Source organism: Lactuca saligna, chromosome 6 (genome assembly GCF_052625555.1).
Source record: "Lactuca saligna cultivar CGN05327 chromosome 6, ASM5262555v1, whole genome shotgun sequence".
NCBI lineage: Eukaryota > Viridiplantae > Streptophyta > Magnoliopsida > Asterales > Asteraceae > Lactuca > Lactuca saligna.
In genome coordinates, this window is record NC_136422.1 from 7,824,968 (window position 1) to 7,897,056 (window position 72,089).

The following is a 72,089-nucleotide window of genomic DNA, read 5'->3' on the forward strand; positions in this document are numbered from 1 at the left end:
TCATTGTATACTGTTTCAGCTATCAACTTTATTCTTGAATTTAAAACAATAGTTGTCCCATGCTCCAAGCATGTACACTATGTTTTCTAAACACTAGTCATGCCATACACCAAGTATGCATACTATGTTTGTCTATGATCTTTACTTTGTGAACTAGATCAATTGAACATAATTTCAATGATTCTCTTTTCACACTCCCAAATCCTTACTGCAAATGCAAGAATTCCAAATTCATGCCATTTACTGAAATCTGTTAGATTCTAAACTTATATGCATTGATCCTCTTGTAATGATTATGCACAAATTCACAAGACTTGGCAACAATCATTACAAAGTATTCCAAAGGAGATCAGCTCCTTAGAAACATCCTTCTTGAATTAAGTTTCCTAATCTTAAACAGATTGAAAATTCTAACTTTGAAACATTTCCAGATTCATTTTGACTATCACTTCTGAATAAGAGTTGCCTCCTTACAGATTATGTCAATATGGTCCTTCCATAATTATCACTATACTTCCAATTGTCCTTGAGCAACCAATCTTTGGTAAACCTTAGATTTTCCTCGACAATTGTTTAATCCTTTTAGTCATATCCAGTTCTAAACCTTTTCCCTTCTTAATGCCCCAGGCATTTGGAAAATTTTAGAAAGGATGAATATAGCACATGTAATCGATCCTATATCTGAAGCATATGGGACATGATTCATGATGTCTCACATAAAGACTAAACCAGTCTTTTGCTATAACATTTCCATTTCTATTTGCCAAGTTCTCATAATTAGATTATGAAAAGGGATGCCGTAATCATAATCGAATTTTAGAACGCAAATAATGGACCCATATACAGAATTTCCTTATGTTGAGCCATTCCAACATGAATTCATATATATCCTTGACTAAATGATTAAAACCTCATGATCTAAGCTTATAGATTTGAGATGAAGTATAATTTCCTCTCCCTTAATTATAGCAAAACAACTTTTCCCAACTGAAACCTTCTGTTTTCTATAATTAACATTGCTAGCTTGCAATACATATCATAATTATCATGCTCCCACTAACATGATGATCATTAGCATAACACTTATGCTCCCACTAGCTTTGACATGTACTCAGAAATCAACTGGACTTCTAGAAATCAATACTTTATTGACTTTCTTACCAAAGTTCAGATTTCTGATACTGGATTGTTTTGATAAAACTTTATCAAAAACATACACCTTCCCTTGGATAGCACACTTGTGTGTCTAAACAATTATGAAGAGGGATGCCGTAATCATAATGGTTAGACCTTTTTGCCACTTCTCACAAGTCCAGGTTAGTGTGCCGGTAAACCACACACACTCCACTAACGACTTTGAGAATGCAAAATATCACAATTGCTATCTAGCTAAATTCTACTTAGTGAAAGTGTTTCCTCACCATCATTTTCATGAATCGGAGAAAAACCTTATGACACTTAGATTTAATGGTGTATGTGTTCTTATCCATGTGAATTGTCAAAACCATAGTCACAAGACAAGGATAATGACAAATCCAAACTCATATGGACTGAACTCAATCTTAATTTCTTGCCACCTGGTAGCTCAAGGGCCTACCATTGCTTCCAAGTTGTTGTGCAACATATTGAGAACTCTAAGAACTCATATGCAAAGCCAACTTTAACTAGAATGGGCACAGAATATGTCAACACGATAGGTTATAAACCTTCAGTCGTGTGCTAGTGAAGAACTTTAGGTTTTATTCTTGATTAGTTCTTGAGACTTTCAAGACCTTTAAGACTCCCACTGTCCTCTTGACATATAAGACTTCCTTGTCAAACATTCAAGAGATAGTGTGGATTCTAATCAAGACAAACACTTCACACAATTGGCCTAAGTTGGTCTTTGTTTTATCCAAAACATCACAACTTACCAATTTCAAATGTACAAGAGTAGAAAACTTTTACTCTTACATTTGACACGTGTTTTAAAACTTCTTAAAGACATGTCACTCAAGTTACAATCTTGGAGTATGACTCTAAGACTTGTATTGGAACGAAGTATGACTCATCTTCTTGATTTAACCATTTCAACAATTCAAGATTCCTTCTTCTTAGTCATAAGAATGCACTAAGACTTCCTTAGAGAACTAATTTTGATATGGTTTCTTAATCATTAAGATGATCACAAAACTGATACTAAAGTACTCTCCCATCTTTTCAGATTTGAGAAACTTTTATCCTTTTGCCTAATTTGATTCTTCTTATTCGCTCTGCCATGCATTGGAACCTTTTCCAATGTCTCAGAGTTACACTTAAGCTTGTAAGTATAATCATATTTACTGAGCTTTAGTAAACTATGACGAACAGTCTTATCAATCTTTTGTGGTGGAATTAATCAGTGCACATGACTATGTACTCGATCCCTTAGTCCATTACTTGACTCACACATTCATGTGAACAAGTAATCAGTCTTAATTTTCCAATACTTGAAATTTCTCATTCATCATGCTATAGAACTTGCATGATTCCAAGTCCCAGTCTAATTGAGACTTTGGATGATGAGAATTTTTCCTTATTTGGTAAATTTAGACATTACCACAAATGACGGAATCAAATTCATATTTCCACTCTTGCTATTAATGGAATCATATAAGCAACAATTTTCCCTCAAATGCCATTGTAAGGATATTTTAAAATAAATAAAATCAAAATTTTCTTTTATTTTAAAACTATGCGGAAAAACTTATCCTTACAATCCATATGAAAACTTGTTGTTATCTATTCCTTAGCAATATCTCATAACTCCTAAGAAGTAGCTCAAGAATCCGATCTTCAAACTACGCGATAGAAATCCATCTATGCGGTTAGATTCAGCATATTCTTTCTTTAAGTTTCTTCACTTTTCTTTGATTCTTAAAACATTACCATGTGACCCAGTCACATCATGTATCAGGAATCTCAGAACAGAAACTTAACAGAGTTAGATAGTGGACTTTACCTAAAGTAGAGTCAAACTTATTGACTTTAACCTCCTTAGGTAAATTTGGCAGCTTCGCAACCAATGCCCCTTCCTTTGGAAATATAAACATATGGACCCTTTGATAATGGTACACGAGACTATCACAGACTTAGACTTTTCTCTTTACCATTTGGTCAACCGAGTTGACTATGGCTGATCCCTTTCCATTGGGAAGAGAATGCTTTTCTGGATTTCCTGTGTCACTATTGTCAATGTCCATAAAGTTTCAGGAAGTTGATCTTAGCAAATAGATAAGATCATTAAGGGTCTTGTCATAGTCTGTTTCATAGGTGTTCCAAGAGAACTCACTATGTGACTTAGAAAGTGATTGAACCACCAACTTTCTCAAGACTTTGACACCCAACTCTCCCGGCTTGTCAATATGTGACTACATCTCCAAGATGTGATCACACCTAGACCTTGACTTGCCAATAGGGCTTGAGTGACCTTAAATTTTTTCAAGAACTTGTGGGTTAGGGAGAATAATTGGAGGAGGAGAAAGAAGTATGATTTCCATGGGACATCATCTTCATTTAGGAAAGCTTGTTTCAAGAGATTTGGGAAGATCATAAATGTCTAAACCAAACATGTTTTGGGAGATATTCAAGATTGTTGATTTAAAGTCCTTAATATGCACCCAATATGAAATATTAAGGCTAGGACCCATCAAACTATTTTATAACTTAGAAGAGGTATGCCGTAATCCAAGCTATAAAACAATTTGAAGGTAGGTGAATGACGATTCACCAATTTCCACCAAGATAAACGAAATGTATTATTAGGTTTTAATTGGTTTTGAAACTCCTAGATCTTTTGAGATTCATTGAACTGTTCAATGGCATGTTTCAATCTCGAGTGTGCCCTTCAGGTTTTGTGACTGGGATGCCGAGGATCACAAAACAAGGTGTGAAGTAACCATGCAAATTACTTGGTACCCTTAAGTGTTTACCCCTTAATCGATGTGCCGGTTAACCACACACTCTCCATCGATACTATGATAAACATTAAGTTACCCTTTGCCTACCTTGTTAAATACGAGTTAGTGTGCCGGTTAACCACACGCGCTCCACTAACTGACTCAAACAAAGTGCAAAGTGTAATTTCATGGATTAGCACCTTATTCACATTTTCCTAAGTAACTAAGATTGGGTATTTTTAAGAGTTTAGTTACTTAGTATTTATCATTAATAGTTTTAATGAAAGGAGAATTATAGTCCTGTCAAACCCGTTCGGCTAACGACCCTCCACCGGTCAAGCAAGCGGTGGGTGAGAGTGGACACCCATTAAGTTGCCATTTTATAGGCAACAACCTTATACCCACCTTATAGACCGGCTTCGTGAATGAGGCGTACTAGCGGTAAGACCGACTTTACTCTTATACATATATATATATATATATATATATATATATATATATATATATATATATATATATATATATATATATTATTAACTTATAATATTATAAAGTATAAGGGTTGAATTTTAACTTTTAAAATTCTAAGGGCTAACTTGGAATTAAAGTATTCATAAGAGAAAACTTTACAAATTCCAAAACTTGAGGGCAAGTTTTGAAACTATTCAAAACTAATTAATTCCATAACTTATGTGTTTAAAGTAGTTTTAATCCAAAAACTCTTCAAGTTCCATAACTTATGGAAGACTTTAAACTAATAAAAGAATTAATTTTTTTTCTTTATTTTTTTTATAACTTATGGAATTAATTAAGGTTACATTATTTTTTTTTATTTATTTAATGAAAAGACTCTTGGTCCTCCATAACTTGAGGACAAATTATGGAGTCATAACTCGTATTAATTAGAACTAGACTCTTCATTTTTGTAACATTTGCCAATTTTATGAGTTTTATGAGTCTTTAATATGACTCTTCATGTAACTTGAGGACAAGTTACACAAACACATTTTATACTCAACTCTTAGATTAAAATGGATTGAAAACAACTATTTCAATTAACTTTTCTATTAATCTAAGCAACTCATAAGAACATGAACATTACCACATTAAAAAACAAGTTTATAAGTTCAAAAACAACTTAGGGTAATGTTCCTAGTCCATTTCTAGCCAAAAACCTCGAAAATATGCTGTCTGGGGTCCAACTCGACGAGTGCATGAACACGACTCGGCGAGTTGGATGCATTTTGCCTTGGACTCGTCGAGTCCCTTTCATGGACTCGGCGAGTCTGCTGGGCTGTCAGCACCAATTTTGATTTTTCAGCTTCTATTGCAAGTATAACAAGAAAACAAGCCTAGGCTTTGATACCACTGTTGGGTTATGAGCATTCTAACACTCCTAAGTGTACATGCAACCCTAAATACCTTGGATCTATGTTTTCTCTATTATACATGCAAATATGAACATCCAAGGTATTATCCTAATCTAGCATACAAAACTATCAATATAACAAGATAGAATACATACCTCTTTGATGTAGAATGTCTTCATGAAGCTTGAGTGCCTAGTGCCCCAAGTGTGACACCTCAAATGGTTCACAATCATCAAAACACTTGGAATAACTTGAGAGAATATACACTTCATGGAATCGGCTAGCCCTTTCTTACTCTCACTAGTGGCCGATTTTCCTCAACAATAAGATGCTTATATAGTTATACAATTAGGGTAAACTCTAATTGTCATGACTTTCCATTTCCTTGGATCCATGGGTTCATATACACCATGGAGCATCCATGGAGCATCATATGGGTTTTGGCCCAACTAGATAATCCATGGAGCATTAGCCCACTATACAAGTATGGATGATTTACACAATCAACCCATATATTTAATTAGTCTTCTTTTGATCACTCAATTAATCCTAGATTAATTCTTGATCAATACTAATTAAATAATCTCATTATTCTTATTATTAATATACTAGAACTTATAATATATTAATAACCATAAGTGTCTTATTTCTCTCATTTAGTCTATCCAAGTGCATGATGGTATGCAACCCAAATGGACCATGCCGGGTCGGGTCAAGTCTTACCAATTATAGTTATGGACTTAGACATTAATCCAACACCAATATCCCTTTCGGGTTAACGAGATGTCCTAGGAACTGGACCTCTCGCAACCAGAAATCACACTTGGAGAATTTGGCATAAAGCCTCTCCGATCTCAGAACTCCGAGAATCTCCCTCAAATGCTCCTCATGCTGCTCTCTAGATCCCGAATATACGAAAATATCGTCGATGAATACAATCACCGACCGATCCAACATCGGCCTGCACTCGGTTCATGAGATCCATGAACACTGTCGGGGCATTGGTGAGCCCGAAAGGCATCACTACAAACTCGTAATGCCCATAACGCGTCCTGAACGCTGTCTTCTGGATGTCCTCATCTCGCACCCTCACCTGATGATATCCGGACCTCAAATAAATCTTAGAAAACCAAGATGCTCCCTGTAACTGATCGAACAAATCGTCGATCCTCGACAATGGGTAACGATTCTTGACCGTCAGCTTGTTCAACACCCGGTAATCAATGCACATCCGGTGTGAATCATCCTTCTTCTTGACGAAAAGGATAGGCGCTCCCCACGGTGAGCTGCTTGGCCGAATAAACCCCTTTCCTAGCAGGTCCTGAATCTGTGAGGATAACTCTTGCATCTCTGGAAGTGCAAGATGATACGACACCTTGGCGATAGGCGCGGCCCCCGGAACCAAATTGATACTGAACTCCACTTGCCTCACGGGAGGCACACCCGACAACTCCTCTGGGAATACATCCGGAAAATCACGCACTATCGGAACCTCCTCAACTGACCTCGGCCTCTCTGAATCAACCCTCGTATCCATCACATACGCCACAAAGCCCTTACAACCCTGCTGTAGACACTGCCTCGCCCTAGCGGCCGAACAAAACGCTAACCCAGAACGGGTACCTTCGCCGTACACCGTAAGAACTCCCCCACTAGGGTCTCATATGGTCACCAGCTGTCGCTCCCAGTCGATAACCGCACCGAATCTGCTCAACTAGTCCATGCCCACAATAACACAGACATCACCCATCGCAATAGGAACCAAATCAATCGGGAACTCAACACCGAAAATCTCGAATACGCACCCGCGGATCACCTCTGTGGCATATGTCGCCCTCTCGTCAGCTATGGAAACTCTCAGAGGCCGACTCTGAGCCTCGCAACTAACACTGATATGCTGAATAAAAGCCAAAGATACAAAAGACCGACTCGCACCCGGGTCAAATAACACCAAGGCAGGTACAGAATTCACAAGAAAAGTACCTACGCATAACATAATATAAGCATAATATCTCAACATCAAAATAAATACACGAAATAAGACATACCAGCCACGACATCGGGCGCTGCGCGGACCACCTCCGCGGTCAACTGAAAGGCTCTCCCTCGTCCCCTCAGCGCCTCGACCTTCACTGGCCGACTCTCGGTAGCTCTGATGGCGGCAGGTGCAGATCCCTGAGGTGCTCCCTGAGCTGATCCCCGCAACTGCAGACACTCCGCCTTCTGGTGTCCGGTCTAGTTGCAGTGAAAACACACTGCAAACCCCTTGGGGCAGTCCTTGGCCATATGCCCCTCCTTGCCACATTTGTAGCAACATCCAGCTCTACATACTCCATCATGACCCTTGCCGCACTTTCCACAAGTGCGGCCCTTTTGGCTCCCAGATTTGGGATCAGCGGGCTTGGCCCGCTTGGCTGCTGGCTGGGACTGTGCCGGTCGCCGATCCCTCCCCTGAAACTCCGCCTCCTCCCTGGCCTGAGTCTCTAGCTCAATCTCCCTCTTCCGGGCATTTTCCTGAAGCTCGGAAAATGTCCGATACGAGGAGTTCGCCATGAACTCCCGAATGTCTCACCTCAAGATACTCAAATATTGGCTCATGCGTGCCTGCTCAGTGGACACGTGCTCAGGGCAGAACATCGCCCTTTCGTGGAACATCCTGGTAATCACCGTAACATACTCAGTACCCTACGTGAGGGTCAGAAACTCCTGGGCCAAACGCTCCCTCTCCACCAAGGGAACGTAGTCATCTTAGAACATGGCAGTGAACCTCTCCTAGGTCACTGCCGCAAGCTCAGCAGGCGAAAAGTGCGTTGTCACAAACTTCCACCAGTCCTTCGCTTCCAAGCGAAGCTGGTTCAGCACGAACCGAACTCTCAAATGCTCAGGAGATGAGCAAGTGAAGAAACACCCCTCTATGTTTGAAATCCACCTCATGGCCACCACCGAGTCCTGGGTCCCGTCAAACTCTGGTGGTTTTGTGTTGCTGAACTCTCGGAACAGCAACGCATCACCACCTTGCGGCCTCGCAGCAGCAACAGCTGTAGTGGCCGCCGCAACAGCAGCCTCAGAAAGAGTAGCATAACGCTCGTCGAAAGTCTCAATCAGCATGGTTTTAATAGACCCGAACATCTCTGGTATCTCTGCCCTGATGGCCGCAACCACCTCCTCGTGGATGATCCGGCGGATCTCCTCATCACTAGCCCCACTGCTCTCTGGCATAAGATGTGTCCTCACCATGATCTACCTCTGAAATACAACATACTATAAATTAGAATCCATTCGAGCATACTCACACTCGACAACTCTTCCTTCCTTGATCCTTAGCATTCCGAAGGTTCTTACTTGAACAGTACACCGCCCCGGTGCTTTCAGTAGTACGGGCCCAATACTACTATCCGCACCGTTTTAGTATACACCCCAAATCCACCTCTTCGGATCCCAAGTTCCAAGTACTCTATCACTCTCTAACAGATCTCTCATAAGCTCCTCGCTGCTACCTATTCACTCTCAAGCATCTCATAGCAGCTCACCTCTCCCTAGGCTAAGGCATCACAAATCAGGGCACTCTAGTCCTAATAGGAATACCAAGCCTGCTCTAGCAAGAGAATACATCATATCAATCTCATAAACATATAATACAAGGGTATTTTGGGAAATCACCGTTCGGGCGCTGACTGATCGTACACACGTTTCTACTCTGAGTTTCTCTAAAAATCTTTTACTTCTTTTAGAAAATTTGGTTCTCTTTTGAAAATATTTTCCAAATCCTCAGTTTGAGTTCAAATACTCCGAAGGTGTACCCGAATCCCTCAAACCAAGGCTCTGATACCAACTTGTAACACCGTAAAATTTCAAGACAGTTTTTTTTCGGATTTTATAGAAACATAATTCATTTAATATTTGTAAAAACACCCATGTTTGAAATTCAATCCATGTCATACAAAAATCCCAAGATCTCATAACATAAAAATCCCGTGTGTGTGTGTACTGATCAAGCCGACGCCTTCCCACGGTCGTCACTAGTACCTGAAACAAATAACACCAAACACTATAATCACAAAGCTTAGTGAGTTCACCAAAATACCACATATAACCCATATTAGCCATTCGAGGCTATAACTATGTGGGTCCGTGCACCCAAACTCTGTGAACCCTCAGGTTCTAACTCTGTAAACATGCACAGCATAAATCACATAGAATAATGCAGTGCAACACATAACACATATATAGCACACAAACATTGTATTACATAACTCTAGTTACCTACTCAAGGTAAAGTATAGTGAGAAGACTCACCTCGCATATCTCGATAACTATCTGCCTCGTAACAAATGTGATCTAGCCTCCGCCTAATCACACAAGATAATACACCCATAAATACAACTGAACTCAACCCTAAAGGTCAACATGGTCAACGATCAACTTTTACCGGACTCGGCGAGTAAACTAGGGTGACTCGGCGAGTCTGCATGTGTCCACTGATTCCCTGGGATGCTCTCTCGACATGTCGAGTGTTTTCCTAACTCGACGGGTTCCACCTGGCATGAGTCGCGGGGCCACCACGACTCAACTCGCCGAGTCTCAAGAACAACTCGGTGAGTTCTGGCTTGACTCAGTCCACCCGTCAACCCTCTCTGACTCTCCCTGACTAACTGAGTCAACCCCTTAACTCGGCAAGACCACTCGTTGAGTGGTTATGGACAATCTTCATGCTACTCGCCGATTCTGTTCTTCAGACTCGGCGAGTCTATGCCATGCACCAACTCAAACTCACTCCTGAGGTTAGATCCGTTCCAATAACTCATAGATCCAGTCCTTCCAAGCTCATTCATCACGTAAAGTTACTATCTTGGTGCCCATGCAAAGGTTCAAAGGCCTTATTTGAAGATATGGTCTCTAGAATGCTATTCTAAGCTCATGGCCTCCATTAACACTCATAAAGCTTGAGGAAAAAGGGTCTCTGGACCTCTTTGGGTCCAGATCTAAAGCATCAACATGAGAAGAGGCCATTTACTCCATGGATCATTCCAAAAAGGCCACAAAGAAACCCTATCTCTAAGATTTACACCAAGGACTGAGAAAGGAACGAATGATTACCTCAAATGAAGTCTCTAAGCTCAGAAATAACTGGATTAGCACCTTCTTTGGTCTCCTCTTGCCTTGGTCCTCTTTTATAAGCAAAACACCCACAAATAATCAAGGATCTTCCTCCTCTCTCTCTCACAAAACGCTCAAAGACTCTTTAGGGTTCTCTCTTGGTTTGGTGGCCGCAAATGACGGCCATAAGCCCCTATAAATAAGTCTCATACCCTGGAAATTAGAGTTTCATTAAACAGCGTGGACTCGCCGAGTCCACTTTTGGACTCACCGAGTCCGAACGCGAACCCGCGCCCATAACCGCGATCATACTAGACGAGTTTGGGCTCCAACTCGCCGAGTCTCCTCACAAATCACCAACAAATGAGAAATAACTAATACCTGGGAATCCGGGTTGTTACATTATCACGAACACTTGTAACATATGCTCGAGTCTAACAACTCCGAAAAACTATCACATATAATAATTACGCAATAACATGGTAAAAAATACCTCCTCGATCTTGTAAGTCAACCCCGTATCACTTGTACATTGGTATAACTTATCCGGTATAAAATCCTGAGAACGATTCCTAAGAAGCATCTCCGATCGAATTTGCCAAAAATCCCCCAAATAACACACAAACTTGCATATTTATAACCTGCAATGGTGATGTCGTGACTATATATGTTTCATGTTCGTCATGACCAATTAAACCCCGATTTTGCCACGTGTCGCACTCTCCATCCACATGTCTCGGTAACTCAGCACATGTCACGTCGTGATGACCAATTATACACATCGTGATGGTCAAAGGTTGACCCTTGACTTTGACATTTGTTGACTTTCTTAAAATAGCAACATACTTTCATTTCAACTTCAAATACATCGTAACTTTCTCATATGAACTCCGTTTTCAATAAACTTTATATCCATGAAATTCTTATCACACGAACTACAACATTTCTCAATTATCTTTTATTAAATAACATTTCTCAAACTTAAGCAACTCATGGCTTTATCTTATCTACTCGTCTAACAACAATTTATATTTCTTAGGGTAATGCTTGTTAAGAAAACATGTATTACAAAGTTTTCCCTCCTTCAAGAGATTGTGTCCTCAGAATCTCCTAGAATCACATACTACAATTCAGGAGTTTTACTAACTTATAGTCTTCCTAAGAAGAACAATCTAACCACATTACTCACTTTAAATTCTCTTATGATCATTAGCACTTTTCTCGAGTCTTATAATGAATCAACATTACTTTGTGAGACATTCATAATGTAGAAGATCACACACAATGTGGATAGAAATACATATAATATCCTTAGCTATCTACATTTAGTTATTACTCGTTTACCATTCTCATTCTCTTTACAACAAGTAGTGCTCACTTACTATTTACCTAGAATCCGCTATTTCTATTAGCCCTTCACGACTATCACTTGCTACTCGACTTAGAACTTATCCTCAAGTCACAAGTATATCACCAAAATCAATAAACAGATACCCATGACCATTAAACTAGGTATCAGCACTCTTAATTAACTTAATTATTTACCACTGAATTGTTGGATTAGGTGTCCAAGCTCATAACTATAACTGGGATGTACTTGACCTGATAGTAGCATGGTCCATTTGGGTTTCCTTCACCAGTGCAATTTGATAGGATGGAATATTTAAGAATAAGGCTATTTGAGATTTATTAATATATTATAAGTATAATATATTAATTGAGAAATTATATTATTTAATTAGTATTGATCAAGAATTAATTTGGAATTAATTTAGTGATCAAAAGAGACTAATTAAATATACGAGGATTGATTAAGTAAATCAATGATTCTTATAGTGTGGGTCAATGATCCATGGTTAATTAGGATGGGCTAAACAAATGTGATAGTCCGTGGATAGTCCATGGAGGTTTAACCCATTCGTTCTAAGAGAGTGATAATTGATTTTGAGCTAACTAGCCTATTCTCTAAAGCATCCTCTTTCATTTGGTGTTTGTGACACATTAGAGGCATCATACTTGAGGTGCTAAAGCTTTCAAAGGCTAAGAACTTCAAACTATATAAGAGGTATTTATCTAACTATGAGTTTTATGTTATACATCCTCTATTGTATGCTAGTTAGGTTGTATGCTTTGGAAAATTTGAAATGCATGTATAATTAGATAAAACATAGATCCAAAGCGTCTATGGTTGCATATGCACCATAGGAGTGTTATAGTGCTTAAAACCCAACTTGAATACCATCTCGGTGTATACAACATTTCTGTATCTCGACACATACATCGATTTAATACACCATAATTTCCACATCTCATCAATTTTGAAATGGTTCTTAATACTAATAAATATGAGCTAAACACTCGACAAATGCTTCAAAATGGATATCAACTACATAATCAATAGGTCAAACCATTGTAAATCACATCCCTACACAACCATCAACTTTTCAATAGCTACATATCAAGGAATATCCCATATGTGAATACTTTCATATCACCCCAAAGTTTTCATACTCTCCTCAAATAAAACATTTGAGTCACTACTCAATAATCACTACAAGGATGGCATCTTGTTAAGACTCTAATGATATTGTTATAATATTGTCAACCTGTGACATCATCCAATCATTATGCCAACATGTGACACTATCAACTTATTATGTCAACTTGTGACGTCTCAAAAAATATTGTTTCAACTTGTGATACCATCAACAATAGCGTATTAACCTATGACATAACAACAAGGATAATGTCAGCCTGTAACATTTCAAAGAGTGTTTATTATTCTCCATTGATCATATTATTAACATTTCATTACTTCTACAATAAGTATTATTTACATTCACAATCGACATCCAATATACCAATTTCTCATATTAGGAATCACACATTCCATGGAGCTTCTCAATTCACATCTTCACTTATATACAAGTCATCTTGTGACTTAATAACTTCTTGTTTAGAATTAATAACTTTATCCATATTCAAACCCTTACACTCTATATGCTCTTGGTAAAAGATCATGAATATTATAACATTCCAATCTAATTTTTCCAAGCACCATGCCATGGTAAACATCTCATCATGCCATGGTCTATTAGTATATAGAATCTAGTTTCAGTTCGTATCACGGAAAAATCCTTTGCGTCAAGGTAACTTTAAGTGCTTTACATCATTTACTCATTTTCCATAATCACATTGTGGTATCATCTTCACCACATCGTGATCCAGGTGAGTCGTGATCTCAATCTCAACACATCATGTCCTCTATAACTCAAGTATAGCATTCTACTTTATGATCATATCGTGGTAACTCCCCATCCACGTCATGGTTATCAAAGTACATTGCTTCATTTATAACTCCGCCATGTTGTGCCTTTCAAACTACCACATCATGGTTTTACTAAAATTTCCACTACTCATTTACGTTCAAATTATACTTGAACTCCTCTACATCACATGGGTCCCATAATGTACACCAGAATGCCACTATACTCGGTATCACTCCTGATATTTTAGATACACAAGAGGATCTGAACCCCCAAATAACGTTTAAGAACTCCAACACACATGCATAAACTCCAAGGATAACAATCAATCCAATCTTAAATAAGAAATCAAACTAAAACCAGAGATAACTAAAACAACTCCATTCAACCAGTCATCCAAGATTACAACTGAACTTCAAAACATAAACAAAAACATACATATGATATTGATATTGCAGTAATCAACCAAATCAAGAACCGATAACTCAAACCTCGCCCCCCAAAACTCCTGGTGCCCCATGATGTCCGCCTGGTAACTGCCAAGCTAGGGGTGTAGGCTCCAGTACCTTGCTGAAAATGAGAAAGGGACGCCAAGCTCTGATGTAGCCTTCTTGGCCGCAATGGAAACAAACCTACGTACGCTGCCTGTAATCCCTAATGAAATTCCCTTCCTTGTCACACCTGCAACGTGCAAAAGATCGACACCTTCCATCATGAAACTTCTCGTACTTGCCACACTCGGAACTCCTCCCCTTAACTGGTCCTGAACTCGAGTCGGGGGACTTGAACCGCTTGGCTACTGGCTGAACCTGCCTAGACATTGTCATCTACTGCTTCTTCTAAATCTCCAACTTAATCTCCCTCCTTCTGGCACTTGACTATAATTTAGTCAAGGTTTGATATGGATAATTTGATACAAACTCTCGAATCTCCTTCTTGAGTATACTCAAGTATCGCAACATCTGCACCTGCTCGGCAGCGGCATACTTTGGGCAAAAGAGGGATCTCTTTGTAAATATCTTGGTGACCTTCAATACTGACTCGGTCCTCTTCTTGAGCGACATGTACTCCTGCGCCGGCCGCTCTCTCTCTCCATAAATGGATCATACTCTACATGGAAAATCTCCAGAAACTACTCCCAAGTCACTACGGCTCGTTCTGCCTGAGAGAAGCTCTGGGTCACAAACTCCCACCAATCCTTCGTACCCCTGTAAAGAATATTAAGCAAAAATTTCAATTTCCGATTCTCAACGCACGAACATGTGTAAAAACATCCCTCCATGTCAAATATCCATTTCAAAGTGATAATCAGGTACGTGTTGCCTCTGAACTCCGGGAGCTTCGTAGTACTGAACTCCTGATACCGCATCATCACACCCTTCTGGAGTCCTGCCACAGCAACGATTGTAGTAGCTATGGCAGTGGCAGCCTATGCGATGGTGACATAGTGCCTGTCAAACTCCTCAATCAACACGGTCTTAACCGACCCAAACAACTACAAAATTGCCTCCTTGATCGCCACGGCCACTTCCGCAACAATGATCCCACAAATCTCCTCATCACTCAGAATCGTCCTCTTAGTGTCACCAATACCTAATCCCAATCATCTGATAGCCACCATAATTAAATATATAACGAGAAAAAGGGTCAAATATCAAAGCATAAGGCTCAACACACGATGACATGTTAGTTCCTTTGTAGCCTCGAGATTCCTTTTGACTCTCATACATATCCTATGCTTTCAATAGTACAGGGCCATACTACCATCCACACCTATCTGTATTCGATCCATAATTCATCATAAGGGCCTAAGTCACTGCACTAGACCATGCTTAGGTGTACTAACACCCACATACTCCTAATAGCCGTAACTAACTACTGAGACACGCCTCCTAGCACTGTCCTCAATCATGCTTTCGCGCTGCTGGTTTCTCTTTCCATGTTGGTTGTACACAATACATGATCAGATAGACTATCGAATAAATGGCTCTTCCCTAAGCCAACAACTAGACGAGGAACATGAAATAAGGCTAAGTCAATCATTGTAAGGCTATGTAGTCCTAACCGTATACAACTATACAACATACACTTAGCAATTCACATAATAAAATAACATATAACAAGTAGTTACCTAGACCATGAAGAATATAAGGCAATATTATCTTATAGTTCCTAAAGGAATCCTTACGTTATCCACTAGCATGCATTTCTAACAATTCACATATCAACAAGTTCAAATTTAACATATAAACCAAGTACCGATATTTTTGGAATCACTTTCCTGTTCAGGCTCTAGCTGACTGTACACATCACGCCTTCCTGTAAAACCAAGGTTAATTCAGAGGTCCACATTCCCTATCCCAAGCCAACAATCAAACAAGAACATGACAAGAAACCGAGCCCATGTATCTAACCCAATCGTTTTATTAAAAATTGCTTTTTTCCCTTCCAAAACATTTTGTGAAAGTTTCTTGGATCCTATTTTGAGTTTGGATTCACATAAGTGTTCCTCCAAATCCCTCAAACTAGGGCTCTGATACCAGCTTGTAATGTCCCATTTTCACAACCAAAATTTTCATTTATAGTTACGGTAAAATTTCACATTTATAAATCCAAGTCAAGAAAATCATATGATTAAAATTACATTTGTTTAAAATCAAAGTAATATAATAATGCGAAATCTCCATTGTTGTTGATGAATGTGTACAATCACACCTTCTACTTCATACCATCACCAATAGTACCTGAAAGACATAAGCAACTAGGTAAGCACGAAGCTTAGTGAGTTACTCAAAATACCAAACACCACAAAGTAGATACAATTCATGCACATCGGGTCCATAGTCACAAATATTGGCTTACCCCTGGGACCACATCTGCAAAGACTGGATTGCCCCAGGTACATTGCCCTACCACCTCAACCCAGCCACTCCCCTGATCCTCAAACCCTAATTGGCTCCCTTCTTATGCCTATAGTTGGCTTGCACCTGGTATCTTGGCCTACAATACAAAGCAAGACCCCCTCAATCTGACCTACCATAATATGCTAACATATATATATATATATATATATATATATATATATATATATAAAATCAAATAAAGCAACCAAGTAACACATAAGCATATGTAACTATCTACACAAGTCTACCTATCTAACGGCTCACTATTGCATTCTAGGTATCTCCCAACACTTTATGCTACTACCTACTTATAGACCTTTTCCATGTCGTGGAAATGCCAAAACAGCATAACATGAAACAGGACTTTGTCACGCCGTGGCCATCCCTTGGCCATGCCGTAGGAATTAGCAGAATGCTAAAAACTTCCTAAAGTGGTTAATCCATATAGATCTGAACCCAAAATCTCAAATCTACTCCTTTTCAATGACTTAATGGATAAAGTTTCCAATTTAATCCATTACGAATCCATTACAATCCAAGATCTACAACTATAAGTTCATTAAGTCCTTAATGAGGCCATAACTTGAGCATGAACACATACACCAAACATTGTCCTTTTTCTCAATTAAAAGAAGTCCAAGGACCTAGGAAAGCCACTACAAGTTTTGGAGTTCTTCAAACTCCAACAACATCCAAGGAATGGACCAAAACTACCCAAATATGACTTAGAACTTGAATCTAAAAGAAAAGGTGTCAAGGTATTAATGTTATACCTTTAACAACTCAGAAAACTGAATAGAATGTTGGATCCAAACTTGCTTCTTCATTGCTTCTTTGTGAACTTCGTTCTTTGCAAACTCCACCAAAACTTAAAGAATAAGCTTCAAATCAAGAGAACAAGCTATCAATCATGCATGGAGGCTATGGTTTCATTGGTGAATGGTTGGGGCTAGAGAAGATGCCCTATTATTTAGATTATGAGTTTAAGTATGAAGGAAACCCTAAAACTGTGTGTGTTTCGGCTGCACCAATTGCCATGTTGTGGCATTCTTATTGTCACCCTGTGGCGGCCATCCAAAACATGCGTTTTATCATCCATGCCACGTTGTGGCCATCCATCCTCCATGTCGTGGCACTCAGTCTTTCCGAAAATCATTCCTTTGATTTATTTCAAGTTTTCAGCTGACCTACATACGAAAACGGGTGTTACATGTGAATTTTTAATTTAGTCATAGATTGATTAGGGAAGCAATTTGTATGGATGTTTGGGTTTTAATCTTATCTCCAAATCATCATGGTTTATCGGGAATTCTTAAATGCATGAGTTCTTAATTTCTAATTCTTAATTTTTTTTATGTTAAATATTTTGATTGTTTTTTTTTTTTTTTTTTAAGCTAGGTATTTGAATATTGTGGTGGTACACAATAGTTTTGGTGGTGGTGGACCTAGTGGTCGTGTAGGGTAGTGAAGTGCCTCTTTATATCTATAAATATGAAAAAAAAAAAAATAGAAAAAAAAAATGGTCATTTTATACTGATTTAATAAAAAGTTGATAGAAAAATAATTTGATCATTCTTCGTTGATTTAATAGTAGATCATGGACGATCTTGTTGGTATAGTTTATTGAAAATATAACCATGCAACCTATCAATATTTCAAAAATTAGACCGAACCACTTAGACTATTTTTCGTAATTTACTCTTTAATATATTTGCAAAAAAACTATTTTATTTAATATGGTTTGCAAATGGTTTTATGTTATCTTTGTTGGTTTTTTAAACATATTTTGCTAATAGTTTGACAAAAAATTATAAAACCTAAATATTAAAATAATCATAACTTAAGATTCAAATAAGAAGCCATCCCCCCTTATTTTGGAGAGACGAAGCATCCAACCAGTCTCCATTAACCTCTCCCTCCATTGTCATTGTTTCTACTGCTTCACTTACATTTTCTCTCTCACCTTGAGATCTTCAATCAGAAGCTACCCCTCTCTTTCTCTCTCCTACATATTTCACTCTTGCTCTCCCACTTTGATTCTCTATATTAGAAACCCTAATTCAAACTGGTATCAGTCTAATTCTATTTCACCATTTCAATGTCTTCCAGAGCATCGTTTTCTGATGATTCAAGGATGATCAAGAAGGCACTGCCAAAATCTCTCTTACTCAGGGATTATTTACTCGATGATATGAGCTCGTGTTCATCAAACGGCTTCCGGTCGTATCCTCGCCGCCAATGTTGCACCACCGTTCGATTCCTTGTGGAAATGGATCTTAACAACAACGGTAAGCTGCCTCTAGAGCAGCAGCGACGGTCGATCCCGGAAATCAAAACAAAATGGAAATCAAAATCAAAACCGAAACAGAAACAATTGTCGGTGTTGCAAAGAGCTTCTGCTGCAATGATCAAGGCATTCAAACACTTCCAGTTTTCCGGCGCCGGGAATCCCACGAAGGCTAACTTTCTCCCGAGGAGTTTCTCTCGGAAGCTCCTGAAACATGGACTCTGGAAGAAAACCGATCATCCTACCAAGGAGATCAAACGGTTGAAATCGTTCGGCGATTTTATCAAAGAGAAGGAAACTAATACTCAGCCTCCGTCTCCGTCGCAATTCTCAAACGCCATCACCACGGCGGAGCTGAACAGCTCAACGAGTAACTACAGTAACAGTTGGTCCGACAGCGACTTTACTACCACCACCGGTAACTCTTCGGAGGTTAACTTAGCTCGGAAAAACGTCATAGATCAGATCAAGAATTCGACAAATGGTAAAATAGTTGGCGCAACCACCGCAACCGCCACAACCGCCGACACCGCCACCAACTATTCTCCTACTTCCGATGATGCAAAGGTAAGACATAATTCAATGCTTCGCACCCACAATAACATTGTCAATACATTTGTCCCCCACCTTTGATTGCTCTCGTCCTTCTTAATTCAAAATCCTTTAATTCCCACCTAAATGTGAAACATTATCATAATGAAAAAAGTTTTTTCCACTGTTTATATTTTCTTTAAAATAAAAATATTGTTAAAAATGATTTGAAAATCGAGATGAAAAATTCAAATTTTGAATTATTGTTATTTATTAACATTAGGATGATAGAGGCATTAAATTTTTACAGCGAGAAATGAGGATGTGAAGAATATATTAAATTTTTATTTATGAACTCACGTGTGTTACGTAATCTTCGATTACTGTCTCATGGCCGTAGATTGCGCTTACGTGGATTCTCGTGACGGAATCCTCGCCGTTGAAAATTGATGTAGCAGTTTAAGGCTTTAAGCTCGTGATACATGCAGTTGTAGAGGATTGGGTTGAATATAGTAATAAATGATTACTTAATTACCATGAGACCCTCGTCCTCTTTTGGACCCCTACTCCAGTGAACACCGATAATGGGTTTGGTATGGTCATTGAATTAGATGGAGGGCATTTTCATAAATTCGTACACGTCTCTTTTAACCTTCTATGTCGGCCACGAACCGTTGACTTCACAATTAACATTCGTGTGTAACGAAAAATAACTTACAATTAACAGAAATAACTTTAGAAAAAGAGAGAGAGAGAGAGATAATCCTTTAAGTAATCTGGAGCTAGTTCTAATTGCTTAGGTATTGCAAATATGTTATAATTTTATTATGTGATTTCAGTTTGTTGGCGATGACAATCAATACAAGAAGTGGCAAAACCAACAAGATGAACAATTTAGTCCTGTTTCTGTGATGGATTTTCCAAGCAACAACGATAATGATGTTGCTGATGAAGAAGAGGTTTCTTCTATGTTCCAACATACACACCTTGATGTCGAAGGTTGTCCTTGCTCTTTTTGATATTGTTTTCTTGAAAACATAATGTATAAAGGCAATATCTTGTTAATTTACAGGAACAAAAAAGATAATGTACAAGACTCGAAGATTTGAGGGTGTTCTTCAACTTGAGCCTATTAACTTAGAGGACCGGATTACTCAATTCGATATTGAGTCGTCAACAAAAACACTTTATGAGGTAGATCAAGAAGAGAACCACCAAGAAAAGAAAGCATTGGCATTACTTCAACTAATGAAATCAACGATTTCCTCCCTTGATTTATTGAAATATGAAGTTATGGAATGCCTATTGTTAGAGTTCTTTAAAGAGAAAATGATTGAGCAAAGTGTCTCTAATTATGAAATATTGAAGAAGACAAAAGATTGGATGGATGGACAGGTACAAGAGATTGTTTTTAACTGGGAATCTAAGAAGAATAAAGAAACATGCATAAGAGAAATGGAGAAGGGGGTAAATTGGTCAAAGTATGACAATGAAGTGGAGAAAGAAAATGTAGGTATGGAGTTGGAGTATGAAATATTTAATTCATTAGTCGATGATATAATGCTAGATTTTCATTTGTAAGTGTATGGCATGCGAGAGATTGAAACTTTCAAGTAGAAAGTTGCATTCTTAGATGCTAAAATGGTCATGCTACAACTTGTAGAGGCTAATGTCTTTCATACCAAGTTAGAGTACTAAACTAGTTTTGATCTTTTTACATATGGGGTAAGAAAAAATAGGTTGAACTTAAAATATACTGTGTAATATCAATAAGTTAATGAGATACTGCTAGTTTTTTAGCTGTAAGTGCTTCTGGCATGTTATGATGAGCGATAATGTTTCATTATCGTACAACATATAACGTTTTTTTTTAGAAAATGAACTTCCCTAACAAGGGTTTCGTTTCCACGTACTGACTAGTCATTTGTCGCAAACGGAAGGCGATGCCTCATGCCCTAGAGGCACTACATGCTAACCTACACATCCATTGGGACATATGACATGCTAAACATTACATGTAATGAAGTCATTTATGCTAAACGATACACAAATTGGAACTCATAAGTCACCGCTAGGATCAAATTAATGCCTATTCATAAAATCCACATATAAGGCAGCTAGTCTTACATGCAAGTGTGACATTGACTAGAGTATCAACACCTAGTTATTTGGCACTTTTGGTCATTCGTTATCCTTGTTGTCATTTACCATCATAATCATACTCTATTTCTTAAAAATCATCATTAGTCATAATAAAAACATATATTCAATAGTTACTCACATTAGTGTTTGGAAACATTTCTTTTAACTAAGACTAGTTGTAAGGCACTTAAGGGTTGTTTGTTTTTTGTGTGAAGATCTGCGTAACCATTTTTGTCTGCGCCGCGCAGACAACGCGTAGACATATGCCCTCGCAGATTGTTTGTTTTTTAGAAGTGTGCAGATCAGAAAACGTCTACGCGAGGTCTTCCTAGCGCAGACATGTGCCACTGTCTTCAAAGGTATTCAGACCTTATTTTAACCTAAACAAAAAAACATGGGTCACCATGCAGTTTCTTTTTTTTTTTTTTTTTGTTAAAAAATGCATTTTTAATGTTTATGACATAAAATTAAGTTTAAAAATTCAATTTATTTTAACAGCCCGCAGACGTTAAAAACAAACAGTCTTCTTATTGCAGACTGCAGACATTTGGTTCACATCTTCTGCCGCAGAGGCTTGCAGATTTGGTACGCAGACTGCAGACATTTTGACTTCAAAAAAACAAACGACACCTTAATAATCACTATAATAACATAAATGTCGTTTAACACTTAAAATCATCCCAAAGCATATCTTATAGTCCTCAATATCTTCTTATTCATGTATTTTCCTACCATTTAAGAAGTACTAAGAAAGAAAACAAACTTATATTTCTTCAATGTCCCACATAGCATCCTAGGACTCTAATTATTGTTCCATAGAGCGTCTTGGGACTTTGTGATCATCTAGGACGCCCTTATTAATCAGGGAAGTTAAGGATATTAGAGTCGTATGACTCTTGATTAACATTTTGGGACTCTCGTACATGCAATTTTTATTTTTAAGTTATAAAACCTCACTTTATTTAATCTTAAGTAATTTCCAATTTATGTTATAAAAATGTAACGCTCTGTTCTAGATTATTCAACTATGGAATTTTAGAGGCCAAGGCTAGGGGCGTTTTAGTCTTTTATGAATCTTAAGGGTATTATCCGAGAAGGTTTTCGGGTCAGGGTGTGTGGTTAGAAGCGTAGGGCTTCTCGCCACCAATCTGTGGATATAAAGTTCATCAGAAACGGACCTAGAATGAAGGAGTTATGACATTTTGAAGATATTGACATTTATGGCCCCTTAATGGAAAAGTTGATAAGGCAGGCCATGCATGCAATTTGGGACACACGTAGGTACGCTCAGCATAAGCTGGGTTACGCCTAGTGTAGCGGAGCAAATGATCGCGGGTGGGAGAGGCGTACGCCCATTGTACACTAAAAGCCATTAAACCCTAATTTTGGGTTGAGCCACTATATAAAGAACATAATGGCTTCAACCCTAGCCCCCATATCAGCCTCCCCAACCTCATAAGAAACCCTAGAATGTCCCAACCTTCATTTTGTGAGATCTTGACCTTGAAAAGCTTATTTTGGTGGTTTAAAGCTTGGAAGAAAAAAGAAGAAGATTGGCAAGGAGGAACCTTGGAAGCTACAACTTATAGATCTGGGATAAGTGCTTTATTTCGGACCTCTACAAGGTAAAAAGTTTTGAGCTTGATGATTATTCTCTTAGATCTCTCTTAGTACAAGTTTATGGACTTTTTGGTCCCAAGAATGGGTCTTTGAGACTTAAGCATGTTTCTAAGACCAGGGTTGCCTCCCTTAGAGTCAGATGTGTCCCATAAGCAGTAAAGTTCCAACCTTTAGGACTTATTTGAGTTCATGCATGAGTTAATACCTTCTTCCATGGAAATAGATTATGGTTTTTGGAGTTGGGGCTTATGTGAGTCAATGAAGCCATAAAGTAAGCAACTTTATGGTTTAAGACGTGAAATAAGACTTGGATCTGAGTTGGTAGCTTCTGAATCGATGTATTCAGCTCTTAATAGAGAAAGGAGTTAACAGAGCATTACGTTGAGCGTATGTGCTGGTACGCCCAACATACACGTCATCGAGCCTGTACGCTAAGCGTACATTGAATTACGCCCCGCGTAATGCTGCTAGTTTGGGCCTTGAGTATTTGGGCCTCAATGTGGGCTGTACTTTGGGTCTTTGAGCCTTAGTGGGCCAGAAGGAGTTAATGGTTATGGGCCAAATATAGTATTGGACTTAGGGTAAAGCCCAATAAAAAGGAATTAGGCCTAATGTAGCAAATTGGGCCACTAGTGGGCCTTAAGTAGGCCATTAATGGTCTTAGAAAGAATTAGAGGGTTTGGGCCATGTTTATGACCCACACCATAGCAGGGGTAAAATAGTCATTTTACCCATAGAAGGATTCTTATTATGATTTAATGTCTTAATTGATCATGATAGCCGGGGAGCAGCCGGAACAACAGTCAGGGATCTTTCACTCAGGCTTTTAGCAGTCAGTTCTTCGAGGTGAGTCTTCCTTCCAGTAGGAACGGGTCTACGATCACAATGCCGACTCGTTTAGTCAGCAGTAGTTCTGGACTTCGGTCCGCTGCAATAGTTCACTGTGCTTGATGTCTTTGTGATTCAAGCATGTCTTTGTGTTATGTGTTCCAGACTTCGATCCGATGCAGTATACAATATATGTGTTTATGCTAGTAGTTATGATTATGCTATGATATGATTATGCTATGATATGTCTAGTAGTTATGATTATGCTATGCTAGTAGTTATGATTATGCTAGTAGTTATGAGTATGCTATGCTATGTTCAGTCAGTTTCCGGACTTCGGTCCGATGCAGAGGGCAAGGCCCTGGTTAGTTTCGGACTTCGGTCCGATGCAGTTTCCGGACTACGATCTGATACAGAGGGCAATGCCTTGGTTAGTTTCAGACTTCGGTCCGATGTAGCTTCTGGACTACGGTCCGATGCATAGGGCAAGGCCTTGGTTAGTTCTGGACTTTGGTATGATGCAGTGGGCAGGGCCCAATATGTGCTTATATGATATTGTATGATATGTGGTAGTTTGGGGGAGCTCACTAAGCTTCGTGCTTACAGTTTCAGTTTTGGTTTCAAGTACTCAGTTTTAAAAAAGGGAGCTCGGGAAGATTACAGTGCACACACCATCTGTTCAGCCTGAGATGTTTATACTCTGATATTTTGATAATTGTTATGATATTTTGAGATACACTGTTTATAACTAATATATGATGTTCGATGACTATGGTTTTATTATTAAATTAAAACAAAATTTTTAGACTGTATTTTTGGGATGTTTCAAGTTGGTATCTGAGCCTTGGTTTGAGGGATTCGGACACACTTTTGGGTGTGTCTGAACTCAAACTAAGGAATTAGTATAGAAATTTCAAAAGCAAAATCAATTTTTGTAAAAAGGAGTTTGAGAAAAGAAAAGAGTTTAGAAAAAGATAAAAGAATGTTTAGAAAGAAAAGAACTTTGAAAAGAGAAAAAGGTGTGGTTCATGCAATCAGCCGAGCTCAAGTAAGTACTCCCAAATTACCCATGCAAGTTTATGTAATGATTATCAATTTCAGTTTCAGTAGAACAACATGCTAGAATAGGACTAAGGAAATAGGAGGATGCCTTATGTGCCTGCTATATGCGGTTCAGCTTTATGAGAATTGCATGCTAGTATTGAGTAGACAATAATAGGATAGCATGTTTAGGTTATGATTGATAGTATGAGCTCAACATTGTATGCTAGTACAGTTTTTTGTTATAATGATAGATTCTCTTGAGTAGTTTCCTGTGTCCGAATGCTGCTTGCTTTGTGCCTTGTGGGACTTTAAGTGATGGGAGTTAGCCATTAAGAGAATACATCACGTCACATGTGATCAGGGTTGAATAATCTCAGAGTGCTGGATTTGGACCTATTGCGCAGCTCTCGTTTGAGTCTAACCGTTGTAAGGACGAGTCTTTTACTCGAAGGATTATCTGAGTCTCGTCACATGTGATGGTATTCAGGTGATGGCTAATTAGCATTACAAGGAGGCCTTCAACAATTGAGAACTGGTTTGGGTGGAGTCAGAGATTTCCCTAGAGCAAGCCTAGGATAAGAGTAGCAGAGATTAGTAGTGGTAGAAGGGACTTGGTGGAGTTAAGGAAGTTCTTGAAGAAAGTACGAATAGATGTGGAAGGTAGTATGGGCCCATACTACTGAAAGTAGAGGATACGTACTCGATTCAAGAGGGGCCAAGACAAAACCAGAGAACTTGTAGTGTGTATATGTAATCCCTCAGCAGTAAAGTATATTTTGATATTTATTGTGATATGCTTTTAGCATGGTGACGTTGCGTGAAAGGCCAGCAGTCGACAGTTCGAATGCCGAAGAGGGATCAGGTCCAGGCTCGGGTTCAGGGGTCGAGCAGCTCGAGAAGCGTATAAGAGAGTTTGTATCATCTGAGATCACGCACAATATCTTAGACCAGACTCTTGTGATCTTTGGTATGGTCAAGGAGGGTATACTAGAGATTTTGGATGAGAGGCTCGGGGCCTTTCGTACGGAGATGATGACATTGATAGAGGCGTGTACCTTGAATTTTTGGGAGTTCAGAGCTTGTGGAGCATCAAATTATCATGGGGCTAGGAATCCTATTGCTAGCAACAGGTGGTTGGCCGATGTCGCCAACGCTTTCCGCACGAGCCGGTGTCCCGAGGGGGATAAGGTCAGACTCGCCTACTGTCTTTTGAAGGACATAGCACGAGATTGGTGGGAGGAGGTGGTTCATGCCTTGGGGGATGGCGCCACGTTGGACACGATGACATGGAGTGATTTCTCAGCCAGGTTCATGGCTGAGTTTGCACCAGTTATTGAGGTGCAGTAGTTAGTACAGGAGTTCCAGGCCCTTCAGCAGATGACTGAGACTGTGGTGGAGATCACTGCCAAGTTCAGGGAGAGGGCTCTTCTTGTTATGTAGTATATGGCAGACGAGGAGATGAAGAAAGCCCGATATCACGAAATGCTGAGGTGTGACATCATGCAGTTTGTAAGCAAGTCTAGCTGCAAACCGTTGGAGGATATGATTGCTCGAGCCAGAGAGAGGGAAACTGACCTGGAGCAGATCAGGAAGAGGAAGCCGGATGAGGTTCATATAGCCACAGGTTCGGGCAAAAGGCTCAAAGGATCAGATTCGAGATCAACGAATTATCAGAGTCGCAACCAATACAGGAAGTGTGGTAGGATACGAGAGGGAACGTGCAGGAGTAGCAGTGGTGGTGACTCTTGTTGCTTCAAGTGCGGTTGGACTGGTCATTTTAGCAGAGATTGTACCGCTACCACCACTCAGGGGGTCATATCTGATCTGTTTCTATTGCAGCCATCAGGGTCACAGGAAGGCCCAGTGTCCGAGTTTGCTTCCGGCAGGACAAATGATAACACCTGTCCCTGCCACTTTGAGGATCATCGACGACCGTTAGGGCCATATAGAGGCGCCTGCGGTGGGAAGCAGGGCTTGTCAGTTGTTCACAGTAGTGTCACAAGCGGTATGCAAAGAGCTACCCGACAATATTGGGCGTGTTGCAGATAAGCTAACTGCTAGGCTTCAGGGTCAAACAACGAGTATTTATGCGGATAAGGAGGTAGTCGAGGTAGCTCAGGAAAAAGGTTAATAAATGATTTATTAATATATTATAAGAATAATATATTAATTATAAATCATATTGTTTAATTAGCATTTAATCAGAAATTCGTTGGAAATTAATTTTTGGATTAAAGGAACTGATTGGAAGTACGGGGACTGTTATTGCAAATCAATGATAGTTGCAGAGATGGGCTGATGGACTCCTTTGGAAGGGAGTGGATGAAATCTTTAGGAGGCCCTATAGAATTTCGTCCAGGGCTTCTCAGAAGGAAGTCTATGGAATGATTAAGGCCTAAGCAATCAAATTAGGGTTTCCACTTGAAAACCCTAACAACCTCAACTATATAAACAACCCCTTGGTGTGTGATTTTCGACCATAGGCATTCTAAGAGAAACCCTTGCCGAAAATTATAGTTTTCCATCCTCTCTCTCACCCATCCTTTGTTGTTAGTGTTTGTGACTCCATTAGAGATAGCAAGCAAGGTAACATTCTAACCCTATTTTTCATATTGATTTCCAAAATTGTATGCTAGTATTAGGGTTATTGCTTTGAAATTTCTATTTGCATGTATAACTAGAGGCAAACTTAGATCCAAAACAATTAGGGTTACATGAACACATATGAATGTTGTTATGCTCAAAACCCATCAAAATTGAAGATCCAAGGTTTGCTATATTCGATTATAGCAAAATGTATGTTTTCTAGTCCCTTTTATTTTCGCAAAAGGTAGACTCGATTGTATTTCGTAGTATGTTGCTATAATGAGAAAATATCATAGATCTCTAGGTTGTATGTACCCATAAATTATTTTATGATTTCACTACTTAGATCTAATGTTTTATAACCTAGAAAACCCGTCAGAATTGATGTTGACTATTTATTTTCTTTATTAAAAGAACTTAATTATTGTTTTAGAAGAGGGATCCACATTTTATTGGGTTTTCAAAAAAATTTATGAATATTTTTTCTATCTTGTGGTCTAAGATGTATATTTCTTACAAACATAAACACAGTTATCTATCGTCAAGATAGATAGATAGTTGGACATATACATCTTTGGTTCTCATAGGTTCTATGTTCAAATCCCTACCAAAGTTTTTTTTTTTTTTTTTTTTCTTTTTCTTTTTTTTTTTGCAAAAAATTATTTTTGCTTGTTTAACATAAAACAAGCATCTCTTAGGGATAGAACTTGCGACATTTTGCATACGGACGATGCATGTTTACTAGGTGTGCTAGCATTACTTTGAAAAATGTAATAATATTTAAAACCATGTTCTCGAGTCCTTTTAAGGATGGAAAGAAAAGGAAAATTCTGTTCTCGAGTTTATTATTATTATTATTATTATTATTATTATTATTATTATTATTATTTAAGGAAATGAAGGAAATGAAAGACAGTGAAATGTATTGTCGAGATTCATTTAAGGAGGGGAAGAAAAGTAACAAAAGTTTTCTCCTTAAAATCTATACTCCAAAAAAACTGAAATTGATGGGGAAAGAAAAGGAAGTTTGCTTTTTATTTCATTCATTTTTCTTTCCTTTCCTCAGTCTTAAACTCAAGGAAATGGTGTAAAGTAATAAATTTCATGAGGTGACACGAGAAAAATAATTTTGAACACTCGATTGGGTTTTTTAGTGAGTTTAAGTGGTTATTTTATGACATTTTAAAAAATTAGGTCATAAGAATTAAGATGATATAGAAGAATGAAGAGTGAAGACCCAAGTATGGTATGTTAGTGATACCAAGCCCAATCTAATAGGCCCAACATGTTTCACATGAAGATCAACGGCCCAATTCTTTCTCTCTTCAGCGCTTCTTTTGGGGAAGAACCGAGGAACACACGAAAGCAGTAGATGCTACGATGCAGGAATCCATGAAGTAGCAGCTAGCTCGCTTGTGACACGATCAAAATTTTGAAAATATCTTGCTATCTAAAGAATCCAAGAGGGTATAGACTGCTCGAAGAACTTGGCATAGAACAACCAACGAGTTTATCGCATTTGAAAATCGACATGGTAAACTAACCCCTAATCACCTGTGCTTTACGTTTAATTCAGAGAAGATGAAAGCAACTCAAAAAAGAAATCAGAACGAAGCTACGTTCTTGAACACGTATTTTTTTATTTTATTTTTTTTCAAATTTATCTTCTGCGCGTAGGATTTGTTCAGGAAGGTAATAACACAACCTGGGAAACCAGAAGATTTTGCTCTTCAAACAGTTCAAGAAGCCATCAAACCTCAGGTTTGCTTCTTAACCTCTCTTGTGTGAATGTATGCTTTTCCGATTTTCCCCAATGTGATTTTGAAAATGGTATTCAAGTTATTGTTTTGTCCGAGTCGAAGCCCATATTCAGACACTGCATAGATTTTCCCTTGTGAACTACCCCATAAACAATTCACTTTAACCTCTTTTAGTTTTTAAATTGAGAACTCATAAATCTTTAATCCATGGCTATACACTTAAGTCACGTCTTCATGAAATTAATCATGCATTCATCATTATTCCATCAATGATTTCTAAGCAATAATCCAATGTATCTCAAATTAACATAGCATCCTCAAATTGACATAAACCCTAACTTGACATTTCATCCCATTTCATATGGTATAGATTACTTTAAATGTTGTTACCCTTACTAATAAACAACATTTACATCATAATAACAAACACACATCAAGAATCATCTCTACGAATCAAATTTCATGAACCCTAATGAAATAGAGCTTACAGCTTCATATCCTTGCAGTAATCTAATCAAATCTTGTTAGATTTGGAAGAAATTCGATCTCAAGCCTTTGATATCACCCAAAATTGCCCTTGAACTCATCCAAAATTGTTATATTTGATGCAGAGGCAAACAAAACTAGTCCAGGATGAGAACCAATTGTTGGAAAACATTCTAAGAACACTACTTCAAGAGCTCGTGGTATGTTAATCCTTACATGCTTTCTTAATGTTCATATTTCACATGGGTTGACTAGTCAACATGTTATATGCCTCAACATCATGTAATTGTTGTTTGACCTAGTCAGCTGCAGTTCAATCAGGGGAAAATACTATGCATTATGGGGCATCAATTGATGATGGTGATAACACACAGGGGCAAGTACCTCGGCTTCTTGGTGAGTATATTTTATATATATATATTTTACTCTCATGACTTATTAGTCAATCTTCTTGCACTTATATTTCCATTTCTTGAAATCTTTTCAGACATTGTGCTATATCTTTGTGAAAATGAACACATTGAAGGGGGCATGATATTCCAGCTTTTGGAAGATTTAACAGAAATGTCCACAATGAGAAACTGTGAAGATGTCTTTGGTTATATAGAAAGTAAGCAAGACATCTTGGGTAAGGTGTGTAAATTCTCTACTTTTACAGGGTCTTTTAAGTAATTTTTTTATATCTATTCTTGTGTTCACTTCCATACATTCATACAGCCAGAACTTTTTGCAAGGGGAAAGCTTGTAATGTTAAGAACTTGCAATCAACTTCTTCGTCGCCTTTCAAAGGTAATTTTAATTAAGGGAAATTTTCAAGTTGCTTTTTTAATTAATGACATTTTTGCCCTCTCTACTTTTCAGTCAAATGATGTGGTGTTTTGTGGACGTATCATTATGTTTCTTGCACATTTTTTTCCATTGTCTGAACGTTCAGGTTATTATTATTATTTTTAACTATTTTTATTTATTTAGTGCTCTACTTTTTTCTCTGACATTATTATTTCTTTTGCATGTACAGCTGTCAATATTAAGGGAGTTTTCAATGTTTCAAATGAGACAAAGTATGAGAAGCAAGCACCTGATGGTAAAAATCAACTCTCTTTTTTTTTTTTTTTTTTTTTTTTGTGTGTGTGTGTGTGTGTGTAAACTAATATATCCCATATATATTTTATAAAATAATTTATTGATTCTAGATTTCAAATTAACAATTTCTATTTATGCTCAAATGCATGCCTAAAAAAGTTATATGGCTTTCAGGAATTTCTATAGACTTCAATTTCTACAAAACCTTTTGGAGTTTGCAGGTCAGTTTAATGATTCCTTTTTTCAATTAATTTTGATACAGTTTTATTCTGATTAAAAAATATAAAATCAGTATAATTTTAAAGATTCAGTGAACTCTATTTTTACTGAATCTTGTTTTACTGATTAAATACTTGGTAGTTAGTAATATTTTTCTGAATGAAAAATTATGGTTGAAAAAAAAACTAATCATTAAATAGCTAAACATTCAAATAACTTAGTCAATCAGATAGTTGACAACATGGATGATTTATTGTTTCTTTAAATTCAATTTCAAGGTTTAAATTTCTACAAATTGTTATTTATAATAAACATTTTTTTTTTGTTTCAGGAGTATTTTAGCAACCCTGCTTCCATTACTCCTGCCACCCCCAAGTGGCAGAAGTTCTCTTCCTGCTTGAAGGTATTTTTTTCCCCATAATTACCCTTTTCGTATTATTATTATTTTTTCTTTTTCTAATTTTCCTCATTTTAAAAATTGGATTTTCCAGGCTGTTTTAAATACATTTGAAGCTCAGCCTTTAAGTGAAGAAGAGAGTAGTACAAACAATCTTGAAGATGAAGCAGCAACATTTAGCATAAAATATCTTACAAGCAGTAACTTAATGGGTCTAGAGGTGGGACCCTCTATTTTTTTATTATTATTTTTTATCATAAAATACTTCAATCTCATCACACTTTACTTTCTTTATTTATTTATAAATTTTGGTCTAATATAGTTAAAAGATCCAAGCTTTCGTCGCCATATTCTTGTCCAATGCCTAATTTTATTCGATTATCTTAAGGTAATTAATATATGCATTCCATTATTATATATATATATATATATATATATATATATATTTGTATAATTGTATGTAATATTATGATGTTACTTACATATGCAATTGTTTAAAAAAAAAATTAGGCTCCAGGGAAAAACGAAAAAGATTTGCCTTCTGAAACAATGGTTAGTTGGGACTTTAAAATTTAAATACCTTTAAAATGTGACAAGTGGTATTTTGTTTATTGTTTTATAAACATTGTGGTATTTATTTATTAATTGCAGAAAGAAGAAATAAAATCATGTGAAGAAAGAGTAAAGCAACTTCTTGTGATGACTCCACCTAAAGGAGAAAAATTTCTCCAAAGCATTGAGCATATATTAGAACGAGAAAGGAATTGGGTATTTTTCCATTTCTATCCTTCTTGAATGAATAATATATAAATTGATTTTATTTTTATTTTTCAAATTGTTTTTTTTAGGTCTGGTGGAAACGTGATGGTTGTGCTCCATTTGAAAAACAACCCACGGAAAAGAAAACTGTGAGAGATGGAGGAAAAAAACGGTATATATATAATTATATATAATTTTTAATGATTGTAAAATTTATTTCTGAGTTATTTTTATATAAATTTCAGTCGTCCAAGATGGAGATTGGGAAATAAAGAACTCTCTCAGTTATGGAAATGGGCGGATCAAAATCCAGTGCGTCGTGAAATATAAGTTTATTTATTTATTTTTATAATTTTTTACTTTTAACAGAATATTATTTTATTTATTTACCAATTCTACCCCTTGTGCAGAATGCTTTAACTGATTCTCAACGTGTACGAACGCCAGCTGTTACAGAATACTGGAAACCCTTAGCCGAAGATGTAAATTCCCATATTATCCAAGTTTTATTTTTTTATATGTTTTGTTTAAGTAAATTAAATTTTGGAGATTTTTTTTACATAATTCTTTTTTGACTATTTTTGGGACCAAAGTTGCAAGTCAGCAACATTTATGGACCCAAAATAGTCATTTTTTATAAAACAGTGACTAAAGACGTTACAGAACCTTGAATGATGACCAAAATTGCAAGGAAAAAACTTTGTAGGACCAAATGCAAAAATGAAGGTATAATAGGGACTGAAAATGTAACTTACTCTTGTTTGTTTTTTAAAATTTGCAGATGGATGTAGATGCTGGGATTGAAGCAGAATACCACCATAAAAACAACCGTGTTTACTGCTGGAAAGGTCTTAGATTTTCAGCAAGGCAGGATTTGGAGGGGTTTTCTCGAGTGAGTTTTATTTATTTATTATTTTTTAATAATTAACAAAAAAAAGATATTATTATATAATTGTTTTTTTTAATAAAATGATGGTTTTTTTGTTTTAGTTTACTGAATTTGGTGTGGAAGGGGTTGTGCCGATGGAACTTATGCCAGCTGATGTCCGATCAAAGTATCAAGCAAAACCAAGTGACAGATCAAAACGTGCTAAAAAAGAAGAAAACAAAACTCCTGCAAATCAATCAGAAGACAACAATCAGGTAGTAAACATACACATTCTTCTTCTTCTTCTTCTTATTATTATTATTATTTTTTAATAAATTCGATGTTTTTATTTTTGAAAGATTGCAACACCTGCAAGTGAGGGTGATGGTGAAGGGAATAATAATAATAATAGGCAAGATCTTGAAGCATCAACAGTGGCAATGGAGACCGATACAGCAAGTCAAGAGCCTGGTCAAATTGATGAAACAGAGCCGGAACCGGAACCGGAACCAGAACCGGAAACGGAACAAGAACCGGAATCAGGGATGATAGATGCTGAAAATGATGCGGATGTGGATACAAATACAGTGGGTTGAAAAAAGAAAGGAAAAGGAAAGAGTGGTAGTAGCTTTCATCTTTTGTATGAAACCTGTGTGTGTAAGTGTGTAATATTATGAATCCAACCAACACTTTATACCGTTTGAGTAAAACTAACAGGATATATTTGATTGTAGTTATTTTGAGTTTTAAGATTTGCCAAATTGTTGGCTGTTAAGCTTCTTTTTCACATTGTTGAAATGAGAATATAATGCTAAATTTATATTTTTTTTTTACATATTATCATGTGTCCATAACAAAAAGTAGACGACCACTTATATATTAAAATTGATTAAATGCAAGAAACATACAATACAGCATAGTTGACATAGTTGCTTGCGATAACATTAACCGATTTACGTCTCACTATGTGAGCTTTGAACTTTATGTGGGCCCGTTGTGGTTGCCAAGATTCAATATATATATATATATATATATATATATATATATATATATATATATATATATATATATATATATATATATATATATATATATATATATATATATATATATTTTAATTTTATTTTATTTATTTATTTATTTTTTTTTGTGATAAAATACATTTTGCTTATATAAAAATCTACATAATTAAAGTTAATAATATTTTCCTCATAAAATGAATTAAGATTGATGATACGTTGAAAGGTTTGAAACTGTTCCCTTTATCAAGTTAATGACATACACCTCACCTCCAAGATTCTAAAATTGATGTTAAATTCTCCTACTTCCGAGGCTCCGAGTCGTGTGTATACATGATGGGGTCTCTTTCTCTTTCTTGTTCATGCAACATGAAAATTCCTTCAAAAGAGGAGATGTTTTCTCCTTGTTTCAAGCCATTATCCCTCCATCCCTACACCGCGAGAGATGCAGATTGCAGAGGAGATAAACTGGGAAAACTTCGATTGGGGTCTTCTCGTTTCTCTCTCGTTGCCTCTTCGCCTATCAAAGTTCCTTGTAAAACCTGCAAAAAGGAGAAAATTGAATGTGGTTCTTTGGAAATCAACAAATTCAAGACAAGTCGTTTACTGTGAAACAATGTTTTGGTGCGTCTCCTGTCCAAACATTTTTTTTTTGTTTTGGTCGAAAAGTAAGAGAATCAAAGCGGGTAACACCCCGTTTTGATCATTCTTCTGCAGTGTAGGTGTTTGATGATTTGTCACAGAGATGAAGGGAGAAGATCACATAAGGACTTTGTTTGGGATTACGCTAACAGATAAACCAACATGGCAACAATTTCTTATTTGTTCTTCTGGATTTTTCTTTGGATATCTTGTTAATGGCATTTGTGAGGTTCGTTTTTCTCATTGTCATTCATATATCGCGCAGATTCACACATAATCATATCTATATTATTATTATTATTTTTTTATGGCAGGAATACGTATATAACAGGCTTAAATTCAGCTATGGATGGTATTTTACATTCGTACAAGGCTTTGTATACTTAACACTCATAAGTTTACAAGGATTCACCACAAAGCAAATGGTGAATCCATGGAAAATGTACGTTAAGCTTTCAGCTGTTCTTATGGGTTCTCATGGATTAACAAAAGGATCCTTGGCTTATCTCAATTATCCCGCTCAACTAATGTTCAAATCAACCAAGGTATCTCAAATGTGTTTTTATACTTTTTTTTGGATCCAAATTTGCTGTTTTAATATTTTATAAACGAAATTGTTTATAGGTTTTACCTGTTATGATGATGGGAGCTTTCATTCCTGGTTTGAGAAGAAAGTATCCCCCACGTGAATATTTTTCTGCTGTTCTTCTTGTTGTTGGATTGATTCTCTTCACATTAGCTGATGCCAATAGTTCTCCAAATTTTAGTATTTTTGGTGTTGTTATGGTTTCTGGAGCCTTAGTCATGGATTCCTTTCTGGGTAATTTGCAAGAAGCAATTTTTACCATTAATCGTGATACTACTCAGGTAATTATTGTCTTTGGTAGTGTTTGGTATGAAGGAATTGAACAAGGAATGGAATGTAATGACTAATTCCATTCCTTCTTCAGTTTCCATCACTTCACATTTACTCACACAAATTTTCAGATGGAAATGCTATTCTGCTCAACAGTTGTTGGAACACCTTTCTTGATTCCACCAATGGTTTTAACAGGAGAATTATTCAGAGCATGGAATTCATGTTTTGAAGTAAGTCTTCACTCTTCTCTTTCAACAATCTATATACATATATACAAAAAAAAAAAAAAAAAAAAAAAAAACTACATGTTTTTTAACAGTTCTTTTATAAATATAAAAAAATGCAGCATCCTTATGTATATGGGGTGTTGGTTTTTGAAGCTGTGGCTACATTTGTAGGCCAAGTATCCGTTCTATCACTAATTGCCATTTTTGGAGCTGCAACCACTGCTTTGGTAATTAAACATTTTCTTAATTCTGTCAATCACATTAAAAAAAAGTGGGATATATATTTTATAATTTTAAAGATAAAAATGTATATATGGTTATTACAGGTAACAACCGCAAGAAAGGCAGTAACTTTATTGTTATCTTATATAATATTTACAAAGCCCATGTCAGAACAACACGCGATGGGGTTAATTTTAATAGCCGCGGGTATTATGATGAAAATGTTGCCTGATCACAAGATTCCTCAAAAGCTTAGAATACCGGATGCGATTGTAAAACAAGTAAAATCTTATCCTAGAGATGAAAAGAATGAAGAACATGATGAAGAAAAAAGGTCTTTGGTGTGAAATGGTTATTGAAATTGGTGATTTGTTGTTGTTGTTGTTGAGATTGAAAGAAGGTTTTTGGTAGGGGTGTAATGTTAGATATGTGATGGTTTTGTTTTTGTTGATTTGGATGTTTAGTTAGATTGTTTTGAAGTTTAATTGGCGGGATGTATTGATATTTGGAAATGGATTTTCGAGATAATTAAGTCGTTTTGTTATTTTATCTGATAAAATAATAACTTGATGAATGATTCTTGAAACATGCAAAGGTTTCCACCAAATTCGTTTTCCCATAAAACCTACAAAGCCTCTTGAATTCAATAAAAATAAATTTTTTAGTTTGCATGTGGATGTAGTTTGGTCACAATCGAGTGAACAATGTTAAATCTTCCTGTGTTCTTTATTTAATCTTTGGTTGCATAATCGTATATATCTTTGTTCTCAATTTTTGATGAGGTTGCATCTTAATACCCAACAGTACTTGTTATAATAGATCAAGATGCGAGCATTACTAGCTCAAGAAGATTATGATGTTGCATAGGATGCTTTTGGAAGAAAAATCACACCATTGGGACTAAGGAAGAGAAGAAGAAAGATTATAAAGCCCTACACCGAAATCATTTCCATCTTCATAACCACATTTTGAAAGAAGTTCTAAAGAAGACTCTAAACATAAAAAAAAAAAAAAAAAAAAAAAGGTGAAATTCAACACTTCAATTCACAACATGTTCATTCAGGCTTTTGGGCATTTTATAACAAATATTCAGGAGGTGTTAGGTACATTATGACCATCATTGGCTGCTATTCAATAAAAGTGGGACCTTATTTTTTTTTTTTAAATAAATCAGATGCATTCTTCGACTTTAAAAAATGGAAGACTGTCATTGAAAGCCAAATCGAAAAGACAGTTAAAAAGTTGTGTACAAATAATGGTTTGGAGTTTTGTTTAGAAAAAAAATTGAATTATACTTCAAGATTGAAGACATTGTTGGTGATTTTGTATCATTAATATTATTTAAGTGTAATGAGATTATTTTGTTGATCAATGTTACATTGATAAATATTAAACAAGTTAGGGTGGTGCGGAGTGCATATTTGTTAAAGTTTGTCTTGATTTAAAGTACACTGCTATTTAGAGGAAAAGTCCATGAACTGACATGAGTCCGGGGGTAGCTCCCCTAGGAGTGGGGTCAAAGGGACAACAGCCCATGGCGGAGTCCAACAGGCAAAACCCCTGGCTAGGTCGAAGTTCTAGACTTGGTTTTAAGTTAGTTGCTTTGTTAAAAATGCATTAGAAATCTGAATTTTAGAAAATGAACTCGATTTTGTAATCCAAGTTCTAGGCCTCACTTTAAGTTTGGACAGGAAGTTACATTCTTGTAACAATGAGTTTTAAATTTTTTCTTTAATGTTGTTTTCAAAAGAATTGGTTTTGCCATCCAGAAAAAGCTAGCGGCGCAGCTTGTTACCCGTTTGTCTTCAATCGATATGTATTGAACTAACAATTAGTTATTTAATCAAAGAAAAATTGTCTAATAGACATTTCCACAAACTATATCGTCCCCTACACTCATTAACACAATCATGTAAATATATGTTGTCTAATGCAAACCTATATTTTCAATTTTAGCTCAAGGCGGCCTCCACGACTTGTCACCTTATGAATTAATCAACTTTCCGTAGCCCTAAACAAAGACTCAAGTTGATGTATGGTCCTATTCTCCTACAAATTACTCAAAGTTAATGATTTTTAGTTGCACAAATTATGCCCATGTTGATAAGGGGAAGCTAGAACCAAGAGCCATCAATTATATTTTCCTCGGTTTTAAATATGGAGTCAAGGGTTACAAGCTATGGAATCTTGAATCATACAATATTAAAAAATAAAAATTTTAAAATCATTTGTAGCATCCTCGTTTTTCAAATGGTTAAAATACATAGCATTAATGCATAGCTCATTGAACAATGGACCTACTGTGGGCTAATTAAGATGGGCCCATGTCCATGAGATGGTAAATTTATATATGGACAGACAGCAGCATGTTACCAGACCGCCATCATCTCGCAGATCCAACGGCTCTAATTGAAACTCAGTACCCCACCTGAATTTAACGGTTAAAAAACGTAGATTTCCATGTACCTACGTGTACATTATAATAAGTCTGCTGATTTGAAAAACGAAAATCGAAAACCCTAGAAAGACGAAATTTTGATCTACGGCGAAAAAAGGGGTATTTTTATCATCATAAGAACCCTAATTTGGCTTCGTTTGATTCAATCTCTGTTCTCGAAAAGGAAGCTATCATTCATACATGAAAGGAACCAAGCGTCTCGCCATATCAGAATCCAGTGCAGACACCAACAATTTGTTTGTGAGTAGCACCCTAGCTCCCTTTTTCCGTTTCATTACTTTCTGTTCGTATCAGCTGAGGCATTAATGGGTTATGTAAACTCAGGTGAAGCTTAGGGTTTCGATTTAATTGATTGATTTTGTAACTGGTACTGAATCCCGACTGATTTTCTTCTCGCAATTTGAGCTGCTATGTTGAAAGCAATATAGTCGATTTCTTACAGTTTTAGCTGAATGCTAAGCTGAATGGGGACTGTTTTCTTGCTCTTATTACTATAGTTATGTGGTTTCAGAGTAAAAAAATTATGGTAGGAGCTCAATTTGATTTTCAACGGGCAGAATCATCACAACAAAAATCAATAGCAGCTCCATCATTGGATATGCGTCGGGCTGAATCATCAAGACAACATGTGAGAGCTCTTAATAACCAATTTGCAAGGTCTGTGATCTTTCCTGTTTCAGTTGCAAGAAACTCTCACTGTTTTACTATTTCAATAATTTAAGCTGTTATCTACAGTTGGGTTAATACTCAGTTACAAAACCACCCTGATGAACTTTGGGAAGATGGAGTACGTGACTACATAACTCACGCCTCAAGCATTCTGGTAATGATCCAAACTCATATCAAGTCTGCAATTTGTATATTTCGTGCAAGAATTTTATTGATCTTCTTTGTATAGGAGAAATTTAGTGATGTTGTCAACTGGCTCAAATCAAATTCTACAAAGAACGAAAATTTGTTAGAACAAGGATCACATTCTCCTCAAAAGAAACTTGCTACTGAAAGTAAAGACAATGAGAACATATCAACTATGAATGGTCCAACTTCTGGAACAACCCCAATGTTTGCAACTTCAGGGTTCACAGCCTCATGGAACACTGGTCCTCTCTTCAACAATCAATCTTCTTTTTCATTCGGTAGGTGTTATTTTCAGTTATTATGTCATGTGGTATCTTATAATGCTCAACTTTTTTAAGTTGTTTCATTTTCCTTCTCCCTCAGGTGGACAAAACTCAATTTCTGTAAAGCCAGATGCTTCAAATGATGCAGATGGAGGTAATAAGATACATAATATTATTTGCTCTTATATTTTGTTATAAACACTATGTGATTTTATTATTTATGTTTTGAATTTAACAGAAGATGATGTTGAGCAGCCAAGCAGCCCATCTGTGAAAAAGACCGAAGAGACCGGTATCTTGGTTGTGCATGAAGTCAAATGTAAGCTTTATGTCAAGGTAATTTTCAAAAAGGACAGATATTTATGGTATTTTATACCTTCTGTAGAATAATTACAAAAGGGTATATGGAAATAATTTTCTGCAATTTGCTCTTCATTCTTTGTTGTGTAATTTTCCCTTGTATCTATTTGTTTCAGTCAAGTGATTCAACAGATAAAGATGCATGGAAAGATAGAGGAACAGGTCAACTATCTATAAAATGCAAAGAAGGTGTCACCAAAGGCACCAAAGAATCCAAACCTACAGTTGTTGTTAGAAATGATGTATGTTATTTTTACAAAAGTTTTAAAGATTTATGAGATTTTGCTATATTATCATTATTATTAATTGCAGGTGGGAAGATTGCTGCTTAATGCATTGTTATATCCAGGGATAAAAACAAGCTTGCAAAAGAATTCCATTGTTGCCATTTTTCATACAGTGGTATGTATACGTATGCCATTTTATTCCCTGTTTTACCCTTAGGATGGCAAAGTTGTAATAATATAAGCAATATTATAGGATGATAGTGGGAATGATGATGATAGCAAAGTGGTTGCAAGGACATTCTTGATAAGGACAAAGAGTCAGGAGGACAGGGACAAGCTTGCAGCTGTCATTCAAGAATATGCTCCTGCAGCTTGATCTTCATCTGCCATTGATGATGTCATCTTCATCTTCATCTTCTCACCAAAACAAACTTGGCCCACCATTAATGGAAGACTAATTATGAACAAGGTGGTATGCAGAATCGAGGTCAATTTATGTACAACTTGGGAAATTTATTCTTTGTGTCGTATAAAAGATGAGATACAAAGTTGTAGTTTCTAAAATTTTTCTAAATTTATCAAAGTTTTTTTTTTTTTTTTTTAATCCACCATCTTAAGTAACATGCATCTTATATAAGAGGGGTAGAGTGACAAACTTTGTGATCTGAAAACTGTTGATTACAATCGATAATTGTCTTCACCTTGCATTTATTCTATTTGTCAATTTTGGTAGGTTTACTGGTGATTTTTCATTTTTAGATATTTTTTTTTCGTAAAGAACTTAAATATTTTCTATTTAGTTTCCGAAAAAATTCTAATATTTGACATTTTGTTATTGAATCTAATCCCTGCTTTCATGTTTTTCTAGTTAGAAACACCGATCTATAATAATGTGACTAGGAGACTCAATTTTAGTTTTTGTTTGAATCAACGGTGTTTTTTTACTGTTAATTCTCTTGTTCTTATTGTTAATGCTTTTTAACATTTGAACTTGAAAGAAACATTTGATTTGTTCGAAAAAGAGACTATTGTATCCATCAAAATGTTTATCAAAATCTATTTGTAGGATGGTCGGTGGATTATATGTGAGGTGAAAATTAACAATATACGTTGGCTTGGTATGTTAGATTGTTTTAAGAATAAAGAAGAGAACTTCTAAACACCCATATATGTTTGGAATCTAATATAATTGTCAAGCTATTCTTCCAAAAAGAATTGGACAAAACCTCTTTCTCTTTGTTTTGTATAAAAATCAAATATTTCCTTTAGATTTCAATGTTACTTTCAATGGTACAACGAAAAAGGCAACATTACACCTGCCCCATACAAATTGGGTAAGGGGAGGTAGGATGGTCAAATTTTAATGAAAAAAGCTATCAAAATATCATAAACAACAAGAAATTGATGGGAAGTATGCACCAAAAAGTAAAAGAATGGTTCAAAAGAAAAGGTTTGTCACATGTGAATGTTTTTTCGGATAAGAAAAAGTTGAAGGTTTATCTAAAGTAATTTTGTCAAGAACCGGAAAATTACCGGTAAACCGGCTAAAATGACCAAATTAGAAAAAATGAAAAAATACAAGCTCTTTTTTAGAAAAATAAATAAATTTGAGGTTTTATTTGGAAAAAACTTAAATATATAAGTTTTTTATAATATTTAGATGCTGTTTGTTTTTTCTAAAAAACCATTTTCTAACAATTTATTACTGCTGTCGTGCAGCACATGCGTATCACTTAGCCATTCACAGTTTGTTTTTTAAAATACTTCTGACTTAAAAACTGTTGCGTGTGTGCTGCGTGGTGCAACACTTGATCATTTGCTTCAAACTTCTTTACATATTACTTTAACTTATTTCAACAGTCTGCAGAAGTAAAAAACAAACAAGCTTTTTATAACATACTGCAGCCGTTTGGTTCCCCTCTTCCGTTACAGAGGGTTATAGAGATGGTCCGCAGATTTCAGACATTTTCGTTTCGAAAAAACAAACAAAACCTAAGTATTCATTTAATTCTTTGGGATTTATTGATATTTCTCAAAGTCATCCACAAGGAATGTATAACATCATGTCAATTTTGAAATGGAAAAATTACCTAAAAGAAAAATATATTTTTATTTTGTATACATTTAGTCTTTGTTGTTTTTTCTTGTAAAATAAGCCATTGAACTTGTTTTATATACATTCAGTACTTATGACCGACTACTCTAGGTTAAGTTCTCAATTTATACATATTTAGTCATTAATGTATCTTTTTTGAAAAGTAAGCCATTGTTGTTTTTGTATACACTTATGACCATTTTTTCTTTATGCTTTTGCTCACGTGACATGAGATGTTTTCATATATGGCTCATCTAGGCAGTGGAATCATGTCTAATTAATAACATTATACTTTTGATATTAGTAACTGTTATAGTATAATACCAACTGCATTTAATCCTAATACAAACTTCATTTAATAGCATTATAAACTAGGTTACACAAGGTGAAGTAGAAAATGCGTTAGCCATAATGATTCCAATACAAATACGAACTAAATTTCACTTCATCATTATTAATTTTTCTTTATCATTATTAATTTTTCTTCAACTCATTCAGTTCTCTTTTGAGACACAAAACCTCCTCTTTAACAACTGTAAGCTCATATTCAAAATTTGAGGTCAATTTGCCATGTTCTACATTTACCTATTACCAAAATTTATACTTTTTATCTTGTTTTTCAGTAACAAAATACAAATTCTAAGAATGTAAGAAGGAAGGTCAATTTGAAAAAAAAAAAAAAAACTCATTTATTGAAAAAAGGTTAAAATCGACATACCAAATAATTAAAGGAGACTCTAAACTTTTTTGCAAGGTGATCTTTTGTCTGGGAAGTGCAAGTCGAGTTAGGAGGAAGCAATCGCAAATAATATTGTTGTATGCTATGGAGATAGATGAATCGAAACCGAAGACATTTTCTTTTGGAAGAAAATTAGGACATTAATATTATTTGCGGATTCATTAATTAGACTACTGATATAAGCGGGGGACGCGTTTTAAGGACTTAATGTGTAAAAAAACAAGGAACTACTTTGCAAAAAAAAAAACATTAATGATTAAATATGTAAACTTAATAACTTAACCTGAAGTAGTGAATCATAAGGATTAAATGTATACAAAACAAGTTCAAAAGCTTATTTTACAAGAAAAAAAAATTAATGACTACATATATACAAACTAAGAACTATATTACATTTATAAATAATTTTTCCTTTTAAAATCTTATAGATAAGTGAACGTCCACCGGAACGCCCATGGATTTTATCATCACATATGGAAAATCTTAAAAAAAGTTATATGTACACATATAATAAACATCTAGTAAAGTTCATGAATAGACAAGTAAAAGCGTTTATGATTTCAAAATTTATTTTTAACAGAAAAAAGTGATTTTAATTCTTTATGTGGGTTTTGTCCAATGTTTTTTTAGACTACTCGGTGTGTGTAATGAGAAGTGTTGTTTTTGTGACGTGGACAACCTTTAACGACGTTACCAAAGGGGGAACACCGCCACCCTTCCCGATATGTGGTGTTCAGTCGTGATGACAACTAACTGCAACAGGAAGACTATCAAATCGTATTTCGATGTTGACTTCGATTTTGATCATATTAACCAGCATTTATCAATCGTTTGTTGTATGTAATTTTGACCATATTAGCGAGAATGAGATTTGATGAAAATGATTTTTATGAGGGAGCCATGCAAGAAAACAGATAGGTTGGAGAAGACAATTAGAAGAGTAAATATATATAGGTTAAAATGAGATTGGGCCTGTTACAATTGCTTGGGTTTTTTTATATGTTTTATACGACCTGTATATATATATATATATATATATATATATATATATATATATATATATATATATATATATATATATATATATATATATATATATATATATATATATATATATATATATATATTAAAATTAGGCTATGATGGTCTTTTCTATAATTATATGGTAATAAAAATCATAAATGACTATAGTTTTAATTAATTTTGTTATATATATATATATATATATATATATATATATATATATATATATATATATATATATATATATATATATATATATATATAATGATGACATGAATTGTTATAATTAGTTGCTAATTTTCTTAATTTGGTGTTATAACACCATATTAACGATAAATTTTAACACTTTTTAACTAATTGCCTATATCCGCTAGTCACGTCTCATTAATAGTTATTACGAGGGTAATAGTCGTTCATATGCCTATTAACTCTAATGATTAAAAAAAAATTACTTCTACCATTAAATATATTCAAAGTAAATTTATTTTAAATAGAAATTTACCTTTATCCTTGTGATACACAACTTGGTCCTACCGAACTAAGTCAGAGTTTATTTATTTATTTATTATTTATTTTTAATTTTAATAATATTTGCATAAAAGGTGATAGCTCATAGCTAGATTGATTGATGAAGGTTTGAAAAGGCAGCGAACAAAGAAAACCGTATGAGCGCCACCTCCACCTTAATTCCATCCCTTTCCCAATCCCTCTCTTCTCTTCTATCTTCATATCGCAACATAACATGCAGGAATAGCAGATACAAATGCTATTCAATTCCAGTCTTCTTTGTTAATTTCCAAATCATCAAAAAGAAAACCCAAATCTTGTGATCAATTTCATGCAACCCACTCCGCACTCTCCAGATCCCTTCTTCTAAATACAAGAACACATACATCTATACGTACACAATTGCTTCTTTTTGTTGATGTTCATCTAAGATACCCAAAGGACGAAGGTTAGGCTTATTACCACTATCTACGTGAATTTCAAGTTATTGCATGTCAATTCCCATTTCTCGGACTGGGTTACGATTTTTGCGTAAAAGTTATCAAAAAAGATTGTTTCTTTAATGTGGGTATTGCATTTTAAATAACGTTTGATGGAGTAGAAGGTGCAGGTTGTATTTCAATTTCTACCACAAGTGATCACTTTCTTTGTATGAATCAACAAACGAAATAAAGATTGCTGCTGCTTTGGTTTGTACATTAACATGAGTGTGTTACAATCTAATTTCTAATTAAACCGTTTATCTGTTGTTCTTCAGATATGCAAAAAGAAAGAAAGAAAGACATGTATCATTTGAAACCACTATGGAATTATGGAAAAATCCATAAGTAGCATGACTCTTTTGCATTTACATTTCCACAATATGTAATTGTTAAAGCATCTTTTTACACAAGATGTAGAGTTCTCTTACTAGACCTATGGTTAGGTACAACTAAAACTAAATAAGTTTCTTTGAAAAGTTGAGAGCTTTTATGTAGCCAAAGTGTGTTTAGTTGATTCTTGGGACTTATATTCTGGATAAAAAAATTTCTAGATTCTACGGGTAAATTTCTACTACATTTGATGCAGTGAGAGATGGTTGCTTTTGGGAAAAAGTTAAAAGACAGACAAATCGAAGAATGGCAAGGGTACTTTGCATTTTCCCCTCATTTTTTATAGTGTAGAAAAGTGTGAGCTAAACAATACGCTCGATAGTATCTCAAGGGGCACTTATTGAAACTTCATTTTATGTTATATATGGTGACTTAACAGATACTACATCAATTACAAACTTATGAAGAAAAAAGTTAAACAATATGCTCGACAGATTGAAACCGGAGGTATTGAACGTAGATACGTTCTCAAAGACTTCTCAAGAATGCTCGATATCCAGGTACACTAACTTTTGTGCAAATCTTTTTAGTTTTTAATGTACTTAATGTGTGATTTATGTATATAATGGATGTAGATTGAAAAAGTTGTTCTCTTTTTACTGGAACAACAAGGGATTCTTTCTAGCAGGATAGCCAAGTTTGGAGAACAACAAGAAACTCTTCAAATCGAGCTTGATTTAGTCAAAATAGCTGCTTTGAGAGAAGGTTATAGAGACATTGGAAGAGATCTACTAAAGCTTCTGTTTTTCGTTGAGATAAATGCAATTGGACTTCGTAAGATCCTTAAAAAGTTCGATAAACGTTTAGGCTACGGATTTACTGATTACTATGTTAAAACACGAGCGAATCATCCTTATTCCCAGCTTCAACAAGTCTTCAAGCATGTGGTAATTTGCATTCTTTTATATTTATTTACTTCTAATTTTGAAAGAAATCTAACAAAATTTTCAGGGTTTAGGGGCTGTGGTAGGGGCCATATCTCGAAATCTAGCAGAACTTGAAGATCGTCAGGGGAGTTACTTATCGATTTATGATCAACCTACTCGCCCTCTTCAGGTTTTCCCAACTTTTATCTTATTCTTTCAAATTTTCTCCTTTTAATTCGTTTCATAAAAATCCCAATTGTAGGATCCTGTAATCGACGCAATAAGAGCAGCTGTAGACAGATTATCTTACTCGACAAATTTTCTTACTTTTCTGGGGCAACATGCTCTTATCATGCACGAAGAACTACCAATGCCTACAGAGGAAAACCCCGATGATGAAAGATACAATTTCATGTCACTTTTCATGAATTTGGTGAATACATTTCTTTATATGGTGAATACGTATATCATCGTCCCAACAGCAGATGACTACTCCATGAGCCTAGGAGCTGCAGCAACTGTTTGTGGGGTTGTGATCGGTGCCATGGCTGTTGCTCAAATCTTTTCTTCAATCTATTTTAGCGCCTGGTCAAACAAATCGTATTTCAAACCTTTAGTCTTTAGCAGCATCCTTCTTTTTATAGGAAATGTAATGTATGCATTGGCTTATGATTTCAACTCCATATCAGTGCTTCTACTCGGTCGTTTGTTTTGTGGGTATATAATTAATGTATGTCTCTTTCTTGACAATTCGAACAAAACATTGACTTTTTCGTTGACTTTCCAGTCTTGGGTCTGCTAGAGCAGTGAACCGAAGGTACATCAGTGATTGTGTCCCACTCAAGATCCGAATGCAGGCTTCAGCAGGTTTCGTTAGTGCGAGTGCTCTTGGAATGGCTTGTGGGCCCGCTCTTGCGGGTTTACTACAAGTGAAATTCAAGATTTATATGATTCATATTAACCAAAATACGTTACCTGGTTGGGTTATGGCTGTTGCATGGCTTTTTTATCTTATATGGCTTTCGATTTCATTTCGAGAACCTGATCGTCTTTCCCACAAGGATCTTGTCCATGATTATGACACACGTATGTTAAATAAATTCCATCTTTTTAGTTTGAATATTTTAATTTTATTGTTTATATATAATGGTGTTGGAATTTGGATCTTTATGATAGGTCAAGTGGGGAGTGATGCCCTTGAGAAAGGTGCAACACAGCCACTATTAAGCTCAGAGGCACACCAAGATGGTGAAGATGATGATCAAGAATGTGACGTCAGTGAGGAACTATTGGAAGACTCACATGCACCCGTTAGTTCCTTAAAGGCAGCATATAAGTTACTCACACCTTCTGTAAAGGTTTGTTTTTACACTAGTTAATTAATACATGCAAATTATAATGATCATTTCTTCAAGAATTTTTTTTACGATGAATATATATCAGGTCCAGTTGCTGATATATTTTATGCTAAAGTACGCAATGGAGATCTTGTTGGCAGAATCTAGTGTCATAACTTCATACTACTTTCACTGGACTACTGGTAAAGTTTCAATATTTCTTGTGTGCCTCGGCCTAACTGTTCTTCCTGTAAATATTATCATCGGACGCAATATCAGCAACATTTTTGAAGACAGGTATATACATTTCATTAATCATGTATATATGATCGATGTACCCTTTTCTTATCAAAAGATTTCTTTTTTCCATATTATGTTTCAGACAAATATTACTAGCATCCGAAATCATGGTGTTTTTGGGGATTCTCGCAAGTTTTAACGTAATAATTCCTTACACCGTGACTCAGTATGTCTTGTCAGGACTCGTGATGTTTGTTTCTGCCGAAGTTTTGGAAGGTATTTCTTTTATTTTTGTGATTATATAACATGTAATGGTATATATATATACTATAGCCTTTCTGCCATTGTTTGTTGATACTTTAGGTGTGAATCTATCGCTTCTTTCTCGTGTGATGTCATCAAGGCTATCCCGTGGGACTTATAATGGTGGATTATTGTCGACTGAAGCTGGAACAATCGCGCGAGTGATTGCAGATGCTACAATAACATTAGGAGGGTATGCGGGGGAGAGTAGACTCTTGAATGTCACTTTACTACCTTCTCTTGCAATCTGCATATTGACGATTATTTGCACGTGTTTGACTTACAATTCACAATACTGATTGATATCTATATATTATCTTGATGTATTGGAGTTTGAATCATACACGTAAGAGGCCAATTGAGTATTTGTAATGTATTTTGTTATTTGTATGTAACAAGCTTTAGTCATGGGAGCCTTATGGGCTACGGTTGAAAGGTTGAGTTGCATAATTTGATAAATTAAGGAGAGAGAATACCAAAAATATGTTTTAATGCTTCACGATTTACCTTCTACCCCCACTACACGGCCTTGGAATGGATTTGGCATGGGCCGTTCACTTATGCGTAGATCTTGTTGTTTATCATTCTAATGAGTTATTGTAATGAGTTTTAGATGTGAAGATAGGATTTTTATATCTTTTTTTTTTTTTTTTTTTTTTTTAATTTTTTTATTTATTTATTATTTTTTTTTTTTTGTAAATTTTCTTGGTCACTGTTTATAAAATTGAATTGTTTTATAATTCAATAAATCATTTTTGGATTTGAATTTGTTTGCAGCTGTTGTATCATGTATTTGTGCATGTGTATTTGGGACAAAATAGTTGGCATGTATGTTTGTATAGTGTACAAGCTTGTTAAGTTATTTTATTGATTTTATTTTTCTCCTTTTACCGTAAGTATTAACATTTTTTATCTCTCTCTCTCTCTCTCTCTCTCTCTCTATATATATATATATATATATATATATATATATATATATATATATATATATATATATATATATATATATATCAAATGAGAACCAAAAAATGTTAAGAACCGTAAGAACCTCTAATTTTAAATGTTTATAAAGGGTGTAGGGTTTAGGGTGTTTATAAAGGGTTTAGGGTTTAGGGTGTTTATAAAGCGTTTAGTGTGTTTATAAAGGGTTTAGGGTTTAGGGTTTAAGGTTTAAGGTTTAGGGTTTAGGGTTACCCTAAACCCTTTATAAACATCTAAAGTTAGAGGTTTCCTACGATTATTAACCTTTTTTGGTTCTCATTTGAACTACTCCCTATATATATATATATATATATATATATAGGAAAAGTGAATATACCCTTAAGGGTATATAAGCTTACGTACTCAAACACACAATAATACATCGTTTTGTTCGATATATTCATTATAATATTGTTAAACTTCAACCCTAACTTGATTTACTTTGAAGATATTCGAAATTTCACTATTATCATTCACTTACATCACATATTTTTGTCGAACACCTATTAGGCTATATATATTGTAGTTGAAAATAAAAATTATATAAGAGGAAGATAAATGTGTAAATTATAAAAATATTGGAAGTAAATCAAGTTAGAAGTTAAATTATAAGAACATTGGACAATTGGAATGTATTATATGATACAAAACGATGTAGTATGATGAGTTTGGGTACCTAAGTTTATATACCCTTAAGGGTATATTCACTTTTCGCTATATATATATATATATATATATATATATATATATATATATATATATATATATATATATATATAACATTTAGGGATGAACATATGATCTGTTGAATACAATCTTTTAAAACCCAAGGTTTTAGTTGACCCGGTATGATGACTAGTTCACGTATCAACCGGTTCAACCGCCGAATCAACCCAATTTATGTTCTTTTTCTGTTTTCATATATTTTTATTTTCGAGCATAATGCATAGATATATAAAACCAATAATGTGATGTCCATAAAGTTTAAACATTAAAAAATAAATCAAAACGTGGTATAGATCAATCTAAACATAATAAACAACCATATAGAGCACAAAAAACAAAACAAAACATAGTTTTGACGTTTGCTAATTGTATCTAAGTCCTATTAAAACGGGTCAATGTGGTTTTAACCGGTTTGGCATAATGGTTCAATCGCGGTTTAGGGGAAACCTAATTGGTTCGATCCGGTCTGTATTTTTATAACAAAAGCGTTCTCATTGACCCGCTTTTTACCCCGAGTCACCGTCCAACAGGTTGACTCGGCTGAGTAGATCTGGGTTTTAAAACGTTGGTTGAACATGATTGGACCAAAAAACCCCGGGACAGGACCCAAAATACATATAATTGGACCTGTTTTCGGTTTTAATTTTTAACACAAATCGGTTTTTGGGTTTGAACCGGATCAACACTTGACACAATTACTGGAATTAAGATTTACTTCTATTTTCTTTATAATATTTAACAATATCTATTATTGAAAATATAATTTTTACTGACCGTGTTTGTGTTTTTTTATGATTGCACAAATTACCTATTTACTTTCTCTTTTTATACGTATTTTATATATATATATATATATATATATATATATATATATATATATATATATATATATATATATATATATATATATATATATATATATATGAGAGAGAGAGAGAGGGGCAATCTCATCATTTTAAAATTATTTTTATTTTGGTCCTAGTGCTACCACATATTTCACATATAATTAGTCTAGTTTTGTTCGATTTAATTTTCTTCTGTCCAGTTAAGTCTAGTTCTATCAAGTCAGTGCACCAAATGGTACCTTATTGCAGAGACAAAATTCTAGAACAATATTAAATTTAATGGCGGTAATAGAATCAACAAAATAATTTTGCTGCTTGAAATGATTTAATAGGTTATACGTATTCTTCAATAACTTATCACTGAAAGAGATATTTAATTGATGTTTACATAGGTTTACTTTAATTAACCTAAAGTCAACCATAAATGGTATATAATTTGGCAATATGTTGTGAACTAGTGATGTAACGCCCCGATTCCTAGATATTGATTTCTTCTGATATAAGATCTTTTTGATTTCAAGGCCTACTCAACGAGTTGGTTGCTCGACTCTTCGAGTAGTAGCGGGTTGGTCCACGTGTTTAAGTGACCTACTCACCGAGTCCAAGGAGGGACTCGACGAGTAAGAGCTGGAAAATGAAACCTTAGTTTCCTGGGTTTTGCACCCAATTTAAAGGATCATTGGCCTCCCCAGCCTCCCCTCTACAGCCTCTTATCATTCCAAAACCTTAAATTCGTGTGTATGTGTGTGTGTGTGCTTCCTTGGTGTGTTAGGCTTTAAAGAAGGATTTTGGTGAGAAAAGCTTGGGGAACAAGTGATTGGAAGCAAGGAACTCGTGGGGAATCAGAGATCTACTTCAGTGGGCACCCTTTTGAAGGTATTAGGTTGTTACCTTGGCCCAATTCGTCCTAGATCTCTTTTGGATGGTTTTTAGGAAGCTTTTCTTATGCTCAAGCTAAGATCTAAGTTACAACTTCAGATCTGAACTCTCTTTGGTCTCTAAGTCCATAAAGTTGCCACAAGTATGAACCTCCCCTCAAGTGTAAGACTTTTTTACAAGCTTAGTTTTCTCATTTTAAGGCTTTAGAGCTTTACATACACGTAAAGTTTGCAACTTTACATGATAAGCATGACTTGGGGAGTTCGATCTACAATATTGAAACGACCCAATGATACGACCCAAAAATTTCGTTTTTAATACCATCAAAACTATAATCAGAGTATCATATAAATAAACCATGCGTGATATGCCCCAAAATATAATAAAGTACTGTGCGGAAACTGTAACATACTATATCAAAACAACAACTAAATCAAATCCAGACTAAAGCTGAAACGGTGGTGTGTGCGATGCCGTCACCCAGAGCTCTTCCCTTTGCTTGCGGAAGTACCTGAAACCAAAACTGAAACTGTAAGCACGAAGCTTAGTGAGCTCCCCCAACTTACCACATACCATACAAAAACATATAAACACATATTGGGCCTTGCCCACTGCATCGGGCCGGGGCCCGGAAACTGCATCAGACCGAAGTCCGGAACTGACTGGGACCTTGTCCCCTGCATCGGACCAAAGTCCGGAACTAACTGCATCGGACCGGAGTCCGGAACTGACTGCATCGGACCGGAGTCCGGAACTGACTGCATCGGACCGAAGTCCGGAACTGACTGCATCGGACCGAAGTCCGGAACTGACTGAGCATAGCATAGCATATCATAACAAACATACTGCATACTGCATCGGGCCGTAGCCCGGAACACATAACATAAAACACATTACACATAGCGCATAAATCCTGTCTGAACCACGAAGGCATCAAACATACTAACTACTACATCGGACCGAAGTCCAGAAACTACTACTAACTGGACGGGCCGGCATTGTGGCCTTAGACCCGCCCCTACGGGAAGGAAACTCACCTCGTAAGCTAGCGGATGAGTGTGTGGCTCGGAAAGCTAACTGCTGCTGCTCCTAAATCTCCTCGGCTACAAATCCATAAACACACTCAATTAATCACTAACACTACACTCAGGGTAAAAATGACTCTTTTACCCTTGGTCAAAGTTGACTTACTCAGGGCTGACTCGCCGAGTCGGGATACCCAACTCGCCGAGTCCTAGACTCTCCGCTCAACTCTTACACGCTGATACTCGTCGAGTGTGGCATCGACTCGACGAGTACCCTCTGGATCCAAGAACTCAGATGATCTTCATCCGACTCGCCGAGTCAGATGAACGGACTCGACGAGTTGTTCTTGATCCTCAAGAAGATTGCCTTGGACTCGCCGAGTTGCATGAACAAACTCGCCGAGTCCCTTCATCACTGAGTCTACTCTCAACTCGCTGAGTCCACTCCCTAACTCACCTCGTCCACTCGACACTGATGAAACTGAAGAACTCGGGATTCGCGACCTGACTCGTCGAGTCGTTCATCCGACTCGTCGAGTCGCCGCCATGCAACATATTTTTACTCGATTTCTCTTGAATCCAACACATGCAAATGATAGATCTAGGTCCATTAAGCTGTTTTACCACGTAAAGTTTCCAACTTTACGTGCACAACCACATGAATGAGGGAAATAAGACTATAATATGCACAATAAGGGTAGATCCATGGCTAATAAGCGATGTAACTCCAAAAAGACAGTGGATCTGGGCTCTACAACACCCCAACACTCAGATCCAAAGGTATTTCGGCTTAATAACACATTCAAGCAAGCATAAAGCTTGGAACAAGCATCAAATAGCCCTTAAAAGAGCTCTAATGGAAGTTTAAGCATGAAACCAGAAGAGAACTCCGAAAATACCTCAATAAGTTCACACTTAACCTTGGATCTTGGCACTAGAACTCATTTCCTTGCTTCCTTCTTCTTCTCCTTCTTCACCCCTTCACAAAATGGAACAAGATCACTTATAAGCTCGCAAAAGGAAGGTTTAGGGTTTCTCACAGCTCTCTGGGGAAAAAGTGACGAGATGGAGGCTATAATGGGGCTTAAATAGTGAGCAAACCCGGGGATTTAGGGTTTCACCCAGACGGGCGGACTCGCCGAGTCCAGGGTATGGACTCGCCGAGTCGCCGGCTCCCGCGTGCACAAGATGCGCGACCCGACTCGGCGAGTCAGGCTAGAACTCGCCGAGTCCCTCTTAAAAACTTAGTCCAAAATCAAATTAATTAACATACCGGAAACGGGTCGTTACAATTCTCCCCCACTTGTCTCAGACTTCGTCCTCGAAGTCTGCTACGGCTGGATCTGCGAATAACTCCGGGTAGTGCGTTCTCATTTCTTCTTCAGCCTCCCATGTCCATTCAGACCCCTTCCGGTGCTGCCACTGCACCTTTACCAGCTGGATCACCTTGTTCCTCAAGGTCTTGGTCTTCCGTTCCAGAATTGCTATCGGCTTCTCGATATAATTCAGGCCGCTATCAACCTGGATATCCTCCAAGGGAACGACCGCTGTCTCGTCCACTAAACACTTCCTCAACTGCGACACGTGGAAGGTGTTGTGTATCAAACTGAGCTCCTCAGGAAGATCTAACCGGTAAGCAACCCGACCCACCCGGGCCGAAACCCTGAAAGGACCAATAAATCTGGGGCCCAATTTGCCCCTCTTCCGGAACCTGATGACACCTTTCCAAGGTGAGACTTTCAAAAGAACCATGTCTCCCACCTGGAACTCCAAGTCTGAACGCCTCCTGTCGGCGTAGCTCTTCTGCCGACTCTGCGCAGTCTGCAGTCTACTACGGACCTGCTGGATCAGTTCCGTCGTCTTGAGCACCACTTCGGTGCTCCCCATGACCCGCTGACCGACCTCTCCCCAACATATCGGGGTCCTGCACTTCCTGCCGTATAACATCTCAAAAGGAGGTCGATCAATGCTCGCATGATAGCTGTTGTTATACGAGAATTCCGCTAAGGGAAGATACGTATCCCAACCGCCCCCAAAATCTAGAACACATGCCCTAAGCATGTCCTCAAGAGTCTGAATCGTCCTCTCGCTCTGCCCGTCAGTCTGAGGATGAAAAGCGGTGCTGAAATGGAGACGAGTACCCATCTCGTCGTGAAACCGTTTCCAGAATCTGGACGTGAAGCGAACATCTCGGTCCGACACTACCGATACCGGCACTCCATGACGTGCCACAATCTCTCGCACATAGATATCGGCTAACCTTTCCGCCGATATACTCTCCTGGATCGGAATAAAATGGGCACTCTTCGTCAACCGATCCACCACTACCCATATCGAATCTACTCCACGTGCGGTCCTGGGAAGTTTGGTGATAAAATCCATGGTGATGTCCTCCCATTTCCACACGGGAATATCCAACGGCTGCATCTTGCCGTGAGGTCTCTGGTGCTCCGCCTTGACCTTCCGGCAGGTCAAGCACCTCTCAACGTACCAAGCGACGTCCCGCTTCATGCAGGGCCACCAATAATCAGGTCGAAGATCTCGATACATCTTCGTCGCCCCTGGATGGATAGAAAATCGAGACTTATGAGCCTCGTCCATCAATACCTGCCGTACTCCACCCCAGTACGGTACCCACACCCTACCATGAAGCGTCATCAAGCCCCGACTGTCGTAGTCGAACGAAGCTACTCGACCCACTATCCTCTCGCACTTCTGCCTCTCCTCCTTGAGACCCTCCATCTGAGCCTCCTTGATCCGCTCCAACAAAGGAGTGATCACCGTCATCCTCATACACAAATCCCTGATAGGGGCCGCCGACACCTTACGGCTCAGGGCATCGGCCACCACGTTGGCCTTCCCTGGATGATACAGGATCTCACAGTCATAGTCCTTCAGCACGTCCAACCATCTCCTCTGTCTCATATTCAAACTCGGCTGATCCATAAGGTATCGTAAACTCTTGTGGTCCGTGTAGATAGTACAGCGGACCCCATACAGGTAATGCCTCCAAATCTTGAGGGCAAATACAACTGCCCCCAGCTCCAAGTCGTGGGTAGGATAATTAGCCTCGTGAGGCTTCAACTGTCTCGAGGCATAAGCCACCACATGGCCTCGCTGCATCAACACTGCTCCCATACCTGTGATCGAAGCATCACAATAGACCACGAAATCCTCAACACCCTCTGGCAAGGTAAGGATCGGAGCCTCGCACAATTTCTGCCTGAGAGTCTCGAACGCTGCCTGCTGCTCAGGCCCCCAACGAAAAACTACCGACTTCTTGGTTAGTCGGGTGAGTGGCACTGCTATCTTGGAGAAATCCTGAATAAATCTCCGATAATACCCTGCCAATCCTAGGAAGCTCCGAATCTCAGATGGAGACCTCGGGACCTCCCACTGCATCACGGCCTCAATCTTTGCCGGGTCAACCAAAATACCCTTCTGATTAACGACATGCCCAAGAAACTGCACCTCGCGCAACCAGAACTCGCACTTGGAGAACTTAGCGAAAAGTCTCTCCCTCCTCAAAGTCTCCAACACCTCCCGCAGGTGCTCCTCGTGCTGCTCCTGCGTCTTGGAATACACCAAGATGTCATCAATGAACACTATCACCGACCGATCCAGCATCGGTCTGCACACGCGGTTCATGAGATCCATGAACGCGGCTGGGGCATTGGTGAGCCCAAATGGCATCACCACAAACTCATAATGACCATACCGGGTCCTGAAAGCAGTCTTCTGTACATCCTCATCCCTGAACCTCATCTGGTGGTAACCGGAGCGTAGGTCGATCTTGGAGAACCAAGACGCTCCCTGGAGCTGATCAAACAAGTCGTCTATCCTCGGAAGTGGGTAACGGTTCTTCACCGTTACCTTGTTCAACTCCCGGTAATCAATACACATCCGATGCGACCCGTCTTTCTTCCTCACAAATAAGATCGGCGCTCCCCAAGGCGAACTGCTCGGCCGAATGAAACCCTTGTCTAACAGCTCCTGAAGCTGTGTAGACAACTCCTGCATCTCAGGGGGAGCAAGTCGATATGGTGCTTTGGCTATCGGAGCTGCACCAGGAACCAGGTCGATCCTGAACTCAACCTGCCTCTCAGGAGGTATCCCCGGCAAATCCTCGGGAAACACATCCGGGTAATCTCGAACAATAGGAACATCATCGATCGTCGTCTTGCCCTTATCCCGGGCATCCCAGACGTAGGCTACATAACCGGCGCAACCCTGCTGAACGTAGCGCCTCGCCCTACCGGCAGAGCAGAAGGTCAATCCTCGCTGGGGCCTCTCGCCCTGAATCACTATCTCTCCCCCACTGGGAGTGCGAACCCTCACTAGCTGAAGCTCACAATCAATCACCGCTCCATTGGGGCTCAACCAATCCATTCCCATAATGACTTTATTCCCGCGCAGGGGAATCGGAACCAAATCCACTGGAAACTGCTCCTCGAATATCTGAAGGGAACACCCTCTGCATACTCTGTCGACCCTCACGGTCCTATCATCTGCTATCTCAACCTCTAATGGACAATCCAGCTCCCCTGGAGCTCTGCTAAATCTCTTGCTAAGTGCAAGCGATACAAATGATCGGGTGGCCCCCGAATCAAACAATACCAAAGCAGGGATGCCGTTCACCGAGAACGACCCTAAATAAAACGTACCATCAAATAACATTCAATCGATATATAAATAATTAAAAGATGAAAGAACTATACATACCCGTCACCACATCAGGAGTCGCTCGCGCCTCCTCCGCTGTCATCTGAAATGCCCTGCTCTTCGCCACTGGCGCATCAGCTCGGCCCTGACGGCCATCCGTGATCCTCAAAGTGGCAGGGGCGGGTGCATGCACCTTCCCTGCTGCAGTGGGACCTTTTGTGTCCCCTCTGATTGCACTGAAAGCAAATCAGATCCGATGTTGTAACCGTAGTGGCAGGGACCGTACAATCCCTACTCATATGCCCGGTCCGACCGCACTTGTAGCAGCCGGAACTCCCTGCTTTGCACGCCCCCTCGTGCAACCTCCCACACTTGCCACACCGACCGTGGCTCTGCTGACCCCTGGACCTGTGATCTGAAACCTTGGGCTTTTTGCCCACACTGCCTGCACCCGAAACCGCCTCCGGTTTCCTCTTCCTCTCCATCTCGAGATCAATCTCCCTCTCTCTGGCTCTAGCAATCATGTCGTCTAGTGTTTTGCAACTGGACCGGCTCACAAACATACGAATGTCGCTCCGCAACATCTCGTGATAACGGGCCTTCTTCATCTCCTCATCTGCTGCATACTGTGGAACAAGAAGGGCCCGCTCCCTGAACTTGGCGGTGATCTCCGCCACTGTCTCGGTAGTCTGGGTAAGATCCTGGAACTCCCTGGCTAACTGTTGCACCTCAATGACCGGTGCGAACTCCGCTCTGAACCTGGTAGAGAAATCAGCCCAGGTCATGGCATCCAATGCCGCATCATCCCCGATGGTATGTCCTACCTCCTCCCACCAGTCACGTGCCCTGTCCTTCAGGAGACAGGACGCCAATCTGACCTTGTCCCCCTCGGGACATCTGCTAGTGCGGAATGCGTTGGCCACATCCGCCAACCACCTGGTACTCGCTATGGGGGTCCCGTGCCCCGTGATAGTCAGGAGCCCCACATGCCCTGAACTCCCTGAAAGTGAGTGTGCGCGACCCCATCACGGCCGCCATCTCAGTACGGAAAGTACTCAGTCTCTCATCCATCATCTCCAAAATGCCCTCCTTGATCGAACCGAAGATCACAGGAGTCTGCTCAAGTATGATGCGAGTAATCTCAGAAGAAAGGAACTCTCTGGTCTGCTCATCCATCTGTCCGACCTCCGGGTCGGATCCCGATCCTGATCCTCCTCCGGCATCTGAACTGCCGGCTGCTGGCCTCGGACGCAAAACTACCATTCTGAAACATATCATAACAACATCAGAACACTGAAATATTTCAAGGGATCATGATACGACTACTAGCTTCCTGGTCTAATCTTGGCCTTCCTTGATTCGAGTACGGATCCTCTGCTTCCAGTAGTATGGGCCCCTACTACCTTCCACATCTATCCGTACTTTCCTCAAGAACTGCCTCGACTCCCCCAAGTCACTTCTACCGCTGCTATTCTCTGCTATTCTCATCCTAGGCTTTCCTTAGATAAAACTCGAACTCAATACGACTGGTCCTTAGCTGCTGTAGGTCTCCTCGCACTGTCAGTTAGCCATCACCTGAACACAATCACATGTGCTGAGGATCGGATAATCCTTCAAGTAAAAGATCCGTCCCTACAACGGTTGGACTCAAACAAGAGCTGCGCAGTAGGGCCAGTTCCAGCACTCTGGGATTATTCAAACCTGATTACATGTGGTGTGACGTGTCCACTTAATGGCTAACTCCCATTACTCGGGACCCCACTAAGCACAAAGCAAGCAGCATTCGGACAAGGGAAAACAGACTCACGCAAACTATTCTTATAACAAGAAACTGTACTAGCATAGGATGCTAAGCTCATACTATTAGGCATAACCTAAACAGGCTATCCTACTGCTATCTACTCAATTCTAGCATGCAATATTCATAAAGCTGTAACACATAAGCAGGCACATAAGGCATTCTCCTACATCCTTAATCCTATTCTAGCATGCTGTTCTACTAAAACTGAAATTGAACAATAACTTGTATGGGTAATTTGGGAGTACTTACTTGAGCTCGGTTGACCGCATGCACACACCTCTATCTTAAAACAATTCTTTTCCTTCTAAGTGTTTTCAAAATTCTTTTGTAAAAACATTTCATTAAAAATCTTTTATTTCCCCTTAGTTTGAGTTCAGATACACCCGAGGGTGTATCCGAATCCCTCAAACCAGGGCTCTGATACCAACTTGAAACGACCCAAACATACGACCCAAAAATTTCGTTTTTAATACCATCAAAACTATAATCAGAGTATCATATAAATAAACCATGCGTGATATGCCCCAAAATATAATAAAGTACTGTGCGGAAACTGTAACATACTATATCAAAACAACAACTAAATCAAATCCAGACTAAAGCTGAAACGGTGGTGTGTGCGATGCCGTCACCCAGAGCTCTTCCCTTTGCTTGCGGAAGTACCTGAAACCAAAACTGAAACTGTAAGCACGAAGCTTAGTGAGCTCCCCCAACTTACCACATACCATACAAAAACATATAAACACATATTGGGCCTTGCCCACTGCATCGGGCCGGGGCCCGGAAACTGCATCGGACCGAAGTCCGGAACTGACTGGGACCTTGTCCCCTGCATCGGACCAAAGTCCGGAACTAACTGCATCGGACCGGAGTCCGGAACTGACTGCATCGGACCGGAGTCCGGAACTGACTGCATCGGACCGAAGTCCGGAACTGACTGCATCGGATCGAAGTCCGGAACTGACTGAGCATAGCATAGCATATCATAACAAACATACTGCATACTGCATCGGGCCGTAGCCCGGAACACATAACATAAAACACATTACACATAGCGCATAAATCCTATCTGAACCACGAAGGCATCAAACATACTAACTACTACATCGGACCGAAGTCCAGAAACTACTACTAACTGGACGGGCCGACATTGTGGCCTTAGACCCGCCCCTACGGGAAGGAAACTCACCTCGTAAGCTAGCGGATGAGTGTGTGGCTCGGAAAGCTAACTGCTGCTGCTCCTGAATCTCCTCGGCTACAAATCCATAAACACACTCAATTAATCACTAACACTACACTCAGGGTAAAAATGACTCTTTTACCCTTGGTCAAAGTTGACTTACTCAGGGCTGACTCGCCGAGTCGGGATACCCAACTCGCCGAGTCCTAGACTCTCCGCTCAACTCTTACACGCTGATACTCGTCGAGTGTGGCATCGACTCGACGAGTACCCTCTGGATCCAAGAACTCAGATGATCTTCATCCGACTCGCCGAGTCAGATGAACGGACTCGACGAGTTGTTCTTGATCCTCAAGAAGATTGCCTTGGACTCGCCGAGTTGCATGAACAAACTCGCCGAGTCCCTCCATCACTGAGTCTACTCTCAACTCGCTGAGTCCACTCCCTAACTCACCTCGTCCACTCGACACTGATGAAACTGAAGAACTCGGGACTCGCGACCTGACTCGTCGAGTCGTTCATCCGACTCGCCGAGTCGCCGCCATGCAACATATTTTTACTCGATTTCTCTTGAATCCAACACATGCAAATGATAGATCTAGGTCCATTAAGCTGTTTTACCACGTAAAGTTTCCAACTTTACGTGCACAACCACATGAATGAGGGAAATAAGACTAAAATATGCACAATAAGGGTAGATCCATGGCTAATAAGCGATGTAACTCCAAAAAGACAGTGGATCTGGGCTCTACAACACCCCAACACTCAGATCCAAAGGTATTTCGGCTTAATAACACATTCAAGCAAGCATAAAGCTTGGAACAAGCATCAAATAGCCCTTAAAAGAGCTCTAATGGAAGTTTAAGCATGAAACCAGAAGAGAACTCCGAAAATACCTCAATAAGTTCACACTTGACCTTGGATCTTGGCACTAGAACTCGTTTCCTTGCTTCCTTCTTCTTCTCCTTCTTCACCCCTTCACAAAATGGAACAGGATCACTTATAAGCTCACAAAAGGAAGGTTTAGGGTTTCTCACAGCTCTCTGGGGAAAAAGTGACGAGATGGAGGCTATAATGGGGCTTAAATAGTGAGCAAACCCGGGGATTTAGGGTTTCACCCAGACGGGCGGACTTGCCGAGTCCAGGGTATGGACTCGCCGAGTCGCCGGCTCCCGCGTGCACAAGATGCGCGACCCGACTCGGCGAGTCAGGCTAGAACTCGCCGAGTCCCTCTTAAAAACTTAGTCCAAAATCAAATTAATTAACATACCGGAAACGGGTCGTTACAAATATGGAGCCTTTGCATGGATTAAAAAGCGTCTGTATGGATGAAGGTATGAAGGGACTCGTCGAGTGGCATAGTCGACTCAGCAAGTCCGATGAAGATGGTCGTGGGCTCGACGAGTCGAATGAGTGACTCAACGAGTATTCAACATGAAGATGATATTCCACGATTCGATCGAGGAACAAGAAATCATGATTCACTTCCTCCTCCTCCTCCTCCAATTATTCTCCCTAACCCACAAGATTGTAAAATTGAAAGGTTTAATATCACTCAAGCCCTTTTGGCAAGTAAACACAAAGAAGGAAAGTCGGTGTGTGCACACGTCTTAGGGATGAAGTCACACATTCATAAGTTAAGAATGATGGGATCTGTTGTCGGTGAAGAGATGGCTGTTGATTGGGTTCTTCAGTCACTTCCTAACTCGTATAGTGAGTTCGTAAGAGAGTACTATATGATGAACCACGACGTGACCCTTATTGATCTCACCTATATGCTTATTGTTGCTGAATCCGCAATGGTTTGGCGCAATAGAAAAGCAAAGTTGATTGGTGAATCTGCCTTCAAGACCTCTATGGATATAGAGAATGGCAATGAAAGACACACAATGATCAAAAAGTTTAATCATAAGAGAAAGGCGATGTTTAAAGTAGTTCCATGTGTTGTTCCTAAAGAGTCAATTTGCTTTTATTGCCAAGAGAAGGGGCATTAGAGACGAAGTTGCCCTATTTACCTAAGAGATCTAAGAGATGGGAGAGTCAAAAGTATGACTACGCTTCAGGTAAAATCCACTATTTAACTCCGCTAAGTTCCTATTCATTGATTCTTAATACATGATGTGATAAGATTGCATTTGAATGTTTTGCAGGATCGGTGAAAAGAAAGGAAGCTTGATAAGAGAGCAAGATGAATCTAATCACAAGAGATGGATCTCGATCACATGGACTTGAAGATTGGATTTTGAGCTTAGATAGTTATGATAGAGTTTTTAGAAATTTTCCTTTTACATAGTTTTCAATAGATTTTGCATTGTAAGGACAAATGTTTTTCCGCTGCTTTTATAAATAAAATAAATTTTGACTTATTTATTTGTTTACTTCCTTGCAATGAAATCGTTATGAAAATTGATGTTTGCATATTTCTACAACGAATGGATATGATCGAGTAGCTTTTATGCTTTATGATAGATCTTAATGGTTAAGAACCATATCTCAATTGATCCTCTAAGTGAGTCTTAGTACAATTGTATGTTTAAGAAGAGGAATCAAGGATTGAAGAAATGGTTAAATCAAGAAGCCTATCATACTTCGTTCCAATAAAAAGTCTTAAAGTTAAGATTGTGACAATGAGTGAAAAGTATTAAAGGTTTATAACATTCATCAAATGTGGAAAGTTGTGATGTCTTGAATAAGACAAAGACCGACTAGGACCAATTTATGAAGTGTTTTGATAAAAACTACACTAACTCTTGAATATTTGTTTGTCAAGAAATGGTTATTGACAAAAGAATCTTATATGTCAAGGAGTCAGTGGGAGCCTTAATGGTCTTGAAAGATTTCAAGAACAAGTCAAATAAACCTTATTGATCATAACTAGCACACGAGTTGAGGTTTACAACCTATCGTGTTGACATTATTTTGTTTTTGTATTGTTTCCAATTGAGTTAATTATGCATGTGAGTTCTATGAGTTCTCATTTTGAACGCATAAAAGGTAAGGCACCTTGATCAATGAAAGGTACATTGATAGGAAAAAGGTGAGATGCTTAACTACTTGGAAGACGTGGTGGGCAGCTGTGCTACCATAAGGCAAGAAATCAAGATTAAGAAAGTTTGGTCCATATGAGTTTGAATTTGTCGTAAACTTTGGTTTTAACAAATTCACATGGATAGAAACACATACACCGTTTAAATCTAAGTGTCATAAGATTTCCTTCTTCAAGAAAATGATTGTGAGGAAATGCTTTCACTAAGAAAGATTTTAAGAAGATAGTGATTGTAAAATTGCATTCTCGAATTCGATCATGGTTACGGTATCCCTTTCCATAATTTGAATTGTGAGGTTTGGCAATTAGTTTTAATTGTTTAGACACACATATGAACTATCGAAGGCAAATGTGTACAAGTTCAAGAAGCCTTGATAAAAGATTATCAAAGCATTAAGTATTAGAAACATGGACTTAAGAAATTCAATAGGTATTGTTTTTCTGAAAGTTAAGATGTTTATGAATACATGTAGAAGCTAGTGGGAGCATAATTGTTATGTTTTATAGTAATCATCATGATAGTGGGAGCATAAAAGTTATGATTGTATGATTATTAAGGAAAATATTGCAAGTTGGCAATATTAATTATAAAAAACAAGAGTCATTCTTTGCAAAGTTGTAAGGATGGAATAATTGTTTTGCTATAATTAAGGGAGAGAATATTATGCTTCATTTCAAATCTAAAGGATTAGGTTGGGAAATGTTAATAAATTTAGTCAAAGGTACATAGTGTGTTTTTAAAATTTCGATTATGATTACGACATTCCTTTTCACAATTCGAATTTTGAGAACATAACTAATAAAACATTATGCGTCGTGTCCCATACGCTTTGGGTATAGGATCGATTGCAAATGCTTTATTATTTGACCATTCTAAAATTTTCCAAATGTCTAGCACATTTAGAGGGAAAAGGGACTAGAATCGGTTTTGACTAAAATAATTAAACAACTATCAAAGGACGATCCAAAGTTCGACGAGGATTGGTTGCTTGTGAGTAGTTGGAAGCATGGTATTGAATGGACCATATCGACATTATTATGAATAGACAAGATTCTATTAAGAATGAGTTGTTAAATGGAAAATATGGAAGCGTGTCCATATTAGGAATTGAATATTGAAAATCTATGTCTAGATTAGAAACTTTTATACAAAAGGATGTTCAAAGGAATGTACTTTGAGTGAGAGACATCATATCTAAGGAATTGTCTTGCAACAATCTCCGATAGAAGATTTTGTAACATCATTAGCAATAGTCTTTGTGACATGGTGCAGTGACATTACGAAAGAATCATTGCATAGAATGTTAGAATCTAGCATATTCTATAAGTAGCAAGAATTTTGATATTCTTTCACTTATGAAAAAGGATTCGGAGTTGTGAAATGAGAATGATTGGAAATGTGTTCAATGTGATCTATTTCACAAAGTAAGAACCGTAGGTAAACATTGTGTGCATGCTAGGAGCATGGGACAAGTGTAATAATTCAAGTAAGAAGTTGATTACCCGAACCGACAAATAATGAGTAATCGATATGGTGATAAATAAAAGGTGTTTTATTTATGCTCAAAGGGTTTGAGGCCATATGGGATTAGTATTATTCTTGTGTTTCACTTTGCATGTTTTGACTTCCAGAATAATTGAGTTTATTAAGAATAATCGAATTATTCAAACGGGCCACAGTCGTTCATATGTTGGAAGTAGATATGAATGAAGACTGTCATGAATTGGTGTGTGGATTGTCTAAAAGAGTATTAGACATAAGCAAATGTTTGCTGCAACATTCATGAGTGCTTATGAATATGAATTTGAGTATTGGATTAAACCCACTTTCACTTGGATCACTCCATGAATTGTATCACGAGTGATTGGTGAGACGATAATATCTTATATTCTTGAAACCGAGATGTGTGAGTTGTATCTTGCTAATCGGTTGCACATTGATAATATGAAAACGCACTAGTAACTTGGTGTTATAAAACATATTGTTGTGTGTGATTTGGTGAGTGAGTGCAAGCAAGCATTGTATCAAAGTTTATCCATTCCTTTTATCCAAAGAAGGATAAAAGCGATATCTTTGGGCCCCTCGATGATTTAGTGATGACAAACGTAAATGCTCGGCCGGGCTAGGGCTAATTTGATTTGTTCAATTAGTCAGTCGTCATAAATCGTAGATCGAGATATAGTACAAAGAGAATGATTAGAAATCATATCTCATACGATATCTAGAATGGAGGAATATGTGATCCCTTATCTAAGGACACGCGTATCTGATAGGATTAGAGTTGACAGCGGCTTTGGAAAGCTACGATTGCAGATCAGGATCTGAAGTCATACGCAGAATAGTTATTAGACTTATCCAAGTGGGACTGTTGGATTAGTGTCTAAGTCCATAACTATTTTGGTATGTACTTGACCTGATGGTGCATGGTCCTTTTGGGTTGCCTTCACCAAATCAACTTGATTGGAGAAATAAATAGAGAGAGAGGTTATTATGATTTATTAATATGTTATAAGAATAATATATTAAAGGAGAAATCATATTTGTTTAATTAATATTGGTCAATAATTAATTAGGAATTAATTTTGTGATCAAGTGTAATTAATTAAACTAGAGGGGCTGAATTGTAATTATGTGATAGTTACAAAATAAGGTAAGGATTATCTTAAATATAGGGTGAACGAATTTAAGGAGATAATGCCTTAGAATTCGACTAGGATAAGTGTTTCTAAGACTTATCTTATGGTTACTTGGTGGGCAAGCAACTAGATAAGGATAAGGACTAAAACCCTAATCTTTACACCTATATAAACCCCCTAAGGCTCATGAATTCATCTAAGCCTTCCCAAGAAGTCCTAAGGATGAATTCCTACCTCTCTCCTTTCTCTTTATGCCTTCTCCATTTGCTCTTGGTGTTTGTAAGCCATTAGAGGAGTGACACTTGTGACTCTAAGCCTTCCAAAGTCAATACAAGGAGATTTGGGATTGTTATTGCTACATAACAATCAAGTTAACATTATAAACCTATTCTATGTTAATATGACTATTTGAATGCTAGAATTAGGGTTTATAGTATTGGATTCAGAGCATGTACAATAGAGAAACCTAGATCCAAGCTTTAGGGTTTGTATGAGCACATAGGATGTCTTATGACCCAAACCCATCAATTTTATGCTTTAATATTGAGTTTTTTTTTTTTTGGGGGGGGGGGGGGGGGGAGACTCGGCGGGTAGGCGCTCAGACTCGCCGAGCAGGAGTGCGGATGGTCAGAAAGATTTAATGGCAGACTCGGCGAGTTCACGTTGTTTAATGAAACCCTAATCCCTGGGGTTTGAGACCTATTTAAAGGGGCTTATAGCCACCATTTACGGCTACCAGACCCTTGAGAGAAACCCTTATAGTGCTTGGGAGTTTGTGAGAGAGGAAAAGCCATTATTGGACCTTTGTGGGGTTGTTTTGCAAGAAGAAGTTGATTCCAGCTTGGAGGAGGCCAAGGAGGTTGCACATTCGTGGATTTCAAGCAGAGGGCATCATCTTTGAGGTAGCATATCGACCCTCTTTCTATTTTGTTAAAGCATCCATGGATCTAGGGTTTCCTATGCCCTTTATAGGTTGATTTGTTGAGAATAAGGTCCCTTATCATGTTTAGACTTTAGATCTGGATCCATAGTGGTCCAGAGGAGGTTATCCATCTTGCTTTATGTTGGGTTATGGAAGAAATGAACTTAGAGTGTTGTCTTTGGGACTAAATCATCAAGTAGTGTCATTTGGACGTTGCATGAGTATCAAGTTCGAACCTTTACATGTTTATTGAGCTTGGGGAGGTTAGATCTATAGATAAGAGGAGCAGATCTGACCTCAGAAGATCATTTGAGTTTGAGCATGGCTTGAACTCGCCGAGTCCAAGAACAAACTCGGCGAGTAGGATGGACTTTCCCTATAAAACACACAGATGGTAACTCGCTGAGTTGGGGAAGTGACTCAGTGAGTCACTTGGGATTTTGAGGAAGTGAGTTCATGACTGAACTCGCCGAGTCACAATAGTGCACTCGGCGAGTCTGGTCAAAGGGTTGACCATTGACTTTTGTTGACTTTTAGGGTTTGGTTAACTTTAGAGTATTTGAGCCTTAAGAGGGGTAAAATGGTCTTTTACCCTCCTGAGAGTACTAAGAGAAGGAATGGTCTAGCCTTAGGAAATGTGTTGATGCCGAGTGTTTATTTTTGTGTGATTAGGCGGAGGCTAGATCCTATTTCACGGAGACCGAGATTTCCGAGTTATCGAGTTACACGAGGTGAGTCTTCTCACTATACGTTACCTAGAGTGGTATTATGAGTTGACCGGAAGGTCTTGTGTGCTATATATGAGATTGTGTGCCATGTATGAGATTATGTGCTATGTGATGTATGTATGATATATAATTGTATAGACCGGACCGGAAGGTCCAACGATTCATACTGGGCCGGAGGGACCAACGAGCTATGACCGGACCAGAGGGTCCAATGAGCTACGGGACTGGAGGGTTCCGCTGAGACACATCGACCGGAGGGTCGTCCAGTAGCCTCGAGTGGCGTATGTATTGTATGTGATATTTTGGGGAACTCACTAAGCATTTATGCTTACAGTTGTTGTGTTATGTGTTTCAGGTACTATCAAGGACCGTGGAAAGGCGCCGACGTGAACCGTACACACAGAGAAGGGATTTGATTTTGTGATCTTGGGATATGTTATGATTTGATAATTATTGTTGAATACTTTTGAGAATATTTTTATATAAATTTGGTTGTTGAAAAAAGAAAATTTTGTTTTGATAATCTCATCGTTATAACTTTGACTTTGACCAAGGGATGACCAGTTGACTTCTGGGCACGTTTTGGGAGGTAGGAAATTTACAAGTATGGTTTTGCAGTGAATATAGGTGGTGGTGTTTGTGATGGTGATCCGAGAGTTTGAGCTTATCTTACGAGACGACATTTGCAAGGTGAGTTATCCTCACTATACTAAGGGGTCTAAGGAACCAAGGCTGGCCCATTGGATATGGTATCCTAGTAGTTGGTAGTATGTTAAGTATGAGTTAGAGTTGCATGCTAGTTGTTATGTCAGTTAGGTAGATCTGTAGGACTACTTGTGTTATTATGTGATCATATATATACACATTAGTTGTGTTATATGTCGAAATATTATGTGGGATAGGCTGAGGTGATACTACTCCGTGTGGTAACCAACAAACCTGGGAGCATTCCAGATACGAGCTAAGGGCCAGGTGGGGCATGCCAGAATCATACTGTGGGCTCATGAGCATTCCATATACGAGCTAAGGGAGACTCGTACTGTGGGCTCGGTAGCAATCCAGATGTGAGGTGTGGACCCACAAGGCAAGCCAGACTCACACTGTGAGCCCACGGGTAATCCATTCTGTAAAGCTGTGGACCCAATACATGCTATTATTTGTATATATGTTATGTGCAGTGTATTGGTATTTTGGGGGAACTCACTAAGCCTCGGGTTTACGGTTTCAGTTTATTGTTTCAGGTACATCAGGAGATCGCGAAAAGGCAAAGATGTGATCGTACAACTCCTCGTATTTATGTTTATTTTTATGGGATACTCTGATATTATACATTTAAAAATAAGTCATTGTAATGATTAATGGTTTTTAAATGTTTTAAAAAAAGTTTAAATTTGGCATGATTTTTATGGGTGTTACAAGTGATGTCCGAAATTAGTATATTTTGTAGGAATAATACTGGAGTGCCAATAACTCGCTCAGGGGAAGGCTTTGACCGAAAATAGTGGAGGTCGATATATTTTTCTTGGGCTATGTAGGAAATCTCTTTCTTTTGGTAATACGACACATACAATTTTGTAGTTGTGGTCTTTTAGTGTATGTATATATGTGTTAAATACTTAAACATTGGTTTCTAACAAATGCAACAACTCGGTCCAAAAACCGGAACCCGGTTTGGGACCTGAAACTTGGACCGACATCTAGTTAGAAATATTTTCTTAGCTAAACTTGACTTTCTGCAAGGTAGTGATAATGTTTCCTATAGAAATAAAAATATCTTAGTGCTCCCACTAACCTTGTTGTAACACTAGGTTCATTTTTATTCTTGAGCAATACAAACTCTTTGATATTTTCATCAAAAAGAATGTTTATCTTGGAATTTATCGGTTTGAGCCACCTCTCAGAATCTAATTTTGAATTCTTGGTAGTTGGTTGGTTCATCTAGAAAAAGACTTGCGAGGTTCACGTGTCATTGGAGGGAGCCCCAAAAACATTTTGTTGTGACTATTTCTTTTGACGAGTTGACATCTTATTGTTCTTGAATTTCTTCAAGTTGAACATGACTCCTACTATATCTTGCGAAGACAAACTCTTTCTACTAGAAACTAGCATCACAAGCACCCACACTTTTTTGTGATATGGATTGTAGAAGCAATATGCTTGGTTTCCTTATGATATCTAACAAATCTACATTTTTCAGACTTTAGGCCAACTTTTCTAAGTATTTTGCACCTTAGATCCTAGTCTAATTTATACTAGGACACTTCTAAGTTCATATTCCATATGTGGTTTTATCATCTATCTTAATGGGCAATTTATTAACTAAGTGCGCAACCATATAACACCCGATCCAAGAAGGTACATAATAAACCCTAAATGTTAAAAGATTGGTATTTTGGTCTATATGTCATGCGTACTCGGGGTGTTCGCATGACGTACTCATGCATGAAGGAGGCGGGTCTTGCACACGTACGTCCCGTGTACTCCTCAGGTATGCAACGCGTATGCCGTTCAGACCAAAACCCTAGTTTTGAGGGATTTGCATCCTATATAATCTCCTTATGACCCCAATGTATTGACCCTCATCAACCTCCACCTAAAAGTCGTCCCTTTAGCTAACCCTAAGTGTGAAGAGGGCATCTTTGAGCTCATTTGTGTGCTTTAGTGGAGTTCTAGAAGAAAAAGGTGGTAGAAGGACATTGGAGCTTGGAAGAAACTTAGATTTAGGATTCTCACCTTGTTAGCAACCTTCTCGAGGTAAAAAGATACTAGCTTTATCATCTTTTTTTTATGGATCTATTTATCTGTTCATTTAGGGCATTTTTGGTCCCAACCTTTGTGATTCTTGAGCATGACATGCTCTTAACCAAATAAGTCATCCTTTCAGACCCAATGAGGGGTCTTGAGTCATAAAAATGAGGTATTGATGCTTAGTTCTTCCCCATGCATGCTCTAGGATGGTCTTTAGGTGCTAAGAAGTAAGTTTGTTGGTATTAAGCACTTAATGGGCATGTAAAGTCATAAAGTTGGAAACTTTATGACTCTCAATGATATTTTGACCTTGGATCTACATTTGGAATGTGAGAGCTTAACGCATTAAACTCTTATTAGGGAAAAATGACTTTGGCGCGTACACCGCACGTAACCCAGCGTATGCCCGCATACAGGGTCAACCGCTCGATCCCGGTCAAGGCTTGTGTATGACCAACGTAGGAGCTGAGTATGCCTTGCATACTCAACTGCGTAGATCGGTAGACTTATTGACCTTAAATTTGGACAGAGTTTTGATAAAGTTGAATCTAGGGGTATTTTGGGTATTTTTAGCTGTTAACTGAGATTCGGTCCTTGATTTTGGATAGGTGATCGTTGAGTTGATTTTTTTAGAGCAAATATTTACCTATGGTTACACATTCTATGGAGGTTAGCTGGTAGCGGGACTGTATACTATGAGAGGACTAGTAGGCGGTAGTGATTTATATGATTGATGATTGCTTGTAGTATGTGCCTACTTGATCCTTGATTGTTTATACGTCGTAATATGGTAGTAGTGGGTTTAAGCGGTCATGCTTTGTACTGTAGGCCAAGATACCTGGTGCAGGTCGGCTATTAGCCGTAGGCATGGAGGCTCTAGTAGAGCAGTTGGGGTTAAGGTGGTAGGCCAACAAACCCTGGGTATTCAGTCCGATGGTTGAGTGGACCCGATGCATGCTTGTATGTTTATCGTATGTGGTATTTTGGGGGAAACTCACTAAGCATTGTGCTTACCTAGTTGTTTATTGTTTCAGGTATCATCGGGCATCATAGGAAGGTGAAGGCGTGACTGTACACATTCATAATCAATAATGAATATTCTACGCTTTAATATTACTCTGAAAGGAAGAATGAAAGGATGGCTACAATGAATGTATCCCGGTGGTCATTGGCAGCAGAATGAAAGGAAGGAGAAGAAAGGATGGCTACAACGAATGTATCCCGATGTTCATCGGCTCCATCAGTTGTGGTCTACTCCGGCTTCAACCGGTAAGGAGGTGGCTGGAGGGTTGCGAGTGACGGCGGCAACAACACCCGCAACTCTGTTTCCTGACGGTAGAAAGAACGCGAAGTGGTTGGATTCGGTGGTCCTTGTCGTCGTTTGCTGATCGGAAAAGGTATGGTGGCAACGCTGGTGGTGGAGGCATAAGGGTGGTAGTAGTGGCTGCATCCTTTCCCTAGGGTTAGGGTTTGTAATACACTTATATATGGATGTTGCATAAGAGGGTGACGAGTTTAACCCGTGCTCCTTCCAACTTCTATCCATTATACCAATATCGGCCGCTCCCTACCAGACCTTTTCCAAGTTAAACCCAAATCTTACCTTTTAGCCCCTCTCTTCAAGATCCA

At 37.9% G+C, this 72,089-nt stretch overlaps 5 protein-coding genes across 9 annotated transcripts; all 5 read left to right on the forward strand.

Annotated features, from left to right (window-relative positions):
* The first annotated feature begins 18,424 nt into the window (after positions 1–18,424).
* Positions 18,425–21,088, forward strand: LOC144999730 (GAR2-like protein). Its single transcript, XM_078958899.1, has 3 exons — positions 18,425–19,407; positions 20,211–20,370; positions 20,444–21,088. The coding sequence occupies exons 1-3, from the start codon at positions 18,652–18,654 to the stop codon at positions 20,950–20,952; spliced, it is 1,425 nt and encodes a 474-aa protein (XP_078815025.1). The 5' UTR covers positions 18,425–18,651; the 3' UTR covers positions 20,953–21,088.
* Positions 21,089–28,914: 7,826 nt separating this feature from the next.
* THO1 (nuclear matrix protein-like protein) lies at positions 28,915–33,943 on the forward strand. 2 transcript variants are annotated; one of them, XM_078961133.1, is made up of 20 exons: positions 28,915–29,125; positions 29,269–29,352; positions 29,963–30,037; positions 30,140–30,233; positions 30,325–30,470; positions 30,555–30,626; positions 30,699–30,771; positions 30,856–30,921; positions 31,095–31,141; positions 31,471–31,542; positions 31,631–31,756; positions 31,859–31,924; positions 32,047–32,088; positions 32,188–32,304; positions 32,385–32,467; positions 32,541–32,607; positions 32,706–32,777; positions 33,077–33,187; positions 33,286–33,438; positions 33,523–33,943. In XM_078961133.1, exons 1-20 carry the CDS (start codon positions 29,123–29,125, stop codon positions 33,757–33,759), a joined length of 1,806 nt encoding a protein of 601 aa, XP_078817259.1. In that variant the 5' UTR covers positions 28,915–29,122; the 3' UTR covers positions 33,760–33,943. The 2 variants fall into 2 exon arrangements, with proteins under 2 accessions (XP_078817259.1, XP_078817260.1); XM_078961134.1 differs by lacking the exon at positions 28,915–29,125 and having other exon boundaries at positions 29,338–29,352; positions 30,144–30,233.
* A 602-nt stretch (positions 33,944–34,545) lies between these two features.
* On the forward strand, positions 34,546–36,659 carry LOC145001380 (UDP-galactose/UDP-glucose transporter 2-like). The gene is made up of 7 exons (XM_078960751.1): positions 34,546–34,806; positions 34,900–35,053; positions 35,139–35,369; positions 35,449–35,691; positions 35,812–35,913; positions 36,030–36,137; positions 36,237–36,659. The coding sequence occupies exons 2-7, from the start codon at positions 34,928–34,930 to the stop codon at positions 36,477–36,479; spliced, it is 1,053 nt and encodes a 350-aa protein (XP_078816877.1). The 5' UTR covers positions 34,546–34,806; positions 34,900–34,927; the 3' UTR covers positions 36,480–36,659.
* A 1,966-nt stretch (positions 36,660–38,625) lies between these two features.
* Positions 38,626–41,030, forward strand: LOC144999663 (Pleckstrin homology (PH) domain superfamily protein). The gene is made up of 9 exons (XM_078958788.1): positions 38,626–38,830; positions 39,102–39,247; positions 39,326–39,413; positions 39,489–39,726; positions 39,812–39,865; positions 39,950–40,047; positions 40,188–40,313; positions 40,384–40,473; positions 40,552–41,030. The coding sequence occupies exons 1-9, from the start codon at positions 38,771–38,773 to the stop codon at positions 40,672–40,674; spliced, it is 1,023 nt and encodes a 340-aa protein (XP_078814914.1). The 5' UTR covers positions 38,626–38,770; the 3' UTR covers positions 40,675–41,030.
* Positions 41,031–45,736: 4,706 nt separating this feature from the next.
* LOC145001326 (SPX domain-containing membrane protein At4g22990-like) lies at positions 45,737–48,579 on the forward strand. Of its 4 annotated transcripts, none has more exons than XM_078960700.1 (10): positions 45,737–45,789; positions 45,914–46,034; positions 46,110–46,421; positions 46,486–46,590; positions 46,663–47,117; positions 47,188–47,513; positions 47,577–47,758; positions 47,844–48,034; positions 48,120–48,253; positions 48,341–48,579. In XM_078960700.1, the coding sequence occupies exons 1-10, from the start codon at positions 45,737–45,739 to the stop codon at positions 48,577–48,579; spliced, it is 2,118 nt and encodes a 705-aa protein (XP_078816826.1). The 4 variants fall into 4 exon arrangements, with proteins under 4 accessions (XP_078816826.1, XP_078816830.1, XP_078816828.1 ...); XM_078960704.1 differs by having other exon boundaries at positions 47,188–47,490; positions 47,590–47,758; XM_078960702.1 differs by having other exon boundaries at positions 47,188–47,486.
* The last annotated feature ends 23,510 nt before the right edge of the window (positions 48,580–72,089 follow it).

Bases quoted from the DNA above. Each gene is read 5' to 3' on its own strand.
- THO1 (XM_078961133.1), top strand. The intron at 29,353-29,962 runs GTTTGCTTCTTA...TATTTGATGCAG, and splicing joins AAGAAGCCATCAAACCTCAG to AGGCAAACAAAACTAGTCCA. The intron at 30,772-30,855 runs GTTATTATTATT...TTGCATGTACAG, and splicing joins TCCATTGTCTGAACGTTCAG to CTGTCAATATTAAGGGAGTT.
- LOC144999730 (XM_078958899.1), top strand. From the start codon at position 18,652: ATGTCTTCCAGAGCATCGTTTTCTGATGATTCAAGGATGATCAAGAAG. The intron at 19,408-20,210 runs GTAAGACATAAT...ATGTGATTTCAG, and splicing joins CTACTTCCGATGATGCAAAG to TTTGTTGGCGATGACAATCA. The intron at 20,371-20,443 runs GTTGTCCTTGCT...GTTAATTTACAG, and splicing joins TACACACCTTGATGTCGAAG to GAACAAAAAAGATAATGTAC.
- LOC145001326 (XM_078960700.1), top strand. From the start codon at position 45,737: ATGGTTGCTTTTGGGAAAAAGTTAAAAGACAGACAAATCGAAGAATGG. The intron at 45,790-45,913 runs GTACTTTGCATT...GTGACTTAACAG, and splicing joins CAAATCGAAGAATGGCAAGG to ATACTACATCAATTACAAAC. The intron at 47,118-47,187 runs GTATATAATTAA...TTGACTTTCCAG, and splicing joins CTCGGTCGTTTGTTTTGTGG to TCTTGGGTCTGCTAGAGCAG.
- LOC145001380 (XM_078960751.1), top strand. From the start codon at position 34,928: ATGAAGGGAGAAGATCACATAAGGACTTTGTTTGGGATTACGCTAACA. The intron at 35,914-36,029 runs GTAAGTCTTCAC...AAAAAAATGCAG, and splicing joins CATGGAATTCATGTTTTGAA to CATCCTTATGTATATGGGGT. The intron at 36,138-36,236 runs GTAATTAAACAT...TGGTTATTACAG, and splicing joins GAGCTGCAACCACTGCTTTG to GTAACAACCGCAAGAAAGGC.
- LOC144999663 (XM_078958788.1), top strand. From the start codon at position 38,771: ATGAAAGGAACCAAGCGTCTCGCCATATCAGAATCCAGTGCAGACACC. The intron at 39,727-39,811 runs GTAGGTGTTATT...CTTCTCCCTCAG, and splicing joins TCAATCTTCTTTTTCATTCG to GTGGACAAAACTCAATTTCT. The intron at 40,314-40,383 runs GTATGTTATTTT...TATTAATTGCAG, and splicing joins CAGTTGTTGTTAGAAATGAT to GTGGGAAGATTGCTGCTTAA.